At 44.9% G+C, this 60,948-nt stretch overlaps 3 protein-coding genes and 1 pseudogene across 13 annotated transcripts in view, besides 5 other annotated features; 2 read left to right on the forward strand and 2 right to left on the reverse strand.

Annotated features, from left to right (window-relative positions):
- PGLYRP3 (peptidoglycan recognition protein 3) overlaps positions 1–6,115 on the reverse strand; it is a 15,837-nt gene extending 9,722 nt beyond the window's left edge. For 2 of the 4 annotated variants that reach the window (XR_921736.2, XM_011509118.2), the window contains exons 1-4: positions 5,806–6,115; positions 3,774–3,869; positions 1,674–1,781; positions 229–430 (exon numbers count right to left, since the gene is read on the reverse strand). Coding sequence is in view for 3 of the 4 variants with exons in the window: in XM_011509118.2 (XP_011507420.1) it covers positions 229–430; positions 1,674–1,781; positions 3,774–3,828 (365 nt within the window). In the remaining variant the exon portion in view is untranslated. Of the gene's footprint in view, positions 1–228; positions 431–1,673; positions 1,782–2,043; positions 2,199–3,773; positions 3,870–5,805 lie in introns of those variants that run through there. The other 2 variants (XM_011509120.3, NM_052891.3) reach the window with 2 other exon arrangements.
- A 17,167-nt stretch (positions 6,116–23,282) lies between these two features.
- On the reverse strand, positions 23,283–42,004 carry PGLYRP4 (peptidoglycan recognition protein 4). Of its 8 annotated transcripts, none has more exons than XR_921897.3 (10): positions 41,691–42,004; positions 41,047–41,141; positions 39,265–39,354; positions 38,332–38,545; positions 36,253–36,371; positions 34,790–34,942; positions 33,544–33,742; positions 30,344–30,462; positions 23,657–23,800; positions 23,283–23,357 (listed from the first exon to the last, which is right to left on the reverse strand). XR_921897.3 is itself a non-coding variant. In XM_011509790.1 (10 exons), exons 2-9 carry the CDS (start codon positions 41,093–41,095, stop codon positions 23,930–23,932), a joined length of 1,122 nt encoding a protein of 373 aa, XP_011508092.1. In that variant the 5' UTR covers positions 41,096–41,141; positions 41,691–42,004; the 3' UTR covers positions 23,721–23,800; positions 23,885–23,929. The 8 variants fall into 8 exon arrangements, 6 of the variants coding, with proteins under 6 accessions (XP_011508093.1, XP_011508094.1, NP_065126.2 ...); XR_007062001.1 differs by having other exon boundaries at positions 23,283–23,354; positions 23,657–24,108; XM_011509790.1 differs by lacking the exon at positions 23,283–23,357 and adding an exon at positions 23,885–24,108 and having other exon boundaries at positions 23,721–23,800.
- RNU6-160P (RNA, U6 small nuclear 160, pseudogene) lies at positions 24,785–24,891 on the forward strand (annotated as a pseudogene).
- Positions 33,185–33,274: an enhancer, noted in NCBI's record as "active region_1741". NCBI's record gives its function as "activates an Ori minimal core promoter by ATAC-STARR-seq in GM12878 lymphoblastoid cells {active_cell/tissue: GM12878}" and the evidence as "EXISTENCE:reporter gene assay evidence [ECO:0000049][PMID:35858748]".
- Positions 37,419–37,498: an enhancer, noted in NCBI's record as "active region_1742". NCBI's record gives its function as "activates an Ori minimal core promoter by ATAC-STARR-seq in GM12878 lymphoblastoid cells {active_cell/tissue: GM12878}" and the evidence as "EXISTENCE:reporter gene assay evidence [ECO:0000049][PMID:35858748]".
- Positions 38,305–38,524: an enhancer, noted in NCBI's record as "active region_1743". NCBI's record gives its function as "activates an Ori minimal core promoter by ATAC-STARR-seq in GM12878 lymphoblastoid cells {active_cell/tissue: GM12878}" and the evidence as "EXISTENCE:reporter gene assay evidence [ECO:0000049][PMID:35858748]".
- Positions 45,839–45,888: a silencer, noted in NCBI's record as "silent region_1339". NCBI's record gives its function as "represses an Ori minimal core promoter by ATAC-STARR-seq in GM12878 lymphoblastoid cells {active_cell/tissue: GM12878}" and the evidence as "EXISTENCE:reporter gene assay evidence [ECO:0000049][PMID:35858748]".
- Positions 46,914–46,963: a silencer, noted in NCBI's record as "silent region_1340". NCBI's record gives its function as "represses an Ori minimal core promoter by ATAC-STARR-seq in GM12878 lymphoblastoid cells {active_cell/tissue: GM12878}" and the evidence as "EXISTENCE:reporter gene assay evidence [ECO:0000049][PMID:35858748]".
- On the forward strand, positions 51,017–54,186 carry S100A9 (S100 calcium binding protein A9). Its single transcript, NM_002965.4, has 3 exons — positions 51,017–51,044; positions 51,432–51,596; positions 53,807–54,186. Exons 2-3 carry the CDS (start codon positions 51,447–51,449, stop codon positions 53,999–54,001), a joined length of 345 nt encoding a protein of 114 aa, NP_002956.1. The 5' UTR covers positions 51,017–51,044; positions 51,432–51,446; the 3' UTR covers positions 54,002–54,186.
- The last annotated feature ends 6,762 nt before the right edge of the window (positions 54,187–60,948 follow it).

A 60,948-nucleotide genomic window follows, 5' to 3' on the forward strand; every position in this document is an offset into this window, starting at 1 on the left:
TTTTCACAGGAGCACCAGAATCGAAAGCCACTTAAATAAGTGGCTTAGAGTCATCCCTCTTACAATCCCCGAAGGATTCGGATTTTGTTTGATTCCCCTTTTACCATTTCTATTCATTACAAAAGCAATGTAAATGAAGCGCAGAAAATAAGAGCCACAGAGAAGGGGAAGTGGGAAGCACCCCCGTGACTTTGGATGTGGGCCTCAGGGACTTGGCTAGCCTCTTACTTGTACGCCACGTCGCACCAGCCTATGGTGTAGACGGAATGGGACTGCAACCCCCGCAGCATCTGGCTGCAAACGCTCTGCTGCTGGCACTGCATCCCTGGGAGCTGGTCTGTGATGATGTAGGCCACAGGCAGGGTCAGCAGGGCCCTGCAGGCGAGCGGTCTTGCCCCCCACTCCTTGCGGGAGACGATGGTGGGAGTATCTGTAGGGAAGACCACAGAATGGCACATAGCAGGCCCTGCCCATCTTCCCCCAACAGGTCGACCATGTGCCCTGACCTCTCATGCTCAGGCCCGACCTGCCCCATGCATGGGAGACACCCTGGGGGAGCCCTTCACCACCAAAGCCCCCTCCTTCTCTCCACTGTGGCTGAACCACTGCCCAGACACACGCTGCACTCAGCCTGGGAAGTCGTGCCGCCTTGTTCCCAGACAATCTCTCCTTGTCTTTCCCTGAAGGGCAAATCCCATCCCCTACTGCCCCCTGGCCTACATGCTCCCCTCCTTCAGAAAGCACCCCAGCCAACCCCGCCGCCCACCCTGGGGCTCTGAGCTGCCTCCTTAGCCCAGAAGCCTGAGGATGCATTTTCCTCACTGCCATTTGCCCTGGTCTCAACTGTGTCTCTTGTCTTCCCCTCCCCTAAGAACCATGACTCTCTGAAGGAAGCTCTATCAGTCTCCTCAACTAGGGACTCCAGAGCCCACAGGAGGCTCCATAAACACGGGGTCTGCACCTCTTTCTTCCGGGCGAACACTCCCTAGCGGCAGGGCTGTGAGATCCCACCTGCCGCGTCAGGCTACCTGAGGGCTCCCTTTCTCCATTCTCATCATGGGAGCCCCAGGAGCGCTCTGAGGGACAATGGAGACACTGTCATGCTGGAGCTGGGAGTGGAGGACATGTCTTTTCTCTCTGGGTTTTTTCTCCTTCTCTCTCTCTTTTTTTTTTTTGAAATGGAGTCTCGCGCTGTCACCCAGGCTGCAGTGCAGTGGCGCGATCTCGGCTCACTGCAGCCTCCACCTCCCGGATTCAAGCAATTCTCTTGCTTCAGCCTCCCGAGTAACTGGAATTACAGGTGCATGCCACTATGCCAAACTAATTTTTTGTATTTTTAGTAGAGACAGGGTTTCACCGTGTTAGCCAGAATGGTCTCGATCTCGTGACCTCGTGATCCACCCTCCTCGGCCTCCCAAAGTGCTGGGATTATAGGCGTGAGCCACCGCGCCCAGCCTCCTTCTCTTTCTTCATTTGAGTTTCTCTTCTTTTTCTCTCCTTAGGCTGAGGAACTCCCCTTTGCCTAAGGACTCAGGATGATCCATGGGAGTGGTTGGAGACAAACCTCCTGGGATTCCTCCCCACCCCTTTGACTTTCAGCCCAGACATTATCAAGTCCTGAGAAACATTTCTGACCACTTAAGAAGCCCCAGCCAATCTCCAAACCGCCTCACCATTGCGACCCTTGTGAATGAACTGTGAGATGCTGACAAACAGGTCCATAAGCCTCTGGGACAAGCCTCTGGCTTGGGTCTCACTCCAGGAGAACTGTGGAAAATCCCCTGCAAGAGAGCACTGGTGCATTGGTGCACTCCTTGGAGTGCACATGGCCAGCAAGCTCAGAGGCTGGGCCAGACATCCCACTCTGCAGTGCACAGCCTCTCCTCCTCCCCAGGTCACCTAACGTCTTCTAGCAAGCACACAGAGGAGAACCACAGAAGTCTCTGGCCTTGGCCTGCCTCTGCCTTCCACATCTGCCCAGAGAGGCCTTTGTCCTCCCACCTCCCCCAGCCTCCCTCCATTCCAGGAGCACTGCAGTCTCACCTGCTGCCTTATCTGGGCAGTGCCACCTTTCCTGGTTCACCGGCAGACCTACTAATCAAACCGTCGGTACCCAGCAGAGTGTCCCATACCAAGACAGTTGTGACATGTTGAGCTAACACACATGTCTTAATCACCTATTGGTGCCAGACAAGGTTCTTGAAACAGAAATATACAGATTATTGTGACCGCCTTCAAAAACTAGACGTTTTAGAGATGTTTTACTGTGGATTAGCCACTGCCAGCCTGTCCTTATCCCCCATTGCTCCCATTCAGTACCAGGGGTCCTGGGAGCAGTAGCCAATGGCAGCAGTGACATTGTTAGCAACCCCATCTCCCACAGACCAGCCCTGTGGTTACAAAGCACATCCAAGGATGCTATCAGAATTGTGGCTTAAAACAACTTCATGAGTTAAGCAAAGCAACTATGCTGTCTATAGAGAAGGGAAACCAAGTCTTAGGGAAGTTAGGTTACTTGTCTAACATAACAGAGGTTTTAAGCGTAGATTTAGATTCCAATCAGAATCTCTGGCCCCGAAGCCCCTGTTCATAACAACTGTACTCTGCAGCCTCCCCAAAGTTGTCAGATGAACTTGGGTTAGTCACTGCCACAATGTGACCTGTTTCTCTTCCTACAAGACAAAGTCACTGAGGGTCTCCACCATGATTCTGAGGTTCTGTCCTTCTGTGAAATCAAGAGCAAATACATGACCAGGACCCCAAGTCCAAGGTGTGCTGGAGAGACTGCTGAGGACAGGAGCCCACCTCAGCAGGCAGAGGGCCTAAGCTGGGCTGTGAAGGGGACACAGAGGACTGGGGAGGGGGAGGGAGGAGCCCGGAGAGGACACTTTACAAATGAAACCCACAGGACTCTCAGAGTGGAAGAGCAGCCCGCAGGCCAACACTGACACCTGGCAGGGCAGGAACCAGGAGGCAGGGATGAGGACCACACAAAACTCCCTGCTTTGCTTGGGCAAGTTAATTTCCCCATCAGGGCCTCAGCTTCTCCATTCATACAATGAAAGGCCTGTGAGTTTCTCTAACACTAACTCCAGGTAATCCCATTAAATTTGCTGTCTGAGTAGCAGAGGACAGAGAGAAAGCTATATTACATTTTTCCTTCCGAAGGGGGTCTGTGTATGTAAAACAAACTGAAAAACATGTCATATTTAAGAATCACCAAGCTCACTTTCATTTTAATTCAACAGCATTTATTTAATGAACATTGCTATGTGTCTACTCTTATGTATATAACGATAAGAAATCTTCTTAATCTAGAGAAACGGCATTGCTACTCTTGGGGAATTTGCTTTTATTTACAAATGTAGACCCAAGTGCTGGGTTTAACTATGACTGGTATAATAACGATGGTGACAATAATTAAATCATAGCTACAAATTACCCAGCACTAACTACTTGGGCATTGTGCTAAATGGCGCACACTTGTGATCTAATTTAATCCTCAAAAACAACTCTAAGAAATGAGCAATATTATCCTTTCATCATGGGAGCAAATAAGATTCCAAGAAATTGAATAACTTGTTGAAGACCATAACAAAGGACAGGCAAGGATTTGAAAAAAATCTGTAAACTCTAGAACAGGGCTCCAAATTGCAAAGCTACACTATCCACTAACAAAGTGAAAGCACTCGGATGGGTTTCTATTATTAAACTTGAGAACGGTCTTCTCTTGCTCATCAAAAGCACTTCTGATGCAAGTAAATAAAACTTACCCCAAGCCTGGAGACCCAGAATGAAGAAGGCAAGAAGCCATGGCAGCGTCCCCATGTGGTCCCAGGACTCTGACCGGGAGAGTGTGGACGGCAGCCCTGGAAGAGAGGCTAACAGTTAACACAACCATGCTAACTCTGCAAGTGGAGCACCCACCTACTATGTGGCACCACTGTCTGCCTCCCCTACCATCCTGTGGCTTCCTGAGGGCCAGCACCTGGCTCAGGCTTCTCGGGGCCCCTTAAACACATCAGGTTCCCAATAAATGTGAGGGCACTAATGGCTATGTCTAGCCACCGACTCCCCACCCACCTCCTGTTGCCCTGGGCAACTCCTGGTTCCTCATAGAAGCGCAGTGCCTGATCTTAGGCCTTTCAGGGTAGAAAATAACAATTTCTAAAATCCTCAAGGTAGCTGTTATGAAAAAACACTGTGTATTTATTTTCATATCTAGTGGTGCAATTTCATATTTGATTCAATTTTTATAGGTAAGAACATTGAGGCTCAGATGGAGTGAACTACAAGCAGAAGCAGGCTTGGCTTCGCCCCCTGCACCATTTGAGAGTCCCAGGTATGTAAAGTCATTCAATTCAGTCATCTACTCTGCAAAGATCCCTGACAGTTGTTCGACTAACCTCTTCTTTAGTGAGAATCATAATAACAGCTACCACTTACTGACTGCATTCTGTGTTCCAAGGTTTTTGCTGAGGACTCCATGGATATTCACTAAGTAGTCTCACAATGACCTATGAGACCCGCACTTATCATCAGAACACTGGGCCTCAGAGAGTTTGAGTCACTTGTCCTAAGTTTCCCAGATAATAGGGTCAGAGCCAGATTCATACCCAGGTCTGTCTGACTCCAGAGCCTCTGCCTGAAACTTCACAACCTGTTTGAGTTTCTGATGGACGTTCTCAATGTGGGCCCAAGAGGTTGAACTATAGGATCACTATAGTCTTTTCCAGCTCCAGGAATCTTTCCTGCTCTTTCAGGTAGAAGTGAATTGCTTACTCATACTCAGTCAGACTGAAACTTTAGCTGTATGAGCTACCACCCAAAACATCAACTTTCCCCCCAATTTTCCTACTGAGAAAATATAAAGTGGAGTTTGAAACCAAATGGGATAGATCATTGCCCTCCAGGGTTTTTAAACTGCAATCAGCAGTCCCCAAATGGAAAATTTTTAAAACCATGTCTTAAGAGTAGAACATGTGGAAGCCTCCTGGGTCAGGACAAGCAACCACTTAGCAGATAACACCCAGGATTCCATTCATTCAGGAAAACTGCAGTGAAGACAAAATGAGCTAATTACAAATGAGGCAGGCACCTAATAAATATAAGGAAAAATGTTCAGCCTCCCTCGTTAGTTAAATGAGAGGTAAGGATTCACTTTCCCAAGATTGAAGGCCTGTTAGGAGCTGGCCTCCTGCAAAGCTACTGGAAGCCACTATCAATTCTGGTTTGCACCCTGGTCACTTAATCACTGTGCTTCCACAACCATGAAACGTCAGTATGGCAAATCCTGCCCCAAGCTGGTCATATCATACATCCAAAATATCAAGGCTTCAGCCCAGTCCCTGACCTTGCCAGAGACAGAACTGATAATGTCTCCAATCCACACCATGAACTGCAAACACTAAGCTGGTAGGATAAGCTAGAGCCAAGGATTTACCACCTTGGCTCACATTGCTGTGCATCCTGTATACTGAAAGAAACATTAGACCAGGAGACAAGTGAGACATAATAGATAAGAATTTAGGGCTCTACAGAAAAGGAAGAAATTGGGTAGAGGTAACCTCAGAACCCACAGCCTTGCCAAGAAAGATCCAGCAGTGGTGAAACCAAACTCATTTAGAAGAATTTAGAATGAAGAAAATTTTCTTATTTGGAGAAAGAGTTCCAAAAAACGAGATCAGGGGAGCTTTCCCTACCATGTACACATTTTAACCCTATAGACTTCCGTCCCATTGCTGAATGAAGACTTCTAAAGAAATACACACACACACACACACACACACTCAAACTCACAGATACCTGTGGGTTCTGTGCTGTTCCAGCCCAGCAGGTCAGGGTGCAGTCGGCTCGCCCCTGATTGGCCAGCAGCTCCTTCCCTTCCAGACTTGGCCTCCAGGACCTGCCCTTCTTCTCCAGCTGGTGCCTCCTCAGGCCTTCACTCCCCCTGGCCCTAGAGGGCACTCCCTCCCTGGGAATGGAGCACTTGGGCTCTGGCTTCCCAGAGAGAAGAGGAGAGCCCAGGATCCCTAACAAAAGATGGAAGAGAAGAGAAAGGCAGAGGGCTGAGGCTCCAAGCCAGCTCTGTTTACAGCACCCAGAGAAACTTAAGTGGGAACAGACCCAGGCTGAGAGCACCTGGGGACCCGCCCTGTGAATAAGCCCAGGTAGCTCCTCCCTGGGAAAGGGTGTGATTGCCCAACACTCCCTGAGTTCCTTCCTCATCCCCAGCCCTTATGTCTTGTAGACTGGGGTCCCGGGGGTCCTGTCCCTGACATCTGGGAACTTCCTACCAATGAAGATCTATCTGTTCCAGGTTCCACTGGAGTCACCAGCAGGGGCAGGAGGAAGGGACAGAAATTGAAAAGCACATTCCCAGGAGGCAGCTAGCAATGTGTCATCACTAGAACTTATTCTGACCCTGTAGCTATCATGCCCATTCATCCACCACTTCATCTCAACTTCAAACTCTTCCCTTGAAACAAACCAAGGCTCTCCCCTCCTCACGCATTCCTGACAGTGGCCCTCAATCCTCAACTCTGGTCTCCAAGAATCCCTGTCTCTTCTCTGAAGAGGTTGATGCATAAGACTTTACAGTCAGGCTCAGCCAAGGGTACCTGAGCTGCAGCCCCCTGGATGGGGAATGCTCAGGCGAGAGGTCTTGGAAAGTACCATGCACCCTTTAGAAGATACTTGGATACCCACTCTGTTCTATACTCTGATCAGCCCAAACCACACTTCAGGGACAAAAGCTGAGGAGACCTCTCCTAGACCCCACAGCCTCACATGGCTGCCAGCATCTGAGGGAGACATGCTGAGTGACCTCCATTTTCCATAGGGTGGGGAATCTTGGGTGAGGACCTCAGAGACAGACATCTAGGAAGGGGACCGGGAATTATAGTTGGTGACAATGACAGACACTATGAGTCTGAAATTTTTATTTATGATTTTGGATCTTTTGCAATCATGATTAAGTCCTTAAAATGAAAATGGTTTATAAGCTCATCTTTAGAACAGCAAGTTAGGGAGAACTGAGAGACTGTCTCACTCTAAGACCAGACATGGAAGAGAAGAAACCCAAGTGATAAAGGGGGCAGTGACAGCCCACAAAAGGAAAGGAAAATGGGTAGGATCCTGCAGTCCCCAACTGGAGATCGAAGGACACCAAGGGATTAGCTGTCAGAAAGTCTGAAGCAAGACCACTGTTACCCAAATGGTATTTTCATTAAAATTAGAGAAAGTGTTCCTTCCACAGGTAAAAGTTATAGCTAATATGTTAATGCTAATGAAAGCAATTAGGATAAACAGCTACTTTGTATAAATTATGTAAATTGAATTATTAAACAAAATAGCACTTTGAATTTTTAATCACAATAATTAGGAACTCGAAGTCACTCACATATAATTTTTTTTAGTTATATTTTAAGTTCTGGGTTACATGTGCACAACATGCGGGTTTGTTACATAGGTATACATGTGCCATGTTGGTTTGCTGCACCCATCAACTCGTCATTATATTAGGTATTTCTCCTAATGCTATCCCTCCCCCAGCCCCCAACCCCCTGACAGGCCCCAATATGTGATGTTCTCCTCCCTGTGTCCATGTGTTCTCATTGTTCAACTCCCACTTATGAGTGAGAACATGCAGTGTTTGGTTTTCTGTCCTTGTGATAGTTTGCTGAGAATGATGGCTTCCTTCATCCATCATTGGATGAATGATGGATGGACCTTCATCCATGTCCCCACAAAGGACATGAACTCTTCCTTTTTTATGGCTGCATAGTATTCCTTGGTGTATATGTGCCACATTTTCTTTATCCAGTCTATTATTGATGGACATTTGGGTTGGTTCCAAGTCTTTGCTATTGTGAATAGTGCTGCAATAAACATATGTGTGCATGTGTCTTTATAGCAGCATGATTTATAATCCTTTGGGTATATACCCAGTAATGTGATGGCTCAGTCAAATGGTATTTCTAGTTCTAGATCCTTGAGGAATTGCCACACTGTCTTCCACAATGGTTGAACTAATTTACACTCCCACCAACAGTGTAAAAGTGTTCCTATTTCTCCACATCCTCTCCAGCATCTGTTGTTTCCTGACTTTTTAATGATCACTATTCTAATTGGCGTGAGATGGTATCTAATTGTAGTTTTGATTTGCATTTCTCTAATGACCAGTGATGATGAAGATTTTTTCATGTGTCTTTTGGCTGCATAAATGTCTTCTTTTGAGAAGTGTCTGTTCATATCCTTTGCCCACTTTATGATGGGGTTGTTTGTTTTTTCTTGTAAATTTGTTTAAGTTCTTTGTAGATTCTGGATATTAGCCCTTTGTCAGATGGATAGATTGTAAAAATTTTCTCCCATTCTGTAGGTTGCCTGTTCACTCTGCTGATAGTTTATTTTGCTGTGCAGAAGCTCTTTAGTTTAATTAGATCCCATTTGTCGATTTTGGCTTTTGTTGCCATTGCTTTTGGTATTTTAGTCATAAAGTATTTGCCCATGCCTATGTCCTGAATGGTATTGCCTAGGTTTTCCTCTGGAGTTTTTATGGTTTTAGGTCTTACATTTAAGTCTTTAATCCATCTGATTTAATTTTTGTATAAGGTGTAAGGAAGGGATCCAGTTTCAGCTTTCTATATGGCTAGCCAGTTTTCCCAGCACCACTTATTAAATAGGGAATCCTTTCCCCATTTCTTGTTTTTGTCAGGTTTGTCAAAAATCAGATGGTTGTAGATGTGTGGTGTTATTTCTGAAGGCTCTGTTCTGTTCCATTGGTCTATATCTCTGTTTTGGTACAAGTACCATGCTGTTTTGGTTACTGTAGCCTTGTAGTATAGTTTGAAGTCAGGTAGCATGATGCCTCCGGCTTTGTTCATTTTGCTTAGGATTGTCTTGGCTATGAGGGCTCTTTTTTGGTTCCACATGAACTTTAAAGTAGTTTTCTCCAATTCTGTGAAGAAAGTCAGTGGTAGCTTGATAGCATTGAATCTATAAATTACTTTGGGCAGTATGGCCATTTTCATGATATTGATTCCTTCTATCCATGAGCATGGAATGTTCTTCCATTTGTTTGTGTCCTCTTTTATTTCATTGAGCAGTGGTTTGTAGTTCTCCTTGAAGAGGTCCTTCACATCCCTTATAAGTTGGATTCCTAGGTATTTTATTCCCTTTGTAGCAATAGTGAATGGGAGTTCACTCATGATTTGGCTCTCTGTCTTTTATTGGTGTATAGGAATGCTTGTGATTTTTTCACATTGATTTTGTATCCTGAGACTTTGCTGAAGTTGCTTATCAGCTTAAGGAGATTTTGGGCTGAGACAAGGGGTTTTCTAAATGTACAATCATGTCATCTGCAAACAGGGACAATTTGACTTCCTCTTTTCCTAATTGAGTACACTTTATTTCTTTCTCTTGCATGATTGCCCTGGCCAGAACTTCCAGTACTATGTAGAATAGGAGTGGTGAGAGAGGGCATCCTTGTCTTGTGCTGGTTTTCAAGGGGAATGCTTCCAGCTTTTGCCCATTCAGTATGATATTGGCTGTGGGCTTGTCATAAGCAGCTCTTATTATTTTGAGATACGTTCCATCAATACCTAGTTTATTGAGAGTTTTTAGCATGAAGGGCTGTTGAATTTTGTCGAAGGCCTTTTCTGCGTCTATTGAGATAATCATGTGGTTTTTGTCATTGGTTCTGTTTACGTGATGGATTACATTTATTGATTTGCATATGTTGAACCAGCCTGGCATCCCAGGGATGAAGCCGACTTCGTTGTGGTGGATAAGCTTTTTGATGTGCTGCTGGATTCGGCTTGCCAGTATTTCATTGAGGATTTTCGCATTGATGTTCATCAAAGACATTGGCCTAAAATTCTCTTTTTTGTTGTGTCTCTGCCAGACATTGATGTCAGGATGGTGCTGGCCTCATAGAATGAGTTATGGAGGATTCCCTCTTTTTCTATTGATTGGAATAGTTTCAGAAGGAATGGTACCAGCTCCTCTTTGTACCTCTGGTAGAATTTGGCTGTGAATCTGTCTGGTTCTGGACTTTTTTTGGTTGGTAGGCTATTAATTATTGCCTCAATTTCAGAACCTGTTATTGGTCTATTCAGAGATTCAATTTTTTCCTGGTTTAGTCTTGGGAGGGTGTATGTGTCCAGGAATTTATCCATTTCTTCTAGATTTTCTAATTTATTTGCGTAGAGGTGTTTGTAGTATTCTCTGATGGTAGTTTGTATTTCTGTGGGATCGGTGGGGATATCCCCTTTATTATTTTTTAGTGCACCTATTTGATTCTTCTCTCTTTTCTTCTTTGTCTTGCTAGCAGTCTATCAATTTTGTTGATCTTTTCAAAAAACCAGTTCCTGGATTCATTGATTTTTTGAAGGGTTTTTTGTGTCCCTATCTCCTTCAGTTCTGCTCTGATCTTAGTTATTCTTGTCTTCTGCTAGCTTTTAAATGTGTTTGCTCTTGCTTCTCTAGTTCTTTTAATTATGATGTTAGGGTGTCGATTTTAGATCTTTCCTGCTTTCTCTTGTGGTCATTTAGTGCTATAAATTTCCCTCTGCACACTGCTTTAAATGTGTCCCAGACATTCTGGTACATTGTGTCTTTGTTCTCATTGGTTTCAAAGAACATCTTTATTTCTGCCTTCATTTCGTTGTTGACCCAGTAGTCATTCAGGAGCAGGTTGTTCGGTTTGCATGTAGTTGTGTGGTTTTGAGTGAGTTTTTTAATCCTGAGTTCTAGTTTGATTGCACTGTGGTCTGAGAGACAGTTTGTTGTGATTTCTGTTCTTTTGCATTTGCTGAAGAGTGTTTTCCTTCCAATTATGTGGTCAATTTTAGAATAAGTGCATTGTGATGCTGAGAAGAATGTATATTCTGTTGCAACATTTGGGGTGGAGAGCTCTGTAGATGCCTATTAGGTCCACTTGGTGCAGAGCTGAGTTCAATTCCTGGATATCCTTGTTAATTTTCTGTCTCAATGATCTGTCTAATATTGACAGTGGGGTGTTAAAGTCTCCCATTATTATTGTGTGGGAGTCTAAGTCTCTTTGTAGGTCTCTAAGGACTTGCTTTATGAATCTGGGTGCTCCTGTATTGGGTGCACAGATATTTAGTATAGTTAGCTCTTCTTGTTGAATTGATCCCTTTACCATTATGTAATGGCCTTCTTTGTCTCTTTTGATCTTTGTTCATTTAAAGTCTGTTTTATCAGAGATGAGGATTGCAACTCCTGCTTCTTTTTTGCTTTCCATTTGCTTAGTAGATCTTCCTCCGTCCCTTTATTTTGAGCCTATGTGTGTCTTTGCATGTGAGATCGTTCTCCTGAATATAGCACATTGATGGGTCTTGACTCTTTATCCAATTTCCTAGTCTGTGTCTTTTAATTGGGGCATTTAGCCCATTTACATTTAAGGTTAATATTGTTATGTGTGAATTTGATCCTGTCATTATGATGCTAGCTTGTTGTTTTGCACGTTAGTTGATGCAAACAACTAACGTTTATGCATGATGACATTATGATGACGTTTCTTCATAACGTCAATGGTCTTTACAATTTGGCATGCTTTTGCCGTGGCTGGTACCAGTTGTTCCTTTCCACGTTTAGTGCTTCCTTCAGGAGCTCTTGTAAGGCAGGCCTGGTGGTGACAAAATCACTCAGTATTTGCTTGTCTGTAAAGGATTTTATTTCTCCTTCATTTATGAAGCTTAGTTTGGTTGGATATGAAATTCTGGGTTGAAAATTCTTTAAGAATGTTGAATATTGGCCCCCACTCTCTTCTGACTTGTAGAGTTTCTGCCGAGAGATCTGCTGTTAGTCTGATGGGCTTCCCTTTGTGGGACCTTTCTCTCTGGCTGCCCTTAACATTTTTTTCTTCATTTCAGCCTTGGTGAATCTGATGATTATGTGTCTTAGGGTGGCTCTTCTAGAGGAATATCTTTGTGGCATTCTCTGTATTTCCTGAATTTGAATGTTGGCCTGCCTTGTTAGGTTGGGGAAGTTCTCTTGGATAATATCCTGAAGAGTGTTTTCTAACTTGGTTCCATTCTCCCTGTCACTTTCAGGTACACCAATCAAACGTAGATTTGGTCTTTTCACATAGTCCCATATTCCTTGGAGGCTTTGTTCATTTCTTTTCACTCTTTTTTCTCTAATCTTGTCTTCTTACTTTATTTCATTAATTTGATCTTCAATCACTGATATCCTTTCTTCCCTTGATCAAATCGGCTATTGAAGCTTTTGTATGCTTCATGAAGTTCTCATGCTGTGTTTTTCAGCTCCATCAGGTCATTTATGTTCTTCTCTACACTGGTTATTCTAGTTAGCCATTCCCCTAACCTTTTTTCAAGGTTTTCAACTTGCTTGCGATGGGTTAGAACATGCTTCTTTAGCTCGGAGAAGTTTGTTATTACCCACCTTCTGAAGCCTACTTCTGTCAACTCATCAAACTCATTCTCCATCCAGTTTTGTTCCCTTGCTGGTGAGGAGTTGTGGTCCTTTGGAGAAGAAATCTTCTGATTTTTGGAATTTTCAGCCTTTCTGCTCTGGTTTCTCCCCATCTTTGTGGTTTTATCTACCTTTGGTCTTTGATGTTGGTGACCTACAGATGGGGTTTTGGTGTGGATGTCCTTTTTGTTGATGTTGATGCTATTCCTTTCTGTTTGTTAGTCTTCCTTCTAACAGTCAGGCCCCTCAGCTGCAGGTCTGTTGGAGTTTGCTGGAGGTCCAGACGCTGATTGCCTAGGCATCACCAGCAGAGGCTGCAGAACAGCAAATATTGCTTCCTGATCCTTCCTCTGGAAGTTTCATCCCAGAGGGGCACCAACAAGATGCCAGCCAGAGCTCTCCTGTATGAGGTGTCTCTCTGTCCCTACTGGGAGGTGTCTCCCAGTCAGGCTACACAGGGGTCAGGGACCCACTTAAGGAGGCAGTCTGTCCATTATCAGAGCACAAATGCCATACTGGGAGAACCACTGTTCTCTTCAGAGCTGTCAGGCAGGGACGTTTAAGTCTGGAGAAGCTTTGCCCACAGCTGCCCCTTTCCCCAGGTGCTCTGTCCCAGGGAGATGAGGGTTTTATCTATAAGTCCCTGGCTGGGGCTGCTGCCTTTTGTTCAGATATGCACTGCCCACAGAGGTGGAATCTAGAGAGGCAGTCAGCCTTGCTGAGCTGCAGTGGGCTCTGACCAGTTCAAGCTTCCCGGCAGCTTTATTTACACTATGAGCATAAAATCGCCTACTCAAGCCTCAGCAATGGTGGATGCCCCTCCCCCCAGCAAGCTCCAGCATTCCAGGTCAATTTCAGTCTGCTGCTCTAGCAGTGAGAATTTCAAGCCAATGGATATTAGCTTGCTGGGCTCCATGGGCGTGGGACCCACCGAGCCAGGCACCAGAGGAAATCTCCTGGTCTGCCAGTTGCAAAGACCATGGCAAAAGTGCAGTATTTGGGCAGGAGTGTACCGTTCTTCCTGGTACAGTCTCTCACAGCTTCCCTTGGCTGGAAAAGGGAAATTCCCTGACTCCTTGCACTTCCCAGGTGAGGTGATGCCCCACCCTGCTTCAGCTCACCCTCCATGGACTGCACCCACGGTCCAACCAGTCTTGATGAGATGAACCAATAAACCAGGTACCTCAGTTGGAAATGCAGAAATCACCCATCTTCTGCGTCAATCTCACTGGGAGCTACAGACCGAAGCTGTTCCTATTCGGCCATCTTGAAAGAGCACTCTCTTGGCATACTCAATATGTTTAGTTGCCTTACTTTCTTTTCTTTCTTTTTTCTTTTTTTGTTGAGATAGGGTCTTGCTTTGTCACCCAGGCTGTGATGAAGTGGTGCAATCTTGGCTCACTGCACCCTCGACCTCCCAGCCTTCTGTGCACCCACCTCAGCTTCCCAAATAGCTGAGATTCCAGGTGCACCACTACACCTGGCTGATTTTTGAATTTGTGTAGAGATGGAGTTTCACCATATTGCCCAGGCTGGTCTTGAACTCCTGAGCTCAAAAGATCCACCTGCCTTGGCCTCCCAGAGTGCTGGGATTATAGGTGTGAGCCACTGTGCCCAACCTAGTTGTCTTACTTCCTGAAGAGAAATGATCCTGCTTGAAAGAGTAACCTGTCATGTTGTGAGAAGGCCTATGAAGGGGGCCCCAGAGTGGATCTGAGAGATGCCTCTGGGAGCTAAGAATGATTCCAGGCCAGCATCTAACAAGAAAACAGGGGCCTCAGTCACACAGCCATAAGGAAATGAATGATGCCAACAAACTGAATGAGCTTGGGAGCAGATTTTTCCTCAGTCAAGCCTCCAGATGAGAATGCAGCCCTTCAGACCTTAACTTAGCCCTGTAAGGACTTTAGCAGAGGACCTACATAAGTCGTGCCCAGATTTCTGACCCATGGAAACTATGAAATAATAAATGTTGTTGTTTTAAGCTGCTAAGTTTGTGGCCATTTGTTATGCAGCAATAGAAAACAAATACAGTATCTAAGATAATCAGGTAGCCTCCTGGCCATATAAGAGCATGTCAACAGCTTAGAATGGAATCTTTGATGTATCTTTCTCATAACCATACAAAGACACAAGAAGAATTAATATGTTAAAATCCTACACCTTTAGCAAAATTAGCAGATTAAAAAAATCCAATTTTAGTTACAAAGGATGAATATGTTTGGGAGATCCGTAGTACCGCAAGGTGATCATAGTTAATACTAATATATTGTATACTTGAAAATTGCTAAGAGTAGATCTTAAATCTTCTCACCACAAAAAAAAACAAGTATGCATGGTGATAGATATGTTAATTAGCTTGATTTAACCATTTCACAATGTATACATGTACCAAAACATCATGTAGTGTGCTGTAAATATATATAATTTAAGAAGACAAAAATGGCCACAAACTTTTTGGTATATGAAAGTAAGTGTGGAGAGGGGAGAGAGCAAGTCAGGAAACTAATACTAGAAGCCATAACAATGAATGGTGAGGTAGTGGAATGGTGAGTGCTATGAGGAAACGTGGAGATGGAAAAAGAGACCATTATAATCTGGAATCCACAGCAGATATTCATCACCAGAATGTGAGGGACCACCTAGAGGGGCACTGCTCTGGACAGTTCTAAGAATGAAAAGGGTATTGCATGAGAACTGGTGGAGATCAACAGAAATGACTGGGAGTGCAAGGAGAACAAATGTAGTATCACAATATATCCAATAAACTACCAATTGAGTGCAACAGATGGAGGAGCCAATGAGCTGAGAAACAGGAGAAGCTATATTAATTTTCTCCCACCTCCAAACACAACTGTCACAGGATACTCCTGTAGCAACTGGACCAGAAAAAACCAACTCATTCAAATACGAATAATAAAAAGGCAAACTGTCACATCCAAACAAAGCCTCCATTTAAACATATGGCATAAGATCATATTTTATTAACAAAAAACTCATCATTAAAAAAGGTTCCAATAGGCAGAGGGAAAACATATTTCAACATAATTTTCCTAATTGTCTACCTATAAAAAAATTCACAAAACAGAAGTAAAAGGCCTCAAAGAAGAATTTAACTCGGCAATAGGAGGATGTGAAAGAGAAGTGACATAATCATCTCAGGAATTAAGACTAAAATACAAGGAGTACAAAGGGGAGCATGTGCCCCAGAAAACACATGTCAGGTGTCTAGAGAAAAGAAATTTAAAAGTCCAAAGAAACTAAAATTTTTTAAAAAGACAGAGAAAAAAAAGAATTAGAGAGAGTTTGTACACAATATGATGCACTTATTATCTCAGAACTGTACACTTAATACTTATGATGTTAAACTGTATGTGTATTTCACCACAATAAAAAATTGGAGGAAAAAAGAATTAAAGCAAAAGTGATCAATGTAGAAGACAGGCAAAGGAGATCCAACATACATATAATTCACGTACCAAAAGAAGAAAACCAATGTAAAAGAGTAAATACCTTAAACAATAATTCAAGAAAAAATGTTTTGAAATCAAAGATACAACTCTACATATTGAAAGGCCACACTTTTACCTGTGAGAATTAACTTGCAATAGTAATTGCTAAACCATGTTATGGTACTTAAAATATGAAGAAATAAACTTTTTAGTCAGTCATGTGAAGAGACCAAGCCATTTATAAGAGAAAAAATTAGATTGCCATCAGGCTTCTCAACAACAACATTCACACACAGATTGTGAAGAAGAACCTACAAGAGACTCATCAAAGAAAAGATAGCATGAGCCAAGGATTTTATGTCCAGCCAATCTGTCCTTCAAAGTATAAAGGCTACAGATAAAAACTGTTTTGAATATGTAGTAACTAGGTAAATCTTTTTGCTCCATGAGCCCTGCTATGGTTTGAATGTGTTCCCCAGAATCTATGTGTTGGAAATGTAATTCCCAATGTGATAATTCTGAAAGGTAGGGCCTAATGGGGGGTGTTTAAGTCATGAGAGCTCATGCCTATCTGCCTTCCACTATGTGAGGATGTAACAGAAAGGCCTTCACCAGGTGCTTGTGCCATAGTCTCAGACTTGCCAGCCTCCAGAACGGTAAGCCAATAAATTCCTGTTTATTATAAATTACCCAGTGTCAGGTATACTGTTATAGCAGCACAAAATGGACTAAGGCAAGCTCTTTATTAAGTACTTTACTAGAGAATAATCTTTATCCAGTCAACAAGTTATTGGAGAAATTTCGGCCAAAAAAACTAAAAACTTGTGGTGAGCATCAAATATGTTTAACTGTAGAACTAGGGCTAAAACAAGTCTGAAGGACACAAAAGTAGATCCAACAAGTGAATGGGCATTTTTAATAAATATTATTGAAACAAGTAGATAGTCATATGGAAAGAAATAAATTTTTTATCCATACCATACACAACACAAAAATAAACTCTAAATGAATCAAAAAATACATACAAAAATTAAAACATTGAATTACTTGAGAAAACATGAATTAATTTTATTATAACATGGGAGTGGTAGGCCTTTCTAAATATGACTCAGAAGTCATAAAATATGATAAATTGGCTACTTAAAGTAAAAAACTCTTGCATACTCCAAAAACTAAAAATGTATCATAAGCAAAAGCAAAAAGCAGATAACAAGCCTGGGAAAAATATTTGCAATTAGTTTCACAAAAAAAGCTAATTTCTCTAATGTATATATTTTTGCATGAAAGCACTTAGAAGCAGAAGACCAACAATCAAATAGAAAAATGGGCAAAGGACAAGAAGAATGGATGGAAAGAGAGATACAAATCTCCCTTACACACATGAAAAGATACTCAAGGTCACTTATAAGAGAAATATATATTAAAATTTCACATAAATGCCATTTTTAACCAATCAAATTTGTTAGACTTACTTCTATGAATCTCACCTCTTTATAAATTCCAGATCTTTAAAATATTCTGTATATGATCTTTTTGTCATCTGTGCTTTGCGGATGCTTTCTCTAACTTGGCGGTTTACCTGTGCACTTTCTTAATAGTGTCATTTGATGAACAGTAGTTATTAATTTTAACATAATCCAACTTATAATCTTTTCTTTTAGGGTTAATGTTTTTTCCGTCATTTTTAAGAAGTCTTTTCCTACACCATAAAAAATGAAGATGGATATATTATCTTCTACATCGCTTATGTTTAGCCCATTGTATGCAAATCTACAATTCACCTGGAATTGATATTTGTGCATCGTGTGAAGGATAGGTTTTATTTTTTCTATAGGAAAATCCAATTATTCTAGCAGCATTTGTTGTATAGGCAATTCCACAAATATTCTCTCCCCTCTCCTCCTACTAGTAACAAAGTGTCAGCCCAGCCAACGTGGTGAAACCCTGTCTCTACTAAAAATACAAAAATTAGCTGGACGTGGTGGCACACACCAGTAGGCCCAGCTACTCAGGAAGCTGAGGCAGGAGAATCGCTTGAACCTGGGAGGAGGAGGTTGCAGTGAGCCGAGATCGCACCACTGCACTCCACCCTGGGCAACAGAGTGAGACTTTGTCTTCAAAAAAAAAAAAAAAGAAGAAGAAAAGTGTACTTTTCTGTCTTAGTAGTATTGATCTGGCCATGTGATTTGCTTTGGCCAATAAGTAGATCATGGAAGTGAGGTGCAAAAGCTTGAAATTTACATATGCATTTGGACCCCAGAATAAATATGCATGGGGTTGTTCTGTGTCTAGTCTGGAGCAAGAAGCCAAACCCAGACAGAGCCACAGCTTGAAGCAAAGCCTGTCAGTCAACTCTAAATCAGCTCATTCACACTTGTTTCTCAGTGTGAGAATAAATGCTTATTGTTGTATTCTGCTAAGTTTTGAGGTGATTTGTGAGGCAACATTATTGTGGCCAGTGCTACACTGGGGAACCAATATATTATTTTAAAGAATCAAGCTTTTGTTTGAGGTGTGAGTGTGTGTGTGTGTGTGTGTGTGTGTGTACATATTGTTTTTTATTTTTTCTGTATAAACTCTATCTCATGGTATTCAAATGGTTGGTAAATGGAAGTTTCCCTTTATAAAAGTATTCCAGCTAATAAATGAAGCTGGAACTATTGAATTATAATATCAGCATTTTATCATCCCTAATAAATTTCTGAACATAATTATCAGTGGCTGCTAACATCAAAAAGAAGAGCTAAATAGGCCATCAGGCATTATGTGACTTCTGATGGAAGAATCTAACCCCATCATTAAGTATTCTTGCCCTCAAAAAAATTGAACCAAAAACCTCTAGATCTACCAACTTACAGGAAATTTCAGAGCAGAGAGATGTGTTAAAATGTACCATGGATACAAAATTGCAAAATCTATGCTGTGGAAAACTGTAGCAAACCAAACTAGTTTCTTCAACAAATAAATAGCAAGGAAAAAAAGAGATGCTAGGAGCCTACAGGTTAGAGGAATTATAAAAGACATATCAAACACAATGTATGGGCTGGGTGCACTGGCTCACATCTGTAATCCCAGCACTTTGGGAGTCCGGAGTGGGTGGATCACTTGAGGCCAGGAGTTCAAGACCAGCCTGACAAAAATGGTGAAACCCTGTCTCTACTGAAAACACAAAAATTAGCCAGGAGTGGTGGCAGGCACCTGTAATCCCAGCCATTCAGGAGGCTGAGGCCTTAGAATCGCTTGAGCCCTGGAGGCAGAGGTTGCAGTGAGCCAAGACCACACCACTGCACTCCAGCCTGGGTGACAGAGTGAGATTCTGTCTCAAAAAAAAAATAAAAAATAAAAAATAAATTTAAAAAACCACAATGTATGGACCTTATTTGGATGCCAATTCTAACAAACAGGAAAAAAGCGAGACAAATTCATGCACAAACTCAGCATTTTATGATATTGAGAAATTATTATTGATTGTTGATTCTTTTAGGCATGATAATGATATTGACTATTTCTTACTGTCATTTTATTTCAGCAACATATAATGAAATGTTTATAGGTGACATTGTATGATACATATGAATTTCTTTTGCGGAAATGTGTGGGGAGTATGGTTTAAATGTAATTAGCCATGAATTAATCATTTAAGCTAGATTTTGGGTACGTATGAGTTAAATATATTAGTCTCTATAGGTTTGTATAAATCTAAAATATTCCATAAGGGGGTATTTTTATTATGCTGCCTCATACAACAAGTTGGAGAGTGTTCCTCTTTTCCTACTATAAAAAGGTTGTTTAAAATGGATGTTATTTCTAACTTCTTCTCTTGTAGAATTCATTAGTGAAGATACCTCAGACTAACTTTTTTAATTGTTGTTTTGTGTTGTTTTGTTATTATAAGAAGGTATTAATTACAGATGCCATTTCTTTAACGTTTAGGACAAGTTAGGTTTTCTGTTTCTTCTTGTGTCAAATTTGGTGATGTGCACCTTTTTAGGAATTTTTCTATTTAATGTCAGTTTGCAAATGTATTGAATACTGCTTTTCATACTATCTTCTTACTATGTCTTCAATGATCTTCAGTAACGTTCCTTGCTTAATTTCTGACATTAGTTATATATGTTTCTCCTCCACCCCCTCTTTCTCAGTTAGACTTATTAGAATTTTACCAATTAATCTTTTTTAAGATTAATTTTAGACATCAGGACGGGTTCCAAGATGGCCGAATAGGAACAGCTCCAGTTTACAGCTCCTGGCGTGAGTGATGCAGAAGACAGGCGATTTCTGCATTTCCAACTGAGGTACTGGGTTCATCTCACTGGGGCTTGTCAGACAGTGGGTGCAGCCCATGGAGTGTGAGCCAAAGCAGGGCGGGGCATCGCCTCACCTGGGAAGCACAAGGGGTCACGGAATTCTCTTTTGTAGCCAAGGGAAGCCATGACAGAGGATACCTGGAAAATCGGGACACTCCCACCCTAATACTGTGCTTTTCCAACGGTCTTAGCAAATGGCACACCAGGAGATTATATCCCGCACCTGGTTCAGAGGGTCCCACTCCCACAGAGCCTCGCTCACTGCTAGCACAGTCTGAGATTGAACTGCAAGGCAGCAGCGAGGCTGGGGGAGGGGTGTCCACCATTGCGGAAGCTTGAGTAGGTAAACAGTCCACAGACCTTTCATCAGTTGGGAGCTGTGTGTGTGACGTTAACAGTCATTAATGCCTAGATTTTTTATTAGGGCTTGCAAGGTGATGATATTCCATTTCTACCATTACTTTTTCATGTATTTATTAGAGTACATCTATTAGGAGAAGTTCTCTACTATTTGGTTATTCAATTGTATTCTGTGTATAGGAAAGGAAGAATAGGTACATTTCTCTTTCCCTTTTTTTACAAGTTTTAAAGTAAAAAAGTAGATTCAGTGGATGTCCTAGCAGTGACAATTCGGGGGTTTTTTTAGTGTTATTATGAATGTGTTGATTTAAACTTAACAAGCTCAGACCCATTGCAGTTGTTGTTGCTATTTATGCTCATATTGTCATTAGCCATTAGACATTGGAATTTTCCCATTAGACAGTAGAAATTTCCCAAGTCCTTTTGACCCAATATGAGAAATATTTAATAGCTTCATTGCTACCTTATATGATAAAATGTTTTAACTTATATGTTTCCCATCCCAGACCTGAAATCAGCCATTTCTCTAAGAACTGTTGATTTCTTTTACTGGGAAATGGTATTTTAAGATCACAACTTGGGTACTACAGATACTTATTGCTACCATATTGATCGGGTTTCTGGGCCCTTTCAGTGAGCAAAGGTAAAATTATTTAAGGTGAAACACCTCATATGTTCATAAATGAGTTCACCCTATTGTTTTTTTAATTCACATCCAGGGACACAGTGTATCACTTAACCTCTGCTGTGTTAATCTGTATCTCCTTTTCCCACACTGAGAATCCTACTTTCAAAAACACTGGGGATGATGGAACTAGAATATCACATAATTACTCATTTGTTTGATTCAACATCTCATACTAAACTTTCTTCTAATAACAATATTAATATTAGAACTATAATATGATGACTAAAATGATTTTAAAAACTAACTTGCAGATGCTCTCCTTATTCTCTCCCCACTTTTTTACAGTTCTACCTTATACTACATTGTCAGAGTTCATAACCATTACATACAATACTATTTTTCTAATAACTTTCATTTGGTCTTAATTCTACAAGTAAATATATATCAAATGCTTACCACCAGTCATAATGCCAGTGTCTCTAAAGTTATTTTGGTCATTTTTAAAGACATTCTCCTGTAGATTCTTACAAAGAGTCTTATGGGAATAGTATTCACAGAGTTCTTCCATGTTCATGAGAGTTTATCTGTGACCTTTGTATATAAAAGTCAATTTGATTGAACATAATCCTTGGATCACATTTTTTCTTATTTTTAAAATGTGTTATTATATTTTCTCCTAGCCCAAAATGTTGTTGTCAATAAGTCTGATGATATTTTTCTCTCTTATTAGTGATTTGTTTTTTTGTTTTTTCCTGAATGCCCAAAGGATATTTTCCACTAAAGAGAATGAGTTCTTAAAAATCCATTAGTTCAAATAGACCGTATGTTTGCATTCATCATTTTGAGTGCATCTTTTCTGGTAGGAAATGTGCCCTTTAAAAACAAAATTTCGAATTTTTTTTATTTCAGGAGGTGTTTCTAGCATAGTAGTTTTGAATATTTGTTCTGTTCCTTTACTTCAGTTTTCTTCTTTAGGGACTCCAGTTACATGTATACTTGTATCTTGTATCTTCTTTGCCTATCTTTTATATTTATCACTTTCTCTCTAATTATTTTAATGTTACTTTTTAGTTTATTTTTTATTTTAGAATTTTCCTTCGTTTTATCTTATTTTTCTTTAAAGGCATTATCCATTATGTATATCCACTTTTAACATTTTTTTTTTACTGATTATTTCTGAAATTGATATTTCCTTTATTTCTTATTCTCTTCTGAGCCCCATTACCTTATTTCTGAGTTTTTGTACTTTCCATTAATTGTTCTTTCATATCTTGTATTATTTTCCTAATTATTTTAGCTCAGTTTGAAATTGTAGTTTATAGTTTTCACCCATAAGCATGTCTTTATGTAATGCTTTTATTTTCTTTATTCTGCTCCTGATTCTATTTTTATCTTAAAATGACTTTATGTGGGTTTGAACCTCAATTATTTTCTGTTGTTTATTTTATATATTAGCTTTCCTCAACTTTAAAGATGTATGGTTTTGAGAAGCTTTTTTAATTCAATCACTCTGGGACACCTTCTATTATTTTTTTCAAGTAAATGTTCAACATTATGATGGCTTATATTCAGAGAGCTTCTTGCTCCACTGCCTTTCCACACTTTCATGTGAGCTTCTTTTTTGTTTTTTCTTTTTTTAATCTCTTAGGCCTGGACTGAATTAGATTCTGTTTCCAGCAGTTCTCACCTGTGGGGCTTTGTTCTAGAAGGGAATTTTAGCTGGCTAGTTTTGAGAGGCATAGGACCCAAACCGTTCCAGTTCCTGCAGATCTTACTACAGAATCCTTTGTGTTTACACACCATTGGAGTGTGCAAAAAGGCCTCTTGATTTTAGATGCTAAGCTGTCAAAAATTTGGGGTAAAAATATCTTGGTTATTTTAGGTTCTCATGTCCACCAGACACCCTGTTGCTTCTCTTTGCTTCCTCTTACACAGATGCTGGTACCATAGAGATCTTATGGCTCTTGGACTGAGAGGGAACAGAAACACAGAAAATGCTGGTGGTATGCGGGCACTGTCCAGAAAGTTCTTCTCCAAATAGGGGATGATGTAGTGAATTGGCAAGGTGAACATGAATTTGGATCTCTTCATTCATTTATTCATCCATTTCTCTAATAAACATCAGTAGAACCCATTAAATTTCAGACACTGCTGAGAAACAGAGGACATAGAGATGAATAAAACACAGTTCCTCCCCTGGAGAAACTCACAACCAAGTAGCAAGGATAGACATATCTATAAATAATGACAGCCATTAAATAAGGGCTACATCCAAATATATACAAGTTTATGTGTAAGCAAGGAAGGTTGGTCACGTTGACCTGAGTTATGGGTGAGGGGTGATAGGTGGGAGGTGGGGGCTGCCAGGCAGACACCAGGGGAAGGCTCACCAGGCAGAGGGGAATGGAGAGAGAGAGAGAAATGAAACAAGAACCAGCCCATTGTCTCACCTGGCTGAGGAGTTGGGTTTCCAAGGGAGAGGAAGGTAAGGAGAGAAGAAATCTGGACTCAGACTCAGAGGGCTGTGAATGTCCAGCTATGAGGTTTGGAGGCCCTTGGAGGATGTTGGCAGGAGAGGGCATGATCATCCCAACCTGAAAAAGGAGGCACAGGACTGTGTGGCAGGGGAGGAGGGCAAAAGGTGTTGAGCCAAGCTGGATGGTTAGGACAGGAGAGACCTGACAGGGGAGGGAAAGCAGTCTCAGAAGGACCTGGGGCTTCTCTCAGTGTTTGAAATGAGGCCAGGTGCTGATGATGTTGTACAAAGCCTGCCCAGGAGACAAGGTTCGGGCCACATCACTGTGGCCCACCAGCAGGTAGTTGGGAGTCAGGTACCCTTTGACCATGGCACACTGGATCAGGTCTTGGGCTGCCTCTAGTGCTGCAGCATTGGGTGGTATACCTGCAAAACACAGCAGCCCATTGTCTACAGGATTACAGGGCACCCTGCAAAATAGAACATATCCCCAGAACCCACCCTCATCACCAAGCTAATAGATTCCACTGTTGGCAGCCTCCCTAGAGACAGGCAAAAAAAACAAGGTCAAGACTTCAGATTTCTTAGTGCCAAAGTTTTCCTGAATCAAAAGAGCCAAGCCTGGGATAATAAATTCTTCTGAGGATATACAAAGCTTTTATCCACTGCAAAAGTTTAGCCTGGTAGTTCTTTATAAGGGTGCAATTTAGCCCCCCAAAGGACATTTGGCAGTGTCATGAGATATTTTTGGTTGTGAAAACTGGGATGCAGGGGAATACTAGTCGGTAGAAGCCAAGGATACTGCTAAACATCCTAGGACGGGACAGCCTCTGACAACAATGAATTATCTGAGCCAAAATATCAATTGTACTGAGGTTGAGAAACTTGATTTAATCACAATGTACTGCCTGTACCCTTTCATGTCTAGCTCAATGCTCAGCCCAGTATCAAGTCACAGTCCTGGTTCACCCCATCCCCCGACCCAATGCCCATTTTAGTATGGGCCATGTCACTGAATCAGCCCCAGTGACATGACCTCATCTTTTCAGAGGTTTGGTGAAAGGCCCTTGAGTCTAAACAAACTGATTAAGAACTTTGAGTTGTTCTCACTTTGGTAGGACATACATTAAAATTGGAATGATACAGAGAAGATTAGTGTGGCCCCTGAAGTAGGATGACATGCAAATTCGTGAAGCATTCCATATTTGTATGGAGAAATAAAGTGTTTCCTAAAGGAGCAAATGCTAAGGGAATTTGTCACCACTAGGCTGGTCCTATAAGAAATGCTCAAAGAAGTTCTACAGATGGAAACTAAAGGGCAATACACACTATCATAAAAACATATGAAAGTACAAAACTCACAGGACTTATAAAGCAATTACTCAATCGAGACTGCAAAGCAACTGGGTAACCATTAACATTATGACAGGAATAAATCCTCACATATCAATATTCACCTTAAACGAAAATGAACTAAAGGCTTCACTTAAAAAATATAGGCTGACTAATGAATAAAAACACAAAATCCAACTGTATGCTGCTTACAAGAAACCCCCTAACTGGTAAATAAATTTACAGACTCAAAATCAAGGGTAGAGAAAGATATTTCATGTAAATGGAAACCAAAAAGGAGGAGGAGTTGCTACACTATATCAAGTAAAACAGACTTTAAGTCAAAACAGTTAAAAAAAAAGATAAGGAAGTTCATTATGTAATGATAAAAGGATCAATTCAATAAGAAGCTATAACAATCCTAAATATATATGCACCCAACTCATATATATATAATGCAACATTAATTCAAGATGGATTAAAAACTGAAATTTAAGATCTCATTACCAGAGCACCCACATTCATAAAACAAATACTGCTAGACCTAAGAAAAGAGATGAATGGCAATATAATAATAGTGGAGAGCTTCAACACCCCACTGACAGCACTGGACAGATCATCAAGGCAGAAAATCAACAAAGAAACTCTAGACTTAAATTGGACTCTAGATCAAATAGACCTAGCAGACATTTACAGAACTTTCTAGTCAACAATGTTAGAATATATATTCATCTCTTCTGCACACAGAACAGTCTCAAAAATAGACCATATGCTAGGCCACAAAGCAAGCCTCAATAAATTTTTTAAAAATTAAAATCATATCAAGTATCTTGTTGGACCACAGTGGAAGAAAACTAGAAATCAATACCAAGAGTAACTCTCAAAACTATACAAATACATGGAAATTAAACAACCTGCTCCTGAATGGTCATTGGGTCGATGATAAAATTAAGGCCAAAATTAAAGATTTTTTGAAATAAATGAAAATAGAGACACAACATACCAAAGCCTCTGGGATACAACAAAAAACAGTGATAAGATGGAATGTTACAGCATCAAATGCCTCTATCAGAAAGATAGAAAGGTCTCAAATTAACAACCTATGTCACAACTCAAGAAAATAGAAAATCTAGAACAAAAAAAACCCAAAACTAGCAGAAGAAATAATAAAGATCACAGCAGAACTAAATGGTATTGTGTAGAACTTCTTTGAGCATTTGGTCTCTATATGAGACCAAAAAAAAAGAAATAGAAAGGATCAATGAAACAAAAAGTTGGTTATTTGAAAAGATAAACAGAACAGAACTCACAGACCACTAGCTAGATTAACCAAGAAAAAAAGAGATAATATTAGAACACCCACAATCAGAAATAATAAAGGTTGCATTACAGTTGATACCACAGAAATAACAAAAGATTGTCAGAGATTACTATGAGCATCTCTATGCATATAAACTAAAAAACCTAGAGGAAATGGATAAATTCCTGGAAACATACAACATCCCAAGACTGAACCAGGAAGAAATAGAAATCATTAATAGACCAATAACAAATAATTAAATTGAATCAGTAATTAAAAAAAGATTCTCCCAACAACAAAAAGCCCAGGACCAGATGGATTCACAGCCGAATTCTACCAGATGTAAAAGGAAGAATACCAACCCTACTAAAATTGTTCCCAAAAACTGAGGAGGAGGGAATCCTCCCCAACTCATCTACAAAGCCACTCTTATACCAACGCCAGGTAAGGACACAACAACAACAACCAAAACTACAGGCCAATAGCCCTGATTAATATCGATGCAAAAGTTCACAACAAAAATCTAGCGAACTAAATCCAACAACATATCAAAAAGTTAATTCCCACAATCAAGTGGGCTTTATTCCTGGGAAGCAGAGATGGTTCAACATATGCAAATAAATAAATGTGATTCACCACATAAGCAGAATTAAAACAAAAACTATATAATAGTTTTGATGCAGAAAAAGCATTCAATTAAATCCAACATTACTTCATGATAAAAACTCTCAACAAACTAGGCATCAAAAGAACATACCTCAGAATAAAAAATCCGTATATGACAAAATCACAATCAACATCATACTGAATGGTAAGAAGTTGAAAACATTCCCCCTAAGAACTAGAAAAAGACAAAGATGCCCACTTTCACCACTCCTATTCAACACAGTATTGAAGAAAACAATCATGCAAGAGAGAGAAATAAAAGGCACCCAAATTGGAAAAGAGGAAGTCAAATCATCTCTGTTCACTGATGATATAATCTTATACCTACAAAACCCTCAAGACTCCTTCAAAAGACTCCTATATTTAATAAATAATTTCAGTAGTTTCAAGATACAAAATCAATGTACAAAAATCAGTAGCATTTCTATACACCAATAACAATCAGCTAAGAACCAAATCAAGAACTCAATTCCATATACAATAGCTACATATAGATAGATATAGATAGATAAATACACCTGTTATATATAGGTGTGTATATGTTTGTATGTATATATATGTATTCCTAGTGTGTATATATATGTATTCCTGATATATATATATGTATTCCTAGTATGTGTATGTGTGTGTATAAATATATATATATTTATTTATATATATTTATATATATATACACCAAGGAGGTGAAAGATCTCTACAAGAAGAACTACAAAACACTGATGAAAAAAATTGTAGATGACACAAACAAATGAGAAGACATCCCATGCTCATGGATTTGAAGGATCAGTGTCATTAAAGTGACCATACTGCCTAAAGCAATCTACAGATTCAACGCAGTTCCTATCAAATTACAAACATCATTTTTCACAGAATTTGAAAAAACTATTCTATAATTCATATGGAACTAAGAAAGAACCCAAATAGCCAAAGCAATTCTAAGTAAAAAGAATAAAGCTGGAGGTATCATATTACCTGACTTCAAATTATACTACAAGACTATAGTAACCAAATTAGCATCGTACTGGTATAAAAACAGATACATAGATCAATGGAACACAATAGAGAACCCAGAAGTAAAGCCACATAGCTACACACAACTGATCTTTGACAAAGTTGACGAAAACATACACCAGGGAAAGGACACCCTATTGAATAAATGGTGCTGAGAAAGTTGGATAGTCACATGCAGAAGAATGAAACTAGACCCACTGCATATAAACATTAACTCAAGATGGATTAAAGACTTAAATTTAAGATCTCAAACTATAAAAATCTTAGAAGAAAACCCAGGGAAAAACTCTTCTGGACATGGGCCTAGGCAAAGCATTTATGACTAAGTCCTCAAAAGCAAATGCAACAAAAACAAAAAAGACAAATGGGACTTAATTAAACTAAAATATTTCTTCACAGCAAAAGAAATAATCAACAGAGTAAACAGACAACCTACAGAATGGAGAAAATGTTTGCAAACTATGCATCTGACAAAGAGCTAATACCCGGAATCTACAAGGAACTCAAACAACTTTTAAGGAAAAAAGTCAGCTCATTAAAAAGTGAGCAAAGGATGTAGACAGACATTTTTCAAAAGAAGACATGCTAGCAGCCAAAAACCATGAAAAAATGCTCAACATTACTAATCATCAGAGAAATGCAAATTAAAATCACAATGAGATAGCATCTTACACCAGTCAGATTGACAGAGACTGAGACCATCCTAGCCAACATGGTGAAACCCTGTCTCTACTAAAAATTAAAAAATTAGCTGGGTGTGGTGGCATGCACCTGTAGTCCTAGCTACTCGGGAGGCTGAGGCAGGAGAATTGCTTGAACCCGGGTGGCGGAGGTTGCAGTGAGCCGAGGTCACACCACTGCACTCCAGCCTGGCGACAGAGCAAGACTCTGTCTAAATAAATAAATAAATAAATAAATAAATAAGTCAAAAAATAACAGATGTTGCTGAGGATGCAGAGAAAAGGGAATGCTTACACACTATTGATGAGAATGTAAATTAGTACAACCTCTATGGAGATTTATCAAAGAGCTAAAAATAAAATAGCCATTTGATTCAGCAATCCAAATAGTATCAACCCAAAGAAAAAGAAATCATTATATCAAAAAGACATTTGCACTCATATGTTTATCTCAACACTATTCATAATAGCAAAGGCGTTGAATCACTTCAATGTCCATCAATGGATGACTGAATAAAGAAAAGGTAGGGTGCGTGCGTGTGTGTGTGTGTGTGTGTGTGTGTACACCATAGAATACTATTCAGCCATCAAAAAATGAAATCGTGGCATGGTGGCTCACTTTGGGAGGCCGAGACGGGAGGATCATGAGGTCAGGAGTTCGAGACAAGTCTGGCCAACATGATGAAAGCCTGTCTCTACTAAAAATGCAAAAATTAGCCAGGTGTGGTGGCATATGCCTGTAGTCCTAGCTACTCGGGAGGTTGAGGCCAGAGAATCGCTTGAACCCAGGAGGCGGAGGTTTCAGTAAGCCAAAACTGCACATTGTGTTCCAGCCTGGGTGACAGAGCGAGACTCCATCTCAAAAAAAAAAAAAAAAAAAAAAACAAAGAAAGAAAAGAAAAGAAATCATGTCTTTTACAGCAACATAAGTGGAAATGGAGGCCATATTCCTAAGTGAAATGACTCAAAAACAGAAAATGAAAAACTACATGTTCTCACTTATAAGTGAAAGCTAAACAATGGGTACATATTGGCACACAGAGTACAATAATAGACATCAGAGACTTCAAAAGGTGGGAAGGTGAGAGCAGGATTAGGGATAAGACGTTATTTAATGGGTACCATGTACACTACTCAGGTGATGGGTACACTGAAAGCCCAGACTTCACCACTGTGTAGTATATCCATGTAACACAATAGATTTGTAGCCCCTAAATCTATAAAAATGAAAAAAAAAGTAAAATAGAGCTCTGAGCCATGACAATTCTCAGTGTGCACTCTCAGTGCAAAGACTGGGGCTCACTGTGGCTTTGGCATATAAGGAAAAGTGTCTCTACATTGTTGTCATGGTAACCAAGAGAAGATGCATCTGCTGACCAAGATGAGCTAAAAATAAGCACAAAGATCTTTTCCCCTTACTTTGCATGTTCCTTACATATTGGAAGAAAGAGACATTTGGCTGGGTGTAAAGGAGGGTAGATATAGGGTGAGCATTATGTCTGGGGGTCACCTCTGGTCACACTCAGCTGAGTCAAATGTTGGATTGGAAGCTGGGTCAATCAAGCATATGCAGGCACTAAAATGACGCTTGAGACTGAGACTTTGTCTTCCATGTCAGATGCTCTCTTTCAAATACCATGCAATGACCCTACTGACCAAAGCATCCACTTACCTGTGAAGGTGCCCATGAAGGTAATGCCCAGGGCAATGTCATCGTAGCCAGGGGTGGAGGAGCCTTGGACATTCCAGCCCACCCCTTCATAAATGGCGCCATCCTGGCCCACCAGGAAGCTAGAGGACCACAAGGGGAGATGGAGACCAGCATGAAATTCTGGAATTGTTTCTCTCTTTCATGTATTAATTTATTCATGTCTTTACTACTTCAGACTTTGATTATCTATTGGATTCTAAGCACTGGGTTACAGAAACAAGACAGAGTCCTTGCCAATGGAGTGCTGGTAAACTAGCTCAGGGGGAATGAGGGAGGCAGGGTAGGGAGAGGGAATCCCAATTTACAGCATATGCTGATTTCTGTGGTGTAAACCTCTCACTATAGCAGATTTCAGGTGACCAACAATTTAACAACCAGCTCTCAAAATTCCAGAATCTCTAACAATCAGCTCTCATGAGCTGGCACAAGCCCATTCGGCTCCAGCACACCACTGCGGCCCCCAGGTAGCTCACAGTCAATGAAGATAAAAGAGAATGACAGCTTTCAATCCCTAGGCCTTTTCTCCTTCTCACCAAGAAAACGGTTTCCCCCAAGGTGACCCAGGATCTCCTTACCATTAAATACAAAGTAAACTTCCCCAGTCTTTCCTGACTTGATCTCTCTGTACATTTGACTCTGCCACACCTCTTGACTTCTCCAAACACTCTCTTCCCTTAGCTTCCATCACACCACACTCTCTTGGCTTTCTTCTCCAGCTGCTCTCCCTCCACACCTCATCTTCCTGCACCCTTTCCTTAAATGTGAGGTTCCTCAGGATGCTATCCTCAGCTCTCTTCTCCCCATACTCCACACAGGACTAACCCATCCACTTCCTTGGCTTCAGTTGCTATCCATGAAAGTCCGCACGTTCACAACTGGACCCATCTTCTTCGTCACCTGTTCCCCTTTCTGGGATCCCCATCTTGGTGAAAGGCATGGTCACCCACCCACCCATTGGCCCCAGCCAGGAATACAGGCATCAGCCCACCCACTTCATCCACTCGTTAACCCAGGCTTGTCAATGATGTCTCCCAACTACACTCCCTGATCTGCCCTGCACCCTGGTCATTAACCATTAACCTCCACTGACCTCTGAAATTCTTCCACTTATCTCTGTAACCTCTGCTACCATCACAGGGATGTCACCACTCAGTCCTGCCTGGATTGCTGCACAGTCCTCAGATCTCACGGCCTCCAGTTCCACCCTTTCCCATCCAGTCCATTCCTAAAGGGTAGCCAGACTGGTCTTTCTAAAATACAAATCTTACTATGTCAAAACCCTGTTTTCAGTCCCTCAGCACTGAGTGCACACACCCCAGCTTAAGTTACAAAATCCTTCTGACATGGACTGTGTCTGCCTCCCCAGCATCAGCTCTACCACACTCCTCTTTGACATCTATATTTATCCCAATGAACTTCTCTCAGCTCCCCACAGGCGCCTCTCTCAGGCTGGAATTCAGTCCTTTCCACAGAGGCCATTTCCCTCTTCCTGAATCACTCTTCCTGCTTCCTCCTCCCACTCAACTGTAAGGCCTCAGCTAATCTGATGTTCCCACAGGGATTGCTTCCTTCACGCCTATTTTCCTGGCATCCTAAACCTCCCGTCTACCCTCCATGTGTCCCCTATAATAATGTTTAACCTACCCTACTAGAACTTATTTGTTTGAATTACTTTTCTTCCTCACTAAAGCATTGGCTCCATGCAGGCAAGAACCATATCTGTGAGGCACATCCGATGGCATCCCCAGAGTAGCCTTGTGCCACGCAGAGTACACATTCAATTACATGTTCAGTGAATTGTAATCTATGAAGGAGGGAGTGTGTCATCCTGACTACAGACCACCTCAATGAAAGAAAATGACACAGTCATAATGCTATAATAGAAGAGGATACAGTACAAGGTCCAAGTCAAGGGACAGGCAACTACCCTCTGAGACCTGAATGGAAAAAGGGAAAGGGCCTCCCCTCAGCCTCCACCACTTTCCAGTTTAGGCTTTCCAAATTTACAGTCCATTTTCAGGTATCCACTCTTATTAAAGACAGCAACGCTGCAAGTAATCCTGTATGGCAGGACCTAGCAAAGCACTTGGTAGGTTCTGATACGTCATAGGTGTTGGAGGGAAGGTTTTCTCCTATCTTGAAAAGGGTGCTACTAAAATGGGGACAGAGAGCAAGGGGCCAGAGAGGGGAGAGACAGTCAGCCCAGAATCGTGTACCAAGCAATGGTAAATTCATCGCTAAGCCATAAATGGCCCTAGAGTTAAAGGTTCCTTCTATGAATGTGCATGAATATGCCAAATGGTCTACCAGTAGCTTTTTCTGAGATTTAAAATTTAGTGTGAATTTTCCTGATGGGATGTTACATGGGGTCTAACGCCGGATGTCTTATCTGCAAACTCTGAAAGCATCCTTCAAGAAATTTCTACTTGTTTTGTGGACTATTCATTTTGTGTGTTTGTGTAGCAGTTTTTAAAATCAATACTTTTTAATGGAAACATCTTGATCAAAAATGTGTCACAGAATTTTGAGACCCTTTAAGATAATGCTTAATGGGGAAAAAAAAAAGAAATGTTTACTCTTCCACTTAGGTCTGTGTCTTCCTTATTAAAGAATCACAGACCTTAGCATTAGAGAAATCAAAAGATAGTATTTGGTCTCTCCCCCGCCTTCAGACAGGAAGGATATCCTTCCCAAGGAAGTTGGTGGTTTCTAGAAGCAGAGAAGCAGCACGGGTCTACCATGAGGGGGAACCACTTCAGGTTGTGGCCAAAGTGAGCAGCAGAGCCCCAGCCTCTGAGTAGGAGGCGGTGGTTACACAAACAAAGCACAATCTTTCGATTATCTTTTCTACAGGTGTCACAATCTTGCATGCGTACTGCTTCCTCCAGTGACTTTTTGGCAGAGTTGTAGCATCCGTCATGCCAGTGTACTACCTTTAGTAGGTACACATCTTGAGAACATGTTTGGGCAAATGACTACCCCCTTGGCTATCTCCTAAGAAAGACCCAGGCAGGGTCGTGTGATGAATTCATTTGGTTATCCATACAGTGCCTCTCCTATGGTGACTACCCAGTAAATATTAGTTCCCTTTCCCCTTCCTTTCAAAGGCTCAGTTTCTGCCCCCAAGGGAAAAGAAGCCCAGTGTACCCAGACCCACTCACTTATAACCAATGTCGCATGACTTGAGCCTGTCTATGTAGAAAGACTGGATGTCCCGGACCAGCAGGCGGCACTCATCAGAAATGTTGCAGGTCCTCCCGGCAGTGTGGATAATGATGCCATACTTCGCTGGGAGAGTCATCCTGGGACAGTGGGTCTCCCTGGCTCCCCACACAGACCGTGGGACAACGCCGGGGCAAGCTGAGGTGGGGCGAGAAACCACAGAGGGTTCATCTTCCCCATCTATGCCAGCCACTTCTCCACCGTAGGCTGATATAATGCTCAGGACCCTCAACTTCCCAAACCCCTCTGGGTCTCCCACCCTGCCCCCAACCACCCTGCCCCCAACAGTGGGACTTGAGAGCAGACAGTGTCCCGCAGTGGGACATGGACATTTTATTCTAAGAATATGTATTTGAGTCATTTGTAATCCATGAAACTCTCTGTCAATGTAAGCGATCATTTATGTTAACAGATGGCACCAGAGATCAAATTTACTCAAGGCTTTAATATAATAGAGATGAATCTTCTTTCAATCTTGATTAAGCCCAAGAAAAGGCTGAAAGTGCTTATTAAATTTACTGTTTTTGATGTTGCTGCTTGTTAAACCCAAAATGGTATCCACCTTTTATTATCTGAATTATGTTGAGCTCTTTCTTTAAAGTCTGTGTAAGTGGTGGTCTAAGTTTTCTGCAGCACTTCAGTCTATTCGTGTTGTTTTGGTTTTTGTATTCAGAAATGTGTGTTTGTGTGTGTTCATGTGTAAACATATGAGTGTATAAATATGTGTATAAATGTGTCCAGTCCCTTTCCATTGTTTCCTCCCTTGCACTTTTCTCCATATAACATCCCAATATGTCACTTATTTATTTGCTTATTGTCTTTCTCTGCCCTCTAGACTGAAACTTCATGAGGCCAGGGACTTTTGCTTTTCATTCCTGAGTATATTTTCAGGGTCTAGAAGGTGTTCAGTAATTGCTTGTTGAGTGATGGAAGAAAGGAGTGTGCATATATGACACCAGGGATAATGCTATGGCTCTTTCATATGAGGAATCTGAGGGACAAAGAGGTGGCCTGGAGGTTTCCTCTCAAGATTTGCCAGCCCCAAGAGTTCAGAGAGTTGGGTGGCCAGTTGCCTTCCAGAAGGAATCTAATGGGCCCTACTGAAAAGGTCACTCCCAATGGTATTTGCGAGTTAGTTGGGGTGAGCCCAGTGGCAGGCCCAGTAGGGCTGAAGAAAGGTCTTACCCTTCTTCAGGCTTGTCTTCTGCCGAGGGGCCAGGCAGTTCTCGCCTTTCCCAAGAAGTGGCTGAACATAACTGGATGACAGGTGGCCCTTCTGGACAGCATAGGTGATTAGGTTTTCCATGGCCGACAGGGCAGCAGGGCTGGGACTGTGGCCTAGAAGAGAGAAATCTGTGGGAAACCTCCACCCAGCCTGAGTTTCAGGGGATCTTTTGGGGAAGGAGAAGATGCTCTGCCAGCCCCTGCACAGCTGATGGAGAGGAAGAAAAGGGAACAGGTTATGCCCCCAGTTGGAGAGGCTGAGAATTAAGGATCTTCCTGGAAAGATCTCTCAGTGGCTCAAAATGAAGTCCTTTCTCATCCCAAATACCTGCCAAACTTCACCTCCTCTCTCCATGAAAGAGCTCAGAAGCAGCACCAAGCCCAGCAGCACCCGCCAGGCCAGGCCAGGGTTTCCCATCAGAAGGGGCCCCTCCAGGCATGTGTCAGGCTCTTTGCCTACAATAACTCATTTAATCAGCAGCACAAACCTCTGAGAGATGCTATTATTAACTGCATTATTTGTGAAGAGGAACTTGAGGCTCTGAGAAGTAATGTGCTCAAGATCCCAAGCTAACGACAAATGGAAATGAGTAGTCATGAAAACAAAAGCAAAAACAAGATAAACACAGAGTCCTCTGGAGTGCTGGGGAAACCACCCAGGAGCTGGAGATAAAAGATATGGACCATGTTCTGATTCCTCTCCTTCTAGCTGTGTCACTTGGGGTCATCGACCTCTCTGAAACCCAGACTGCACCTCTGCACAACAGGGGTCATGAAATCTACCTGGACTCTCTCAAAAGGTACTGGAAGGGGAAAATGAGAAACTAGGTATGTAAGATCTCTGTTAACGGGAAAGGGTACACAAATTCAAAGGAATGGTCCTGGAGTACATATGTTAAGATGCATGTGGCAAGGGGCCTTGGAGCAACAGTCCAGAAAGAAGTAGAAGAGAGTCAGAGATTAGGGGACCCAGAGTGGTTTTTTTTTAGAAATATATAGAAAATCTAGGAGTAAGAGATGAAAGGAAGAGGTGCCTGGCAGGAACTTGGAAAGCATGGCCCACAGCCACAGAATGGTCAGAGCTCAAGAGGAAGATGTGTTAGTCATTGACATAGAGGAGAGAGCTGAAGCCCAGATAAGCTTGCAGAGAGATGACTGGTCAGCATCTCCACATAAAAGATGGCTAGAGAAAGAGGAGCCTGTTTACAGGGGTTGAGAAGGAAGCCAGGGCAGTAGGAAGAGACCCTTCACAAAGTCATTTCCTGGAAATCAAGGAAGAAGAAAATTCCAAGAGAGAGTGGGTCTTCAGAGAAGTATGAGAAGGATAAGACAGCAGAGTAGCAGATAGCTAGTTCCCATGAAGTGGCCCCTGAGACAAAGGATTAGAGAACTCTTTGGAGAAGGTCAGCTGTGATAACTGTTACCTTTCTTAGTGCCAAAGAAGGCAAAGCCCAGGGAGATGTTGTTGTAGCCTTGGGTGTGCACTCCTTGGATATTCCAGCCAACACCTTCATACACCCTGCCATCATCCCCAACCAGGAAGCTATGGAGCAAGATAATACAGGTTTCATGGCTGGCACTGTAGGACATTCCTGAGAGGTGAAACCACTTACCCAGCCTCAAAATGGAGAAGGACTGAAGCTATGTTCACTAAAAGGAATTTGCATGAACTCTTCCCAGACATTGAAAAGAGCAAGTCATTTATACTAGTCCTTAGAATTCAGAAGGACCCACTCTCACACTCCCTACCCCCTTCCCTTTTCAGAGGCTGCAGTTTTACCATAAATCATTCTACATGCTCAGGAGAAGAGGTCCTAGAGGTTCCATGGTAACTGACCACACAATGGAAGGCTCTTCTGTCTTCCACGCTTCCTTAAACCGGGCTCTCCTACCTCCTCCAAAGTGTGTGCTGCCTGTGTGATCCACGCAGAGCTGTTCATTTGATTTCTCCCTGTCACGTAACTGTCCTACATAGACTTCCCAAGAAATAGCTCCTGAGACAGGGACGAGGATGCAGGCACTTCATCTGCAAAGAGATCTAACAGAGCAGGAGCACCATCATCTCAGACAAACACCACCACTTTAAATTCCAGCTCCCTTTCTAGCCTCATGTATTTCAAGGAAATCACTTCTCTTCTAAAAAACAAGCAGCCAGAAAGAGCAGACAGTAAAACACAGATAAGACAGCTCAGGCGCAGAGAGGGGTGGGAGGAAAGTCCCTTGAGTAACTGCCAAACTTCACCCTCATACAATTGGCCCCAGTAAAACAGTGGGCCTTAATAAGCACATTCCTTTCCCTTCAGGTGCACTAAGATAAGGAAGCTAAAAGCAGACTGGGGGGCGGTGGGGATATGCCTGCAGCTGCAGAAAGATGTATGGGAACAGACACACAACTGTCCCTCCCAGATAAGCACGACAAAGACACAGAAGCAGTCCAAGCCTCTGATAAACTCTCCCACCCTGAAACCTTAAAAACTCTTAGTCTGTAAGAGAGTAGGCTCTGACCTAACTTGGCCAAAAGCCTCTCTCAGTTTTGTTTTTTCTAAAATAAACCAGTCCTCGACTGTCGAGCCACCTTTCATGGTTCTTTCCTCTTTAATTCTTACAGGATCCCAGAAGCCAGGGTGAGGAGAGTGAGACAGAAGGAAGAAAGCCAGCAAAGTATGTGAAATTGGGCTGGCTCACAGTGGCTACCTGTGACTCCACCCCACCCTGTGGCCTTCCCAGGAGCTGTGTACATGCGCTTTAGAACTGCCTCTCATAAGGGCTGGGGTTGAGGAGGCTACACACCAAGCCCTGTCCCCCAGGAAGGCATTCACTCCCTTTTGTCGTCAGGGGCTGGGGGAAGGTCTGAAGCAGGAAAGCAGAGAGATGTGTTGGGCACTTGAGGCAGGAAGCCATCACTGCACTCAGGAACTGTCCACAGCTAGCCAAAGTCAGAGGTGAGCCAAGGGCATGTGGTATGGGCACCAGTACGACCTACTAGAGCGATCATTACAGGAACAGATGGACATTTGCCTCACTGAGGCTGGAGCCCATGTGTGTGGTGTGGAGGAGCACGCCAGGGATGAAGAGAGCCAGTTTAGGCTCCATGGGTCCATAGATATGTGACCTCAAATTAATCAGCCTCCCTCCCTTGGGCCCCTCTTCCCAGGGCAAAGAGATGGTGACACCTGCCTACCAGTCGGGAGAGCTAAAGCCCTCATGTATGAGGAAGTCGTTTGCAATCTGTAGTGTGCTGTGCAAGCCAGGGTTGGGGGAGGGTAGAGAATACAGTTATTACTTAACCTTCCTTGCTTCCTCCTGGGAGCTCTCAGAGACAGGCACCTCACAGAAAAATCCAAAGGATTGGGAGTTTCATGGGGGTTTTAAATATTTTATTCATTATAAAACATATAGGACCACAACCCAGAAAATGAGGAAAAGGGATGAGAAGGGACAGGAGAAGCATCCCAGGGAAGCAACACTGACCATGTGCCGTGGGACCCAGACCCAGCTCTTACTTGTAGGCCACATCACACCCACTGTTGTTGTGGACATGATGGGCCTGCAGTTCCCGCAGTCTCTGGCTGCAGACTGTCTGGTCGTGACACTCCAGTCCAGGGACATGGTGTATAACAAGGACATTCACTGGCGTGGTCAGCTGAATACTGCAGCCAACAGCTTCTGCCCCCCATGCCTTGCGAGAGACCGTGGTGGAGACATCTGTGGGAAGGCCTTGGGGACGTCACTCAGCGCACCTGCCCCATCACTACCGCATTAGCCCGCCAAGCTGAACATGCAGGCATGGGCTGTGTCGGCCCCTTGGTAGTGGAAGAGCCTTCAGCAGGCAGGTGCACCTGCCCTGCCCACCTCTACATACCCATCTCTCCAACACTCACCCCGAACACAGACTCTGCACCTGGCCAGGGAGCCTAATGCTTTGCTCCCCCATCCCATAATGTCCCCTACTCATCTCCTCCCCTGCTGTGGTCCAGGCTCTGCACTTCAGGAAGCATCACCTGCTTATCCCTGGGGAAAGCCCTGAGCAGCCTGGCTTGGTGTCACCTCAGCATTCAATGTGTGCTCTCTGATCATTTCCTCTGCGGTTCTGAGTGTTCCCTGAGGGGACTGCATCTTCTCCCCCCAGCAGGGGCTATGTCTCCCCCTCAGTCTGAGGACTTCCTGAGGGCAAGGTTTGGGTCTCCCTCCACAGGGAGTCCCTGTCTGCAGAGGCTGTTTCCCCTCTTCCTGGGTTTCTAGCCCTCCAGCACCAGCCTTCCATCCCAAGGACCTGGGTAATTAATGCAGGTGGTTTACTGGTACTGCTCTCTGCACTTCAACCCCATTTTCCCCCTCCCAGTCACATGTGGCTTTGCAGACCTCAGAAACATTTCCGATCACATGAAAAACCCCAGCTCGTCCCAAAACCCCCTTACTATCCAGATCCAGTTTACCTTTTTCAGTGAGCTGGGAGATGTTCTCAAATAGGTACTGGAGCCCCTCTGATACCTGTTTAGCTTGTGTTTTGTTCCAGGAGGAATCACCTGCAAAGGAATATCCCATTTTGCATCAGAGAGCACCAATACCAGCCATCATGGTGGCACCAGCTCTGAACAGAAACAGCCATCCCCTCTCCACTGCCCCTCTGCCTCCTCAAATCCCAGAGCCTCCTCTAAGAAATCTCTCTGGGCTGACCAGAGGGCCACCTCTAATAGCAGCAGGTGGCATAACTTCCTTCCATGCCAACTCTGGGAAATCCCCTGGGATAGGCAAGGAGTTGGAAATGTTATCCTTTTCTCATGAGCTGTATCTACACACACAATTGGCGGGGAAAAAAAAAAAACTAGAAATGTATTCAGACACTTCAAAACCACAAAGTCCTCTCTTGTGTGCATTTTACCGAAGCAATGGGGAAGCGTGTGTGAAGAAGGGGTTAGAATTACCTGCACGGCTCAGACCAGTTCCCCCGGGATTGATTTTAGGGACGTGTGCTATGCCCATTCTCCTGTCTGAAGGCCCATGGGGGATGGGCAGGGTGTTGATTGAGACCCTTACCCACAAGGAGCTTTCTCTTATTGACAAGCACAAACCCAAGCCATAGGCTGGACTCTGATTGACATCATAATAACACAAATGTAATCCTTGCTCCTGTTTATTTGCTTTTACTGCCCACGTATTGCTATATCTTCAGGTGCATTATCTCATTTAATCCTCACAGTGAGTTTAGGAAGTCATAACTATCTCAATTTTCAGATGGGAAAATAAGGGTTTATAGAGCTTAATTGCTTGTTTAAAATCATTCCTAGAGGCAGAGCGAGGACTTGAATCCAGGTCTATAGGCTCCAAGTTCTGTGCTCTATGTACAATCTATTCTTTCTCCTTAAGAGAGAGTAGGTTTTGGGGGATTTTTTCGTTTTGTTTTGTTTTTTGTTTGTTTGTTTGTTTGAGACGGACTCTCACTCTGTCACCAGGCTGGAGTGCAGTGGCTCAATCTCGGCTCACTACAACCTCTGCCTCCCGGGTTCAAGCAGTTCTCTCATGCCTCCCTCCCGAGTAGTTGGGACTACAGGAGCGCGCCAGATGGAGTTTCACCATGTTGGCCAGGATGGTCTCGATCTCTTGACCTCCTTATCTGCATGCCTCGGCTTCCCAAAGTGCTGGGATTAGAGGCGTGAGCAACTGCGCCCGGCCAAGAGAGAATGGGTTTGTTTTTGTTTGTTTGTTGGTTTGTTTGTTTTTTGAGACAAGTTCTCGCTCTGTCACCCAGGTTGGAGTGCAGTGGCACGATCTCATCTCACTACAACCTCCATCTCCTGGCTTCAAGCAATTCTCCTACCTCAGCCTCCCTCCTGAGTAGCTGGAACTAGAGGCATGTGCCACCACACCCAGCTAATTTTTGTATTTTTAGTAGAGACGTGGTTTCACCATGTTGGCCAGGATGGTCTCGATCTCTTAACCTCGTGATCTGCCCACCTAGGCCTCCCAAAGTGCTGGGATTACAAGCATAAGCCACCACCCCTGGCCAAGAGAGAGTAGTTTTTTTTGTTGTTGTTTGTTTGTTTTTGAGACAAGTTCTTCCTCTGTCACTCAGGCTGGAGTGCAGTGGTGGGATCTCGGCTCACTGCAGCCTTGAACTCCTCAGGCTCAGATGGACAGTAGGTATTTTTTAATTCCTATTATGAGACTTTAGGATCACCCTTCTCGGTTGCTTTTTGGCCCAGGGAAAGAAAACTTACCCCAGGCCTGGATACCCAGAGCAGAGAAGACAAGAAGCCACGGCAGCATCCCCACGTGGTCCCAGGACACCAATCTGGAGAGTGTGGATGGCAGCCTGAGAGAGACGCTGACAGTTGTTAACATGACCATTCTCAATCTGCAGAGCATCCCAAACCCTGACTGCAGTGGGTGCCATCTGCCTCCTCTACCATCCTGTGGCCTCCTGAGGGCCAGCACCTGCTTCAGTCTTCTCAGGGCCCCCAGCATACAGCAGGTGCTCAGCATCCCTGTCCTATTATTACCCGAGGAACTCAATTTCATCACGTGCCCACGGCGTGCAAGGCTGTGTACACACTTGCACATGCAGTCTTATTTAATTAGTCCTCACACTAATCCTGTCATGTAAGACTGTTAACCCCCATTTTTACAGACAAAGGAAGTAAGATCCAAGAATGGTACAACCGAGAAATCCAGACTCATATGGATGGGTCTTATGCAGAGAATCCCTTCCCAGCTGGGAATATGCCAGATGAGGGAGATATAGGAGTAGGAGGGGTTCCTAGTTCTAGGGCAGAGGAAATCCAATCCTTAACACTCTTTCTGGTGGATTCCAGTCCCTTTGCTGGAAGAGGGCTTCTGAAGAAGAAACACATACTCAACTCACAGATATCTGTGGGTCCTGTGCTGTCCCAGCCCAGCAGGTCAGGGTGCAGTCAGCTTGCCCCTGATTGGCCAGCAGCTCCTTCCCTTCCAGACTTGGCCTCCAGGCCCTGCCCTTCTTCACCAACTGGCGCCTTCTCCTCCAGCCTTCACTCTCCCTAGCCCTAGAGGGCACTCCCTCCCTGGGAATGGAGCACTCGGGCTCTAGCTTCCCAGAGAGAAGAGAGCCCAGGATCCCTAACAAAAGATGGGGAGAAGGGAAGACAGAGGGCAAGGCTCTGAGCCAGCTCCTTTCACAGCACCTGGAGAAATGCAAGTGGGACCAGACTCAGGCTGAGAGCACCTGGGGACCCGCCCTGTGAATAAGCCCAGGTAGCTCCTCCCTGGGAAAGGGCAAGATTGCCCAACACTCCCGAGAGCTCGTCCTCAGCCCCAACCTGGGAAAGCCTGCAGGGCCTGAGGGTTGTGTCTGCAACATCTAGAAACTTCCTGCCTGTGAAGTTCTGCTCCAGGAGCCTGAAGACTGTGGATTGAAGTCACTCACCAACACCACCTTTTACCAGGGTCATGAGCAGGGTCAGGATGGACAGAGAGAAACTGGGAGGTACAATCTCAGGAAACAGCTCACGATGCCTAATTCTGCCCCAATAGCTTACATGTCTGCCCATCATCCTCCCGCCTGCCACTCCCCACCGTCGGCATCAAGCTGCCACCTACCACAGAAAGCCTCCCACAAACCAAGAATCTCCAGCTCCTCGCCATGTTCCAGTTGTCACCTAATCTCATTCCACATTCTGCAACCTGGACTTACAGCCCTTGAGTCTTCACAGAGGAAACTCTGCATGACACTTTCCAAGAACGCAGTAGGATGCAGTCTCCACGGGGACCTGCAGAGCCTCTCATGTCCCGGAGGGTGGGGCAGCCTCCCTAGACACTTAGGAAGTGCCCTGAATCCAGAACAGTTGCTCTCAGTGAGCTGCAGTCCCACTCTCAGACTGGGCTCCCCAGGAGCGCTCTCTGGATGGGGCCCATTGAGCATGCGCCAGGTCTACCTGGCATTCATCCCAGTCATGCACCCAGACCCAGGCTGGAGCTGTGTGATGAGCAGGGGCTGCTGAGCTCTGTCCTGGGGTGAGGGTGAATGTGGGGCAGAGCCAGAGACAGAGATGAAGGAGACCAAGAACTGCAGCCTGGGACCAGCACTGTAGGGACCCTGGTAGTTTCCCCAGCCTGGCAACATGCTGTTTCTCCATGCCTTTTGCTGGCCGCCCATCCTAAATAAGTAGAACAGTTCTCAAAATGAGAAGGTTTCTGGGCTTGCATCCGGGGCACCAAGGACTTGAGGAGACTCGGTTCCCCTTTTTGGAGCGGCTTGGGGAGGGGAAGCCCAAGAAGAGATTGGGTGGTGGCTGCCAAAGGGGACCAACAGATTCTCTGCCCCATCCAGAGACCAACAGATTCTTGAGGACTAACAGACTGAGGGCTGTCCGGGACGAGGGCATCGGGAGGGAGGAAGAGAGCAGTGTGGGTTGTCCCTCTCTGATTCTGTGAACTCAGAATCCCGAGAGGACCTCCTAAGTCCTAAATTATCTGGCCCCCAGCCCCATCTCACTCCACGCTGCCAGAGCAGGCTCCCAGTGCTCTCTGCCCCACCTCCCACCATCTCAAGACCCTTCCCAAGTGCCCAGCCTCGCTCCCCACCTGCGCCCAGAGGCTCCACTTCAGCCTGGCATCTTTGGAAAGGGCTCCGTGACTAGTTGGGACTGGTAGAGGCTCAGAGTCTCTCTTCTCCATTCTAGCACCTGAATGAATTGTAATTATAATCTCCTCAAGAGCAGTTCCCAAGTCTATCTCTTTACCTGCCTTTAATACTATCATTATTTATATTTACATTTTTTTGTCCTCTGTCTTAAGCCTCCCTCCAGCTGTGAATTTCACAGAAGTGGGAATTTACTTTATTCTGTAGTCTCAGGGTTTAGCTTAGTGTCTGGCATAATGCTGACACATGTTAGAAACTCAATAAGCATTTGTCAGATAAAGAAGGAAGGAAGGGAGGGAGGGAGGGAGGGAGAGAGAGAGAGGGAGAGAGAGAGAAAGAAAGAAAGAAAGGAAAGAAAGAAAGAAAAAAGAAAGAAAGAAAGAGAGAAAGAAAGAAAGAAAGAAAGAAAGAAAAAAGAAAGAAAGAAAGAGAGAAAGAAAGAAAGACTTAAACAGGACACTCTTTTAAAAGGTGTCAAAAGAAGAAATGGAAAGGAAAAGCAAGCCAGCACACCGACCTGCCTCAAATAATGCATACCTTCAAGTACCTAAGGCAGTGGTTCTCAAAAAGTGGCCCAGGGGAAACTGGGGGACCCCAAGACCCCTTGGGGGGGTCCATGAGATCAAAACTAATTCCAGAACAATATTCTCTGAACTTCCCACCACAGGAAACTGCCCACAAACCAAGACTCCCGGCTCCTCACTTTCCTCACTGTGCTGATATTTGCACTGATGACACAAAAACAATGGTAGAAAAAACCGTTAGAGACATGAACCTATGTGTGGCGTCAGACTGCACTAGCAGTCATTGTATTCTTCACAATGTATTCTTTCAAGAAAAGGAGGCTCACTTAGGAATGTTTTTGATGAAGCAGTGAAAATTACTCATTTTATTAAATCTCAACCCTGATTCTCTCAAGGAAAAGCATTTGTGTGCTACAGTTGTGAGCTGAACCAGCCACTTTTCATGGACGCCGTGAACAAATAACATAGAACAAATGATAGCCAAACTATGGATACTCATATTTGGGTATGCGGCATACATTTTCTTGAAAATTAACAAAGTGAGCCTTTCACTTCCGGGAAAACAACTACAATTTGTTAGCATAATAAAATTGGAGCTTTCAGTCAAAAATTTGAATTTTGGAAAATTTGTGTCTGCCACCATGAGTTTGACAGCTTCCCAATATTTGAAGACTACTGACAGGATCAGTGGTGATATTAACAAATGTGGTGGGGCTTTTTTGCTTTTTTTGTTTTGTTTTGTTTTGTTTGTTTTTGAGACGGAATCTATCTCTGTCGCCCAGGCTGGAATTCAGTGGCATGATCTCTGCTCGCTGCAACCTCTGCCTCCCGGGTTCAAGTGATTCTCCTGCCTCAGTGTCCCAAGTAGCTGAGACTACAGGCATGTGCTACCACACATGGCTAATTTTTTGTATTTTTAGTAGAGATGGTGTTTCATAGTGTTAGCCAGGATGGTCTCGATCTCCTGACCTCATGATCTGCCCGCCTCAGCCTCCCAAAGTGCTGGGATTACAGGCGTGAGCCACCACGCCCGGCCAAATGTGGTTTATTTATATGTGTGTGTGATATATATAAATATGTATATATAGAGAGTAATAAATGATGTCAGCATTTAGAAGACGTACATAACTCAGTCAACCAATATTTTCCAAATGATCAATATATGAAGTCACAAAGTTTGGATAAAAGATCCATTAAATTTTAAGAGGGACCAATTGATTCTAATGTAACAGAGAACAAATAATTCATTGATATGGTTTCAGACTTTACGTTGCAACTAACCTTTGAGAAACCATCACTTGTTGGGTTTTGATGTAATATGAGAGAAGAATATCCACAATTATATATTTAAAGGCTATTAATGTATTCATCCCCTTTGCAACTACTTATCTGTGGGAGATTGGATTTTCTTCAAATCTTCAACCAAAGCAACATACAGCAATACCTTGTATGCAGAAGTAGATGTGATAAACCAGCTGTCTTCTTTGAAGCCATACAGTAAAAAGGTCTGCAAAAATGTGAAAAAAAAACACTCTTCTCACTAGCTTTTGACATATATATATAATTATTTTTAATTGTTTAAAAACGTGGTAATACGTAATGTGTTTATTAATGGTACTTTAAGTGAGTTAATAAATCATTTTAAATTTTTTAAACTTTTAATGTAGTAAATACTGATACATCTAATCCACAAAAGCTCTTTGGGATACTCAATAACTTCTATGAATACATATAAAAGGGTCCAGAGAGCAAAAAGATTAAAAACCTGGGGCCAAAGGAATCCCACAGGCTGTCCTGATGCAGATAGGCCACAAGGTGGCAGCATGCGCCCTCTGATAACTCCGGAGTCACCTTTCACTCACTAGGAGTCTCTGAGCAACCTCTTTTATCCATCACTCCCTTCCACTTCCTTCCTTACCTTCATGCTTCTGTGTGGCACGTCTTTTTTTTTTCTAACTAGCTTTATCCACCAACGCCTTCATAATTACAGGGCATAGCCATCTCCTAAGCATAAGTTCTGGCCAAACCAAGCCAGTCATTCATTTTATTCTGCAAACATTTGTCAGGTGTCACTCATATGCAAAGCTTATCATCCAGGGATGAGTACATTGAGAACACTGCTCTCAAGTAGTTAATAATATAATGAGGGAGACAGATCCAAACGCCAGTGATTATAATGCCTGCTGAGTGTGAAAACCCTTTATTCTTTACAAAGGGCTGTGGACTTCAAAGGGAGTCCTGAGAGCAGAGGATGCCAAAAGCCAGATGCTGAGATACTCGCCAAAAATTTCTGCAGAGATCTGGAACCTAGGGACATAGTGAGCGCAAAAGCCAGGTTCCCAAGAGATCGGGGAGGAGAAAGGGTTGGAGCAACAGAAGCCAGGCAACAAAAGGGAATGCCAGCTTTCTCAATTTTGAAGGTGGCATGTCTGAGAAATTAGGAGGATGATGAGCAGAGGCAGCCAAGGTGGAGACAGGGGGAGAGGTCCAGACTTGGGGAAGCTTAGGTTGAATGTCTAAGAAGCCAGATCATTGGAGGGTCCTCACTGTGGATGCTGGAGCAGCCCAGCATGGGGGCAGGGAGTGCGGCTGCTCTCAGCAGAGGGCCTCAGAGACCTCAGGATGGCCAGTCAAGGGAGGCCACAAGGATGCCAGGGGTGGTCAAAGCTTGATGTGGACTGAGCCCAAACGTGGTAGAACAATGGTCTGAAGCTACCCGTGGATAGCTTCTGTAAGTCATCCTAATGCACTAGAGTCTAGAATGAGCACTGGGGAAATGGGGGATGTTAGGGCGCTTGTGGTTAGGAGACCCGTACCCAGAGATCTCCAAGGAAGAGCACTTGGGACTCCCAGCAAGGAGGAAGACAGGGAGTGGAGGAATAGGCAGCAGGCTGTGCGCAGCCTGAGTGGGGCTGGGCCTCAGGCATCAGAGTCCCTGTGAGGAGAGGGACCTGACTTCACCTGCAGGTGGAGCAAGTAAGCCAGGAGACAGTGTCCAGGGGCCATGAGGCTAGTAGTAGTCATGAAGCCCACCAAGAGTCCATCAAAACTTGGAATCTGTGCTAGAAATGACCTAAGGGTCAGCTGTCCCAATCTCCTCATGTAATGGATAAGAAAATGGAGGCCCGAACATGGAAATCACTTCTAAAGACCACCAGCAAGTCTGAGAAAGCTAAGGACTAAAACCAGCTCAGTCCCTCAGTCCGGGTCCCACTGTGTGCCTGCTGTAACACCCCCATTACAACACAGGAGGGGTAAAGCTCCCTGAAAGACCACAGTGGGAGCTGCAGAGAAGGGAAAGACAGACCCGCAGTGGGTCCCAGGCATCTGGGAAAGAGCACAGTGATTTGATGGTAGCTGCAGGAACCTCTGCCTGCTTGTTTGTTTACTTGCTTGGTTGTTTGTTTGTTTGAAATGGAGTCTCACCCTGCCACCCAGGCCAGAGTGCAATGGCGCGATCTTGGCTCACTGCAACCTCTGCCTCCCAGGTTCAAGCGGTTCTCCTACCTCAGCCTCCTGAGTAGCTGGGATTACAGGTGCGCACCACCACACCCGGCTAATTTTTTGTATCTTTAGTAAAGATGGAGGTTTCACCATGTTGGCCATGCTAGTCTCGAACTCCTGACCTTGTGATCCACCCGCCTCGTGCTCCCAAAGTGCTGGGATTACAGGCGTGAGCCACCGTGCCCGGCCACTTATTTGTTTTTTAACCCAAAAAGCCACACCCTTTTCTCCCAGTGAAAACCTCGAGTCATTGTACAGAGCCAGGAAAATTGGCCCACCCACTTCATGCCCTAGCAGAAGGCTCCGACTTTCCCTGGAAAATCAGTACCCAGAGGGGAAGACCCCCATCCCACCATCCCTCAGTCCAACCTCTGGCCTCGGCTGGCAGTGAGGAGGCAGGTGGGTGTCGGCCACCTACTGATCATGCCAGGAATTGTCTGCTCCGGTCAGAACCAGAATGGCTCAGCCCTGGCCTCACCTGCGCCTGGGCTAGCCTGGAACCTGGGGGCCTGCAGTGGCCTTCTAAGATGGGGGCCCACTGTCAGCATCAGATCCCCCAAGTGCAGATTCCCGTCTGTTTTGAAACCCTGACCAGCTGCTCATTCCCACCCACTGCTGAGCCTTCTCTCCCCCAACTCCCTATTTTACTTTCATTCTGAATCAGCACTAAATGACCACAGTCAGTGGCTCTGCAGAAAGTCACAGAACAGAGGGTGACAGGCCAGTGTTTATGTCACATTCACTCATTTCATCATTGATTCATGCACTCCTGAATTTATTCAATCAACAAGCGTTCATCCAGTGCCTCTGAGCCAGCCCTTGCCTGGTGCTAAGACTTTGGAGGGTAGCAGGCAGCATCCCTGCCTAGAGGAGCCACAGTGGTGTGGAGGAATCAGAAAGTCCACCTGAAAGTTGAGAGCTCCATGACAAAGCAGAGATGCCTGCCGCACACCATCACTCAGGGTTTGAGTCACACACACCCTGCTTCATTGTCATGCTTTTTTTGTTTTTATTTTAAATTAATGGACAAATTGTATTAAACAGGAATTTTCATATAAAGCTTCAGATGTCCTGGGCCCTCAGGAGGTCCAAGAACATCTGGTCTACTTTCCCACGTGGCAGCCCTGGCCTGACACTGGCTGTCCCTTCAAGGTAGGAACGTTCTCATTCCCCACAGTTGCCACCACTGTCCAGTGTCCCCAACCCTGAGGCCCCATATCAGTGGCCACAAGTTGCCCTACTGCTGCCGTTGATGTTCTCATGCCCCACCAGCTTCACCTTGGGTCTGGTTCCCGCAAGGGTGAGTTGGAGATCCTTGGTCCTGAGTGAGAAGTGCTTTGTCAGAGGCAGCAGAGGGCGCCATGGGAGCACACAGGAAGGGCGCCTGGGGCTGTGCAGGGACTGCAGAACAGGCTGCACTGGCACACAGGGTTGGCTGCTGGCTGCTGGCTGCTGGCTGCTGGCTGGGTTTCCTCTATTAGCTTAAACAATGGAAGGTGGACTTGGATAGGAAATCTACCTCATGTATTCCTGAGCTGTGTCTGCACCGTTCATTCATTCGTAGGCGACTCATGTATTCAAGCACTCATTTATTTATTAGATGCTTGCTGTGTGCTTAGCACTGTGCCAAGCCCTGTCCTTAGCTACCAAGAGTTTAAAACGTAATTTGGAAGACAGGATATAAGATTATGTCTCCCCTTTGTATTGCGACTCACTCATCAAGTTCTCCCAGCATCTAGCATTCATATCTGGCACTCAGTAGGTGCTCAACAAATATTTGTTGCATAAATGAATGAAAAGATTATTAGTAATAATACCTTTTATTTACTGAGCTCTTCCCAACTTTCCATGTATTGTCGCAATCCTCAAGGTAAGTCCTGATATTATCCTATTTTATTGATAAGAAAAGTAAGGCACAGAGAAGTTAAGTAAACTGCCTAAGGTCACACAGACAGTCTGAAGTCTTAACCACTACTCCAGGTGCATCTCAGCAGTGTGAGGCAGGCCATGCTTAGGGCCAATGCTTAGCACACACAGAGATTGCCTCAGGCTTTCAGAGGACAAAGCAGTCAGGAGGGGCTGGGGCAATAAAGGAAGGCTTCATGGAGACAGAACAAAATAACCAGTGCAGGTAGAAGAAGAGAACCATCTTTCCTGATAGAGAGAGGGGGCAGCAAGCAAGAGGGAGTCCCAGGGTGGATCATCCATACTGGCTTCCAGGGGTGACGGGAAAGGATGCCAGCAAGGACTTCAGCAAGGATCAATCAGCAAATCCGAGGGTGTCTCTCTTGCCAAGCCCCGGGCTGTGTGCATAGGAGAAGGAGAACATGAATGAGAACCTACCTTTGAGGATCTACAGCCAATTGTTGGACAGAGGCAAAATATGTATATAATTTTACTCCAGGAAAGCAAGTGTTGAGAGCCAGAAGTGGTATGAGAATCATAGTCAGGAAGACAGAAACTGTTTCCAAATGGGAAGCACAGAGCAGTCTCCTTGGAAGAGAGTGCATTAGAACTGAGCCGTGGGGGCGGGCAGGATATCACTGTGGAGTAGGGGAAGGGCACTCCTGGGGTGGCAAGGTGGGAGGTGGGCCCTGTGTTCCCACAGTGGGCAGGGAGGTAGTGAAAGGGAAGCTGGCCGGACAGGCAGGGCCATTCCAAGAGGGCTTTGTGCGCAGGGCTAAGCCAAGCTTTCTCCATAGGCAATGGGGAGCAACTGGAGGTTCGTAGCAGGAGAAGGACACATCTTGCCCACCAGGAGGCTAAGTAAAAACAGTTGTCTCCCAAGTTATAAGTTCCTGGAACCCTTGCTGGGAGCAGGATTTAGAAAAATGATGCTGAGAGATGCTAGAAACATATTCGCCCTGAGGCTCTCTCACTCAGACTGCAAGAGGAAGGTATCATCAGAATTGCCCTTAACCAGGAACCAGAATAGCTGGGTCCCCTTCCTGCCAAGTCAGCAACCAGCTATGTGACCTTGCTCAGGTCCATCTCCGGGTGTCAGTTTCTTCATCTACAATGCAAGAGGGTTGCCCACCTCTGAGAACCCTTCTAACCCCAAATCTCACCCTATGAATCTAAGAACACCAACCCCTCGCCATCCTAAGTATCACAGAGCCAGGCAAGCATGGGTGAGAGCTCAGACCATCCTTGTTGGACTAAAAGGAAGGGGCAGACTGCCCATGGGGGGCAGCCGAGAGGGTCAGGCCCCCATAGGTCCTCAGCCTGCTTCAACCTCAAAGGGGATGGGGGGCTGAGTGGTGCCAGAGGAGCAGCAGGCTCGCTCGGGGAGAGTAGGGCCTTAGGATAGAAGGGAAATGAACTAAACAACCAGCTTCCTCCCAAACCAGTTTCAGGCCAGGGCTGGGAATTTCACAAAAAAGCAGAAGGCGCTCTGTGAACATTTCCTGCCCCGCCCCAGCCCCCTTCCTGGCAGCATTACCACACTGCTCACCTGTGAAGCAATCTTCCGGAGACAGGGCCAAAGGGCCAAGTGCCCCAGTCAGGAGCTGCCTATAAATGCCGAGCCTGCACAGCTCTGGCAAACACTCTGTGTGGCTCCTCGGCTTTGGTAAGTGAGCTGCCAGCTTCCCCAGGCAGAAGCCTGCCTGCCGATTCCTTCTTTCCTTCCCTGACCCAACTTCCTTCCAAATCCTCCTCCTAGAAGCCCTCCTTGGTTGGCCCTGCCTACTTTAAAGCTTCTTTCACATTTTCTTAGGTCATGTTCCCCTGGGGCCTCCTGCCCTCAAATGCTTTGCTTTTTGGCACTCTGTAGATATTCTAAAAAATCATTTTGTACATGTGTGTGACAGGCCATCTCCCAGTTAAGTTGCAGCCTGTGCTTTCTTTTTATTTTGCACTTCCCCCACTATTTCTGTGAGTGCTTAGTAGGAAGTGTCAAAGAAGCTTGACAGCATTTTCTTCTAAGTGTCCCAACTCTTGGTTTTCCATTACACAGACAGAGTGCAAGACGATGACTTGCAAAATGTCGCAGCTGGAACGCAACATAGAGACCATCATCAACACCTTCCACCAATACTCTGTGAAGCTGGGGCACCCAGACACCCTGAACCAGGGGGAATTCAAAGAGCTGGTGCGAAAAGATCTGCAAAATTTTCTCAAGGTAGGGCTGGACTCTGGCAGGTCTGACCCAGCCTCACCGCAGTTTGGGTTGACAAGGGAGGATGGGAGTATGGGCTACAGCAATCAAGGGGAAGATTTGAGCTCCTGGAGCCCAGCCCCAAGACGCAGCGAGTGTCCTGTTATACAGGGCAGGTGCTCACAGTTACACAGGACGACAGGGTCAAGAAATTGCTCAATTGAACACCTGCTATTTGTCGGGCCCTGTTCTGGGCAGAGGGATGTAGTGGTAAATGGGGAGCCCACTATTCCAGTGGAGGGAGACACACAGTAAAGTTGTTGGCCAATAAAGAGCACAGATAAAGCCAAATGCCAATAAGTGCCTGGAAGAAAATGAGATAGAGTGCGCTGTGGGCAATGGGGCTGGGTGGGGTGGAGGTGACCAGTTAGGGTACATGAGAAGGGCCTCTTTGAGGAGGTAACATTTGAGCTGAGCCCCGAATGTTGGGGAGGGAAGCCCCTGAGGATGACACTTGGCACAAAGCTGAGGAGACCCTAAGCCTCAGGCGGGAACTTGGGGTGGAAGACTTGGGGGCTTTTCTAATCCTAAGGGTCTGCGGTGGAAAATGAATGCATAAAGAGCACATGGAGAGCACCTGCACAGCACTCAGGGAACTGGGAGGTTTTTCCCCCGCTCCAAAAATGATTAGGCAGTTCTAAGAAAAAGGCTGAGCACTTCCAACAGCCTTTTTGTTTTCTTTTCAAATTTGGGGAAAGTCGGGAAACAGAGGCCTGCATTAAGAAGGGTGGAACACATGGGTCTCAGTCTCAGTTCCAGTCCCGGAGCCAGACATCCTGGGGTAGGTCCCCAGCCCTCCCAGTGCCCCTCCCTCCGCCTTGGTAAGGTGGAGAATTGCAGCCTTCAGAGTTAGGGGCCCTGACAGCTCTCCATAGGTGGAGGCCTCAGGCAGGCAGGATGCTGGGTGGGGTAGGCAAGAAAGGGCCCAGCAGAGAGGCCGCATGGCAAAACTATCCTCCATGTGACCCCCTATGCCCGCTTCACCCCCCACCTGACATCCCCCACCAGAAGCAAAGCGATGCTGTGGGAAAGGAAGCAGAGCCTCATGGATGGGCTGCACAGGAGAGTGCTCGCATTGGCTGGGTACCCCACAGGTTCTGGGAGGGGACTTAGCGAGGTGACTCAGCCAGAGGGTGGCAGAGCTGGAACCAACCAGTGCTCTCTTGGACCCCGCCTGGGTCTGGGTCTTCCACCTCCCCTGATGTCTCTCCTTTTTTTTTTTTTTTTTTTTTTTTTGAGACAGAGTTTCGCTCTTATTGCCCAGGCTGGAGTGCAACGGCACAATCTCGGCTCACCACAACCTCCACCTCCTGGGTTCAAGCGATTCTCCTGCTTCAGCCTCCAGAATAGCTGGGATTACAGGCATGCACCACCATGCCTGGCTAATTTTGTTATTTTTTGTAGAGACAAGGTTTCTCCATGTTGGTCAGGCTGGTCTCGAACTCTTGACCTTAGGTGATCTGCCTGCCTCGGCCTCCCAAAGTGCTGGGATTACAAGCATGAGCCACCCTGTCCGACCATCTCCCCTTTTATACTTTATCACACCCTTGAGGTCAGCGGAGCACATACTCTGCTCTCTGACCCTCCATCTCCCCTGCCCACACCTAGTTTTTCTAGGTGTTTCCCCGTTGTATTGGTTGAAATAAGTTTCACTAATTGGTAACCTCCAGAGGGAAGGGAAGGGAGGGCAGGGGAAGGAGTGAAGTGCAGAGGGGTAGCAGAGTGGAACTGGCCTCTAAGTCAGATCTGAATTTGCATGCCCTCAATAGTCAAGCTGTGAAAACTAATGACCCTCTCTAGGACTGGTTTCAAGTCTTCCTCCAGGAAGATACCATTCCTAGCTGTTAAAGTTGTTATAAGGACCAAATGAGGTGACATTTCCAGGCTTACTCATGCCATGACCAGGGCAAGACCCTGGAACTCAGCTTCCTCTTCTATAAATAGAGAATCAGCACCCAAGTCACAGGGTCATGGAGGGAATAAACTGGAGAGCGTTTGGTATGTGCTCAGTGTCTGCTCCATTGTGCGCACTCAGCCTATGGTCATTTTTAATTTTTAAATCCAGCCCCAGGGTGAGGCTTCCCTTGTACATTTGCCAGCTGGTCATTTACTGTGCTCCCAGTCCCCACCTCTGGCCACACCCAGCTCTCACAGCCTTCTCTCCCCACCCGCAGAAGGAGAATAAGAATGAAAAGGTCATAGAACACATCATGGAGGACCTGGACACAAATGCAGACAAGCAGCTGAGCTTCGAGGAGTTCATCATGCTGATGGCGAGGCTAACCTGGGCCTCCCACGAGAAGATGCACGAGGGTGACGAGGGCCCTGGCCACCACCATAAGCCAGGCCTCGGGGAGGGCACCCCCTAAGACCACAGTGGCCAAGATCACAGTGGCCACGGCCACGGCCACAGTCATGGTGGCCACGGCCACAGCCACTAATCAGGAGGCCAGGCCACCCTGCCTCTACCCAACCAGGGCCCCGGGGCCTGTTATGTCAAACTGTCTTGGCTGTGGGGCTAGGGGCTGGGGCCAAATAAAGTCTCTTCCTCCAAGTCAGTGCTCTGTGTGCTTCTTCCACCTCTTCTCCAACCCTGCCTTCCCAGGGCTCTGGGCATTAGACAGCCCTGTCCTTATCTGTGACTCAGCCCCCTCATTCAGTATTAACAAAATGAGAAGCAGCAAAACATGGGTCTGTGCTGGGCCCCTTGGGCTCACCTCCCTGACCATGTCCTCACCTCTGACTTCAGGCCCCACTGTTCAGATCCCAGGCTCCCTGCCCCATCTCAGACACCCTGTCCAGCCTGTCCAGCCTGACAAATGGCCCTTGTCACTGTACACTGTAGAAAGCAAAAAGGCATATCTCTACCCCTTGATATGCCTGCTACCTCACCAACCAGCCCCAAGCCTGTCTTCACCCATCACTGTCTACACAGCCCTCTCTCTCTCCTAACAGAATTCTATTCCTCTGAAAGTCTTCCAGAAATGGACCTAGATAGTGCCATGTCTGGGGAGGAATACTGGCACCCAGGCAGTGGAAACAAGGACAGATCCGGTGTGTTTACTCTCACACTTTTTCTGGATCCAAGAGAGCAATTGGATCTCTCTTAACAGACCTGCCACCCTAATCAACGGGAGTGCTCACACAAGTGGGAGTCTGAGAGCTTAGCCCTATGCCCACCCTGGTCTCAACAGAATGGCAGAGTGAAGAAATGAGCTCCAGTCCGGGCTCTGCAGCTAAAAGACTCCGTGACTACCAGGAGGAGTCTGTGCTCTGGGTCCAGAGAGCCTGGGGGTCTGAAGATTCTGATTTTAAGCTTTGAGGGCCAGCTGTCCTTTCTGGTGGGTAGCTGAGAGCTGGGCCCAGCACAAGTATCTGCTTCTCTCTGCAAAGCCTACTACCAGGCCTGGCCCTAGCTGCCTCAGGGCTACTGCTGCAGCTCCCCCTTCAAGCTGCCCCAGATCCAAGTGCTCAGTTCAGGGACTCCTCTGCCATCTTCCTGCCCTTTGGCTATAAAGTCCCTTTCCTAGGTTATAACCAGTGGGGTTTGGCCTTCCAAAAACCAGAGTCCAGATCAAGGTCCTCTGACCCCTGTCCTTTCAGCAGAAAGAAGACTCACAGAATTAGGATCTGGGGAAGCTGGGAAGACTAGCAGTCACCTACTCTCCCTTTTCATAAGTGAAGAAACCGAGGTGTAATATGGAGAAGAGACTAGTCCAAAGTCACACAAATGACAGAGTTGCTCAAAATAATGCAGTACGAAAAGTAGCTTGAATCATATCTGCCCCACTGGCTGCACCTCCCCAGCCCCTTCCCCAGTGCAGAGCAGGAAGATATAGAGCTGCCAGTGTTGGATTTCAGCCCTCCCCTCACAGCCTGGCTATGGTTGTGCCCCCAACCTGCCTGTTGCAGACTCCTGCTTTAAGGGCCTGGGGGCTCCGCTCTGGGTGCAGGGTTTTAAGGGCTCCCACTCGAGGGTATGAGGATGTTTCCAGGAACTGTCTCAGGCTGAGAGCTTAGGCAGCAGAGTCTAGAAGCCCTCCTCAGTCCCTTCTGTGCCTGACTTGGAGACCTGACAGCTGGGGACACTCATTTTCTGACAGCCCTTCTGCTCCCATGCTCACATCCAGGGAGGAGTCACTGTCTTCACTCCCTTCTGAACACAGCTTGGTAATGAGGAGAGAGAAGCATCCTGGGGATTGGAGGGCCTTAGACCAGATGCTTCCAGTAGGGTGGTAAGTGCTCCCCCTAGGCCCTCTGCCCACCACTACTTATCACAATGTGCCTAAATATGTTTATGACTCTGCCTACCCCTCCAGACTGATAACTCCAAGAGAGCAAAGTCCATCTGTTTTTTTTTTCTGATTTATTCTCAGCACCTAGAGTAGTGGCTGCTACATAGAAGGTTCTCAGCAAATATTGCCTGTATAATGGCCTAGGTTTCTCACGTGTTCTATGCTCTCTTCTCAAGGGATGATGTGGAGAAAAAAAAGCAAGAGGAGATCAAAACCTGCAAATGGAAGGCTTCTGCATTAGCATTACAGAATCTCAAACCTGAAGGTAAGGAGCAGCAAGTTGATGGAATCGGAGGGCCCCTCCACCCCCTGTTCAATCAGACCAATTTGATTTGAAGGAAGAGATTTGTCTTGAAAAAAGTGTGAAAACTATGGACTTAATCCAATCTGCCCCACCCACACTCTAGAGTGATTCTTGCCAACATCCCTGCCAAGTGACTGAACCAACCCTGCCTGAATTCCTCCAGGAAAGGAGAGTTTCCCCCTTTGGGAGTGACACTTGGAATGTCCCTCATTATACTGAGCTGAAATCCATCTCCTCATGCCCACCCAGCATTAGTCCTACTTTTCCTCCCCTTTGAGGACACAGAACAAATCTAACCCCTTATCATCCATCCTCCCATCCACATGTTTATTCCTCCACTTCTTCAAAACGCCTTCCCTAAATTACATCCAGGCTTTCTCCAGCCTCTTCACCTTTGCACCAAAAATGCTGTGCTCCATCCTGGTGTCTCTTGTAAGTCCCTTAGGATCCATCAAGCCTTGGAACAAGTGTTACTGCTTCCTCACCATCCACCCTTCTCAAGAAGATAGGGACTTCCTCCTCCAGGCCCACAGAACTCTGACAATTCCACCATTGCACTTCAAATACTGAATGGCAAATACTCATTTGCCAAGACTATGAACCCCTGAAAGCAGGGACTATAGCTGATTTTCCCCCACATTCAAGATCCCAGCATGGACCATCCACTTGTTCATCCACAAAGTGAAGATAGGATGGTTCTAGAGCAGAAATGGGTGCTTTGCTCGAATGTGGGTGTGAGGTAGGAGTGGCTCTCAGGAACTGGGGTTGGGGGTGCCAGCTGTCTGGAGACCTGGGGCTGGCAGAGAGCAGAGCAGCTGAGTGGCAGGATGACCCAGAGACCTCCTCAGGTAACAAGGATTCTTCCATTTACCTTGTCTCTAGTAACTCAGTCTGCATGTAGGCAATTGTTTCAGACCCTGGGGGAAGGTCTGACAACAAGCCACTTGCACCCTGCGGAATTTTCTTTAAACGTAGTTGAACAGAACTCATCAAGGTGACTTAACCTCTTCATTCCCATTAGCCTCTTTCATTTCAAAAAAAAAAAAAAAAAAAAAAACCTCATTCTGCTGAGTAGAGCAGAGTGGGCTTCTTTTCTCAGATAGAGAGAGCAAGCATGTCCATGTCCATGTCAAGGTTAAGATTCCCACTCCAAGTGGAAATCAGTAGCTATCTCTGTGATTAATGAGTCCTTTGGGGAAACATGACCTTTGGGGACTTTCCCAGCACCATGGTGACTAAAGAATCAGAGACAACCTGTCTTCAGATGACTATCCAACAATTCCTGCAACAATGAGTTGCCCTCCAGGCTGGTGTTAGCAGTGGAACCTGAACTGCTAGATGCCTTCCTGGGAGGAATGAGGAAGGATCAGAAGTAGTCTAAGCTGCTAAACTCTTCCCAGACACTTCACAGTGCTCTGAATGTGGTCTGGGGCCTGGGTGGTGGTGGGATGGCTCCAGAACTTGGGGGAGAAATGAATTCACTTGTCCACTCACTTGTATGTCCCTTCATTCACTCAACAGACATTAACTGCAGACTTACTATGTGTCAGGCACAGTATAATGCTGAGGGGCCTTCATGATAAATAAAGCTTGTCCATGTTGTCAAAGAGTTCTCGGGCCTGCAGGGAGACAAGACAGCTCCTCAAATTAATCTGATGTGGAAAATGAGAGGCCAGGGAGGTCCAGCTAAAAGATTTCGGTGGGATGTAGCTCGGTGGGACTTTGAGGTGGGAATGATGCCCTTCACTGGGGCCATCTCCATGGAGGGGTAAGTATCAGTGTGACATCAAGGCTGGTACCTGGAGACATCCCGGGATAAACATGAAGGTGCTTCAGGAGACCATGTATGCAAAGGCCTGGAAATGGGCAGGCGTGGGGTTTGAGGGCGAATGAGGAGCACTGGGGGCGTGGCAGGGAGAGGTAAGAGAGACAGATGAGAACAGGATAGGTACCAGGCCAAGGAACTCACACTCCATTCAGCAGAACAGGGGCAGAGCCCCGAAGGCTTCAGGGAGGGCAATGATATAATCACATTTGCATTTCATAGAAGTTTCTCTATCTGTGTTTTATGGGATGGGTTTGGGGTGGGAATGAGACCCCAGGCACATGGCCTGTGGGGAGTCTGTTGCAAGAGCCCAGGTGAGCACTTAAGAGTCCAAGCGGTGCTTCTCAGAAAAAGTAAAGCTAGAGCCTCAAACTACCCCAAGCTTCACCTCAATTAGGAGAGGTGTGACTGCAACATGATAAATAAGATCATTTCATGCTGTTTGCCAAGACCTTTCCAGGAAGGAAGATCTCAGCTTTCACCAGCCCGGTGAGCCAACCTTACACAACCCTGATGCAGCCCTGCCCTGAAGTAAGCTCCATAATCCAACCCCAATGCACTGCCCCCTCTTCCGGCAGTTGCTTAAAACATATATTTTAGAAAGCCCCGTGTCATGGATTTTGACACTCCAATTACCAAAGTGACAGCAGGACTGAAACAACTGGTTTCTCAAGTCCTATTGCCCCTTGGGGCTCTGACCTGAAACAGTTTCTCTATCCTAAGACGACAATCAGTCCCTGGATGATTAGATCACCCCTGTCTTCAGAGATCCACTCCCAGACACAGGAGACAGGGAAAGGGAGCCCCTGAGCGACAGCCAGCTGGCCTCCATCCTGAGTGTCCCACGGAATGCAGAGTCCCAACTAAACACAGAGCACCGCTATTGGTGCTGGCTCAAAACAACTACATCTAGGCTTTCCTTTTCTGCATGAGTTCTCCCACTCTTGCCCACGTACCCAAAATTGCTGCATGCAGACTGTACAGTGAGGAAGGGGTTTGTTGCCAAGACCCGAGGTGAAGAGGAAGAGGAGGGTGGCCACCAGCAGGGGCGGCAGGGGCAGCAGGATTCCAGCATGCAGCCCGCACCTTCAGCATCCCCCGCCTTGACTTGGAGTCTGATCCTCCCTCCTCTCCCCTGCCTCTCCCCCAACCTTTTCCCTCTTGATTTGCCCCCTCTCTTTCTCTCTTTACCTTTTCTACATCCTCTCCCTGAGCTTTTTCTCACTTACTGCCTTCTGCCCTCCTGTCCTCTGTGGTAAAATGCAGTTCTATGTGGCTGAGTGCTTTCAGGGAAGCAACTAGGGGTCATATCTAACCTTTGTGAAGTAACTACGGGTCATATCTAACCAGAAATGGCTCCCTCAAAACACAAGATGTCCCAGTTTCGAGTCTACTCCTCATAATGAAAGGAGACAATCACAAGGGAAAATTGTTGAAGGTCTTGGGGAATCAAGTCTGGAAAAGGTAAGCAAGGGAGCCATGACAGCTGCCTTCAAATATCACCAGGGTCCAGGGAGAGGAGCCCACCCCCGGGGGCAAGGCCTCCAAACCCGCTGTGGTGTGGCTCATTTGCTGCCAGGCCCTCCCACTCTCCCAGCACTGCCTCAAGCATCGCCCTCGCATTCTACTCCAGGTGTTCATTCCCTCTGGTAGGAAACAGCTCCATGCAAAGAAGCCAACATTCATCAGCTATTCAGTCTGCAAATACTCATTGAGTGAGAACTAAATGCAGAGCACTGTTATAGGTGCTGGGTCAACAAAACTGCGTCTAGGGGAGAGTCAGACAAGAGGCAAGTCAAGAAATAGATAGCCCAGATCATTTTAGATGGTGATGAGTTGCACAAAGAAAATAAAGGGGACATGCTAACAGGACTGCTTTGTGGGCCGGCAGCCAGGCAAGGAAGCAACACTGGAAATGAGGCCTGGATGACAAGAAGCCATCTCAACGAAGATTTCACCCCAAACACATTGGAGAGCCTTTGGAGGGTTTTAATCAGGCAGGTGATGTGATATGATGTATCTGGAGGAGAATATTCGGCAGCTGTGTGGAGGGTAGCCTGGAGAACCCCAGAGTAGAAGCATGAGGACCAGTTAGGAGGCTGATGAGCCTGGTCTTATGTCAAATAGTGTGCTAGATTCCCTGCCTTCACAGAGCCCTCAGTCCAGTGGGGGCACAATTACCAGATATTTTCTCTATAATACAATGTTGTGGGCAAAAGACAAGCAAAGGCAGATGATAAGCACAAGATGCCCAGAGAGTACAGAAGGCACTTTTTGCCGTCTTATTGGCTGTGGTGTGGGGGAGGGGGTAGAGGGGAGCCGGGGGGCAGGGGTAGAGGGAAGGAGAGAGAAGGAAAGCTTGCTTGGACTAATGCCCAAGCTGAGTTTTCAGAGGGCAAGAATTGCACTTCCATGTGCCCAGTGCTGTGTTAGGCAATAAAAGAAATCAGAGAAACATAGGAAGTAAGGGCTCTTGCCCTCCAGATTTTTAGTTTGCTTTATCTTAAAACTTGAAAGGCTTCTTGTGTTGGCCAAGTCAAAATGATGAGACCTAGCCATTCTCACATCAGGGGCTTCTGATAGTCATTTTGTTGAGCCCAGATCCTTCTCCTGAGCTCCAAGAGCCTGATGCACAGGCTGGCATGGCTTGGCTTGTGGTGTACTGGAAGCCTGCCTGAAATATCCTCCTGAGGGCAAAGTATTGCACATATAGCACCCAAAAGAGTGTTATTGGTGTCCTTTATCACTCAGTAATGCCTTTGCCCAGACAGCTTTGTCAGGCTCATCATTCCAGCAGCAGCCAGTGAGCAGAAGAGGGAGGTCAGCCCCAAATTGGAAGGGGCCTAAAGTCTACTCTTGATGGAAATACATGAGGAAGATATGAACAGGTGA

This window comes from Homo sapiens, chromosome 1 (genome assembly GCF_000001405.40).
Source record: "Homo sapiens chromosome 1, GRCh38.p14 Primary Assembly".
NCBI lineage: Eukaryota > Metazoa > Chordata > Mammalia > Primates > Hominidae > Homo > Homo sapiens.

What these genes read in the sequence shown, in the direction of transcription:
- PGLYRP4 (NM_020393.4), bottom strand. Translation starts at nt 41,095, where the DNA reads ATGCTGCCGTGGCTTCTTGTCTTCTCTGCTCTGGGTATCCAGGCCTGG. An exon ending in CTCCCAGCTCACTGAAAAAG is followed by an intron (nt 38,546 to 39,264) that starts GTAAACTGGATC and finishes GACGTCCCCAAG; the next exon opens with GCCTTCCCACAGATGTCTCC. An exon ending in TCATGCGACATTGGTTATAA is followed by an intron (nt 30,463 to 33,543) that starts GTGAGTGGGTCT and finishes GTGGTCCTCTAG; the next exon opens with CTTCCTGGTGGGCCAGGATG.
- S100A9 (NM_002965.4), top strand. Translation starts at nt 51,447, where the DNA reads ATGACTTGCAAAATGTCGCAGCTGGAACGCAACATAGAGACCATCATC. An exon ending in ATCTGCAAAATTTTCTCAAG is followed by an intron (nt 51,597 to 53,806) that starts GTAGGGCTGGAC and finishes CCCCACCCGCAG; the next exon opens with AAGGAGAATAAGAATGAAAA.